The sequence below is a fragment of the Dendrobates tinctorius genome, unplaced genomic scaffold (genome assembly GCF_039654945.1).
Source record: "Dendrobates tinctorius isolate UK_male_01 unplaced genomic scaffold, ASM3965494v1 ptg000120l, whole genome shotgun sequence".
Classification (NCBI taxonomy): Eukaryota; Metazoa; Chordata; class Amphibia; order Anura; family Dendrobatidae; genus Dendrobates; species Dendrobates tinctorius.
In genome coordinates this window covers 15,538,688-15,610,776 of record NW_027361788.1, presented here as the reverse complement: position 1 = coordinate 15,610,776, position 72,089 = coordinate 15,538,688, and positions in this window count along the sequence as shown.

Below are 72,089 nucleotides of genomic sequence, written 5' to 3'. Positions count from 1 at the left end.
GATCAATAACAGGTCAGTCATGCCCTTACATGTCCGGGGCTGCATGCACACTACACTGAAAGGTCCAGCGTGTGTCGCTTACAGGTGCAGATAACCCGCTGAACCCCGTTACTGATGGGGATCTGGGATTACAATTCTTCTCAGCGAACGAGGATTTCCCAGTAAGTGCAGGTCAACCGGAATTCCGGAATTAGGCCTAACCGGCATCCCAGAAAAAATGAAAAAATTAAGTGTCCAAACCACAGGTGCTGTAGCTTGCTTAACAGCTGGGCTCCTATGCTGAGTAGCACGCAGTTCTTACATAAACAGGCAGCATAGCTTGGTTCACTGGTTGGCTCCTCTGCTGAGTAGCAGACAGTGCTACAAGGCCCAAAAGGATTTTCTGGACAAGATGCGGTAAAAAATAATTAGAAACACACACGGTGTAGCTCCTTGACAGGTGTACTACACCGCTTGCTACCACACACCGCTACTATGACATGAAACAGTCTATTAACATTGAAAACCATTATTAATGTGAAAATGAAGTTACGCTTTTGGTGAACGAACCGTTCTCGAACGGAACCTCGAACAGCCGAATTTTAAGCAAAGTGTTCGAGTTCGACGAATGACTCGAACACCGCCCAAAACAGCTTGAATTTTAACTTGGCGAACAGGTCGACTCAAACACCGCTCATCTCTAATCAGGAGGCAGACTCAGACGTTCTCAGACCCAGTATGGATTCGACAAGATTGTACAAAGTTGAGAAAGGGTACAGTATCACCGGAAAACAGGTATATATAGCATAGTTTAACCCCTTCCTGACATCAGACGTACTATCCCGTCCATGGGACCCGGGCCCCTATGCCCATGGACGGGATAGTACGTCTACCGCGATCAGCGGCGCCCACGTGGTGAGCGCCGCTGATCGCGGCCGGGTGTCAGCTGATTATCACAGCTGACACCCGGCACAATGTGTCAGGGGCGGTCACGGACCGCCCCCGACACGTTAACCCCTTGCACACCGCGATCAAACATGATCGTGGTGTACCGGGGGTTAAAGGGAAGCATCGGCAGGGAGGGGGCTCCCTCCGTGCTTCCCTGAGCCCCCCACGGCAGCGCAATGTGCAGCGCTGCTGCGGGGGTCTCTTTCCCTACAGAGAGCTGACTTCCTCAGTGCCTGCAAAGCGCAGGCATGAGGAAGTCTGCAGAACTGCCTGTGACAGATTGCTGATCTGTCACAGTGATGTGATGTGACAGATCAGCAATCTGTCACAGGACAGTGATGTCCCACCTGGGACTATGTAATAAAGTTAAAAAAAATAAAAAAAAGTGTTAAAATAATTTAAAAAAAATCGCCAAATTGCAAAAAAAAATAAATATTCCCCCAAATAAATCCATTTTTTGAAAATAAAAAAAAAACAATAAAAGTACACATATTAGGTATCGCCGCGTCCGTAACGACCCGCCCTATAAAACTGTCCCATTAGTTAACCCCTTTAGCGAACCCCTTAAAAAATAAAAATAAAAAACGATGCAAAAAATAATGATTTATTATCATACCGCCAAACAAAAAGTGTAATAACGCGCGATCAAAAAGACGCATATAAATATCCATGGTACCGCTGAAAACGTCATCTTGTCCCGCAAAAAACAAGCCACCACACAGCATCATCAGCGAAAAAATAAAAAAGTTATAGCTCGCAGAATAAAGCGATGCAAAAATAATTATTTTTTATATAAAATAGTTTTCATTGCATAAAACCGACAAAACATAAAAAAACGACCTAAATGAGGTATCGCTGTAACCGTACTGACCCGAAGAATAAAACCGCCTTATCAATTTTACCGCACGCGGAGCGGTGTAAACGCACCCCCCCAAAAGAAATTCATGAAACGCTGGTTTTTGTTCATTCTGCATCCCAAAAATCGGAATAAAAAGCGATCAAAAAATGTCACGTGCCCGAAAATGGTACCAATAAAAACGTCAACTTGTCCCGCAAAAAATAAGACCTCAAATGAATCAGTGGGTCAAAATACGGAAAAATTATAGCTCTCAATATGTGGTGATGCAAAAACTATTTTTACAATAAAAAGCGTCTTTTAGCGTGTGACAGCCGCCAAACATAAAAACCGCCATAAATAGTAAATCAAACCCCCCGTTATCACCCCCTTAGTTAGGGAAAAATAATAAAATTAAAAAAATGTATTTATTTCCATTTTTCCATTAGGGTTAGGGCTAGGGTTAGGGTAGGGTTAGGGTTAGGGTTAGGGTTAGGGCTAGGGTTAGGGTTAGGGCTAGAGTTAGGGTTAGGGCTAGAGTTAGGGTTAGGGTTAGGGCTAGAGTTAGGGCTAGAGTTAGGGCTAGAGTTAGGGCTAGAGTTAGGGCTAGAGTTAGGGCTAGAGTTAGGGCTAGGGTTAGGGCTAGGGTAGGGTTAGGGCTAGGGCTAGGGTTAGTGTTAGGGCTAGAGTTAGGGCTAGAGTTAGGGCTAGAGTTAGGGCTAGAGTTAGGGCTAGGGTTAGGGCTAGGGCTGAGATTAGGGTTAGGGGTGTGTTGGGGTTCGGGTTGGAGTTAGACTTGGGGGTTTCCACTGTTTGGGCACATCAGGGGCTCTCCAAATGCAACATGGCGTCTGATTTAAATTCCAGCCAATTCTGAGTTGAAAATGTCAAATGGTGCTCCTTCCCTTTCAAGCTCTGACATGCGCCCAAACAGTGTTTTACCCCCACATGTAGGGTATCAGCCTACTCAGGACAAATTGCAAAACAATTTCTGGGGTCCAATTTCTCCTGTTACCCTTAGGAAAATAAAAAATTGGGGGCAAAAATATCATTTTTGTGGAAAAAAATGATTTTTTTATTTTCACGTCCGAGCGTTATAAACTTCTGTGAAGCACTTGGGGGTTCAAAGTGCTCACCACACATCTAGATAAGTTCCGTGGGGGGTCTAGTGTCCAAAATGGGGTCACTTGTGGGGAGTTTCAATAGTTTAGGTACATCAGGGGCTCTCCAAACGCACATGACACCCGCAGACCATTCCATCAAAGTCTGCATTCCAAAACGTCACTGCTTCCCTTCCGAGCCCCGACGTGTGTCCATACAGTAGTTTTCTCCCACATATGGGGTGTCAGCGTACTCATGCCAAATTGGACAACAACTTTTGGGGTCCAATTTCTCCTGTTACCCTTGGGAAAATGAAAAAATTGGGGACTAATTGATCATGTTTGTGGAAAAAATACGATTTTTTTATTTTCATGCCCGGGCATTATGAACTTCTGTGAAGCCCTTGGGGGGTTCAAAGTGCTCACCACACATCTAGATAAGTTCCTTAGGGGGTCTCGTTTCCAAAATGGGGGTCATTTTTGGGGGGGTTTCCACTGTTTAGGTACATTAGGGGCTCTCCAAAGGCAACATGACACCCGCAGAACATTCCCTCAAAGTCTGCATTCCAAAACGTCACTACTTCCTTTCCGAGCCCCGACGTGTGTCCATACAGTAGTTTTCTCCCACACATGGGGCATCAGCGTACTCAGGATAAATTGGACAACAACTTTTGGGGTTCAATTTCTCCTGTTACCCTTGGGAAAATAAAAAAATTGGGGACTAATTGATCATGTTTGTGGAAAAAATACGATTTTTTTATTTTCATGGCCGAGCATTATAAACTTCTGTGAAGCCCTTGGGGGTTCATAGTGCTCACCTCACATCTAGATAAGTTCCTTAGGGGCAAAGCCATTGAAGAAGACTCAGGTCTTCAAAAATTCATTAATATCAACAAGCAAAAAGGCAGCAACACTTACCTGCCCAGGTCTAGAACAAATGCACTGCAGGGTGCAGCCAGCCCATATAGCAAGATGTCAGCAACACAGGTGCAAAATACCAGATTAACAGCCACTCTCCACATACCCATTCCTGGAGGGGGTGACTGCCCAGTATACAATTGCACAATGAGGGTCCGCATAGGGTACCGTTCACACAAGGGAACTGCATGGTGTCTGGTTCACAGCCTATTAGTAACGCCCCTACTATTCGATTAGTTCCCTTGTGTGAACGGTACCCTATGCGGACCCTCATTGTGCAATTGTATACTGGGCAGTCACCCCCTCCAGGAATGGGTATGTGGAGAGTGGCTGTTAATCTGGTATTTTGCACCTGTGTTGCTGACATCTTGCTATATGGGCTGGCTGCACCCTGCAGTGCATTTGTTCTAGACCTGGGCAGGTAAGTGTTGCTGCCTTTTTGCTTGTTGTTATAAATGAATTTTTGAAGACCTGAGTCTTCTTCAATGGCTTTGCTATTTAGTTTAGTGTAGGGACCCGTAAGAGTGAGGAACTTTGGCGCAGTTTACGGGCTCAAGTATTTTGGCCAAAATATCAGCTAATACCTCACTAATTGGTAAAAAATTTTTTGCACTACATTATTCGGGGTGCAGCCGAGCCCAGACACGTTTGGTCTCGTATGAGGGGTGTTCACACTGGGATGCATTGAGAGGGTGCTGGCCAGCCCGCCTAATCGAATAGTAGGGGCGTTACTAATAGGCTGTGAACCAGACACCATGCAGTTCCCTTGTGTGAACGGTACCCTATGCGGACCCTCATTGTGCAATTGTATACTGGGCAGTCACCCCCTCCAGGAATGGGTATGTGGAGAGTGGCTGTTAATCTGGTATTTTGCACCTGTGTTGCTGACATCTTGCTATATGGGCTGGCTGCACCCTGCAGTGCATTTGTTCTAGACCTGGGCAAGTAAGTGTTGCTGCCTTTTTGCTTGTTGTTATAAATGAATTTTTGAAGACCTGAGTCTTCTTCAATGGCTTTGCTATTTAGTTTAGTGTAGGGACCCGTAAGCGTGAGGATCTTTGGCGCAGTTTACGGGCTCAAGTATTTTGGCCAAAATATCAGCTAATACCTCACTAATTGGTAAAAAATTTTTTGCACTACATTATTCGGGGTGCAGCCGAGCCCAGACACGTTTGGTCTCGTATGAGGGGTGTTCACACTGGGATGCATTGAGAGGGTGCTGGCCAGCCCGCCTAATCGAATAGTAGGGGCGTTACTAATAGGCTGTGAACCAGACACCATGCAGTTCCCTTGTGTGAACGGTACCCTATGCGGACCCTCATTGTGCAATTGTATACTCGGCAGTCACCCCCTCCAGGAATGGGTATGTGGAGAGTGGCTGTTAATCTGGTATTTTGCACCTGTGTTGCTGACATCTTGCTATATGGGCTGGCTGCACCCTGCAGTGCATTTGTTCTAGACCTGGGCAGGTAAGTGTTGCTGCCTTTTTGCTTGTTGTTATAAGTTCCTTAGGGGGTCTAGTTTTCAAAATGGGGTCATTTGTGGGGGGTTTCCACTGTTTAGGTACATTAGGGGCTCTCCAAAGGCAACATGACACCCGCAGACCATTCCATCAAAGTCTGCATTCCAAAACGTCACTACTTCCCTTCCGAGACCCGACGTGTGTCCATACAGTAGTTTTCTCCCACATATGGGGCGTCAGCGTACTCAGGACAAATTGGACAACAACTTTTGGGGTTCAATTTCTCCTGTTACCCTTGGGAAAATAAAAATATTGGGGACTAATTGATCATGTTTGTGGAAAAAATACGATTTTTTTATTTTCATGGCCGGGCATTATAAACTTCTGTGAAGCCCTTGGGGGTTCATAGTGCTCACCTCACATCTAGATAAGTTCCTTAGGGGGTCTAGTTTTCAAAATGGGGTCATTTGTGGGGGGTTTCCACTGTTTAGGTACATTAGGGGCTCTCCAAAGGCAACATGACACCCGCAGACCATTCCATCAAAGTCTGCATTCCAAAACGTCACTACTTCCCTTCCGAGACCCGACGTGTGTCCATACAGTAGTTTTCTCCCACATATGGGGCGTCAGCGTACTCAGGACAAATTGGACAACAACTTTTGGGGTTCAATTTCTCCTGTTACCCTTGGGAAAATAAAAAAATTGGGGACTAATTGATCATGTTTGTGGAAAAAATACGATTTTTTTATTTTCATGCCTGGGCATTATAAACTTCTGTGAAGCCCTTGGGGGTTCAAAGTTCTCACCACACATCTAGATAAGTTCCTTAGGGGGTCTAGTTTCCAAAATGGTGTCATTTGTGGGGGGTTTCCACTGTTTTGGTACATCAGGGGTTTTCCAATCGCGACATGGTGTCCGATCTCAATTCCAGCCAAAAACGTCAAATGGCGCCGCTTCCCTTCCGAGCTCTGCCATGCGCCCAAATAGTGGTTTACCCCCACATGTGGGGTATCAACGTACTCAGGACAAATTGCACAATAACTTTTAGGGTCCTGTTACCCTTGGAAAAATAAGAATTGAGGGTGAAAAGATCATTTTTGTGGAAAAAATATGATTTTTTAATTGTACGGCTTTATGTTATAAACTTCTTTGAAGCCCTTGGGGGTTCAAAGTTCTCACCACATATCTAGATAAGTTCCTTGGGGGGTCTAGTTTCCAAAATGGGGTCACTTGTAGGGGGTTTCCACTGTTTAGGTACATCAGGGACTCTCCAAACGTGACATGGCGTCCGATCTGAATTCCAGACAATTTTGCATTGAAAAAGTCAAACGGCGCTCCTTCCATTCTGATCTCTGCCATGCGCCGAAACAGTGGTCCCCCCCCCACATATCAGGTATCAGCGTACTCAGGACAAATTGCACAATAACTTTTGCAGTCCAATTTCTCCTGTTACCCTTGGTAAAATAAAAAAAATTGAACCTGAAGTATTTTTTTTGTGAAAAAAAGTTAGATGTTCATTTTTTTTTTAAATATTCAAAAAAATTCCTGTGACGCACCTAAAGGGTTAATAAACTTCTTGAATGTGGTTTTGAGCACCTTAAGGGATGCAGTTTTTAGAATGGTGTCACTTTTGGGTATTTTCTATCATATAGACCCCTCAAAGTGGCTTCAAATGTGATGTGGTCCGTAAAAATAAAATGGTGTTGTAAAAATGAGAAATCGCTGGTCAACTTTTAACCCTTATAACTTCCTGACAAAAAAAAAATTTTGGTTCCAAAATTGTGCTGATGTAAAGTAAACATGTGGGAAAAAATTCATAAAAATTCAAATTTGGAAAATTGCGAAATTTTCAAAATTTTTGCCAAATTTCCGTTTTTCTCACAAATAAACGCAAGTTTACCACTAACATGAAGTACAATATGTCACGAGAAAACAATGTCAGAATCACCGGGATCCATGGAAGCGTTCCAGAGTTATGACCTCATAAAGGTACAGTGGTCAGAATTGTAAAAATTGGCCCGTCATGAACGTGCAAACCGCCCTTGGGGGTGAAGGGGTTAAACATTAAAAACCTATGTCTATCTATCAGGAGGCAGACTCAGACGGTCTCAGGCCCAGTATGGTTTCGACGTGATTGTAGAAAGTTGAGAAAGGGTACAGTATGACTGGATAGCAGGTATATATAGCATAGTTTAAACATTAAACATCTGCGTGTATATTTCCGGAGTCCGACAAAGACACTCACAGCCTCAGTATGGATTAGACAAGAATCTAAAAAGTAGAAAAAGGGTCATGTATTTGAAGCATACACCAGTATACACTGTTGGGGTATTTTTCAATCTTCATATATATTTCAGTCTCAGTAAGACAGTGCAGACTCTCCGCAAGAGGAAACAAGATGGATACAAGTACATAAGGAAAGTCGACTGATTGCCGAAATTTTAGAATTACTCATCACGATAAAAACTCCCGGGAGAATTCTCAGAGGCGATGCTGACCCTCAATTACTTTGTCTGTGGAGACAGCGAAAACAGTTCTTGTGAAGAAAGGTTTGCTGTATCGCAGTACAGTGGATCCCATCACCGTTACTCATCTCCATCAATTTGTGATCACAGGGACAGATGTAGACATTGTCCTCCCTGCCTATCATGATCTGTCAGGTAACTTTGGAGTGCAAAAGACACAAGCCACAGGCCATAAGCGATTCTATTGGATTGGCATGAGAGGACACATTTAAAAATGTGGGCAGGAATGTCACACGTCTGTGAGTCGGCAAACCGTGAAAGCTGATGAAAAACCACCACTGCATCTCATTGTGAGTCGACATCCATAACAAATGGAAGCCATTGATCATCTGAAAATAGAGCCCAGCAGGAGTGGGCATAGCTACGTCTTAACCATCATCTATCATTTCACCAAATTTGTATTGGCAGTACCAGTGAAGTATTTAACAGGCCAGACTACACAGTGATGGAGCAGGGAGAGGTAAGTATTGCAAGTGCTGGTGCCCTGAGCAAGCAGGGGGGGGGCCCACTCGTGGGCGGCGGTACTGGTTCAGGGCCCCTCATAGTACGCCGGTGTGTCTGACGGCGGGTGTGTACCCCCACCATCAGAGAAACTTGATTCTACTATGAGGGACCTTGTGCCAGTGCCGTTGCCAAAGAGTGGGCCCACCCACCTGTTCAGGGCAACAGCACTCGCAGGGGTGCGTGCGCCAGGTGGTGACCCCGGCCCTGTGGGGGGAGGCATCCCAGTTAGGGAGGTGGAAAAAATGGCATATGTTGATGTTGGACATTCAGCAGCTGCAAATGGAGTAATTGGAGAAGTCCGCGGAAGAGGAGGACAAAAGCAAGCCATTTTTCTGGCAACCTACGTGTCAGCAGGGGAGGGTGGGACAAAATCCTTTGAAACCCATGCATGGTTCATTTTAATGAAGGTTAGATCATCAACATTTTGGGTCGACAGACGGGTCCTTTTTTCTGTCAGGATTGATCCAGCAGCACTGAAGACTCGTTCAGATAACACACTAGCAGCAGGGCAAGCGAGCTCCTGTAAGGCATAGTGTGTCAATTCAGGCCAGGTGTCAAGTTTACTGGACCAATAGTCAAAGGGGAATGACCGGTGAGGGAGAACATCGATATGGGAGGAGAAGTAGTTTGTTACCATAGTTGACAACTGCTGTCTCCTGTCACTTTCGATCGATGCAGTATTACCAGTCGTGTGAGCGGTACTTGAAAAATCAGTCCACAACATGGTCATGAAACCCCTGTGTCCAACGTCACTTCGGCTGTGTGCACCACGAACTCCTCTTCCGTGTTGCCCCCTACGGCTCGTTGGAAAAACATCACCGCTGCTGTGTGCTGAGAATGGCTCAAACAAACGGTTTACCAGAGTTGCTTGTTTGTTAGCCAATATTAGCTCTAGGTTCTCCTGTGGCATGATGTTTTGGAATTTGCCTTTATAGCGTGGATCCAGGATGCTGACCAACCAGTAGTCGTCATCGTTCATCATTTTGGCAATGCGGGGGTCCCTTTTTAGGATCTGCAAGGCATAATCAGACATGTGGGCCAATGTTCCAGGTGTCAATGATGCACTGCGAGTGCTGGGTGGAGGAGCACTTTCTGGCAAATCAACATCCCTCCAGTCACGCACAAACCCTGTACATGACCTTGCCACGCCAACATTTTTTCTTCCCCCCTGCGAAGCATCCTCCTCCCCAAAATAATCATCCCCATCATCCTCCTCCTCTTCCTCTTCTTCCTCCACCTCGCCCATGAGACTTCCCTGAGCAGACAATGGCTGACTGTCATCAAGGCTTCCCTCCTCCTCTTCCTCCTCGGCTGCAGACGCCTGCTCCTTAATGTGCGTCAAAGTTTGCATGAGCAGATGCATAAGTGGGATGCTCATGCTTATGATGGCGTCGTCTGCGCTTACCAGCCGTGTGCATTCCTCAAAACACTGCAGGACTTTACAGAGGTCTTTCAGCTTCGACCACTGCACAACAGACAACTCCATGCCTGCCTGCAAACTGCCTGCCCGTGTATCCTCCCACAAATGAATTACAGCCTGCCTCTGTTCGCACAGCCTCTGAACCATGTGCTGGGTGGAGTTCCACCTTGATGCAACGTAGATAATTAGGTGGTGCTTGGGAAGGTGGAGCAATCGCTGCAGCTTCTGCATAAGACTGGAGTGTACGGGCAACCGGCGGATGTGCGAGCACAGTCTTCGCACCTTATGGAGCAGGGCTATTAACTCCGGATAATTATTGAGGAAGCACTGCACCACCAGGTTCAAGGTGTGAGCCAGGCAAGGTAGGTGTCTGAGTTTTGAAAGGGCTATGGCTGCCACAAAATTCCGGCCATTATCACTAACTACCTTGCCTGCCTCAAGATGTAGACTGCCCAGCCATGACTGAGTTTGTCTCTGAAAGTAGTCGGCCAGTACTTCCATGGTGTGCCTGTTGTCGCCCAAACACATCATCTTCAACACAGCCTGCTGACGCTTACCACTAGCTGTTCGATAGTGGGACAACTCGTTTGCAACACTGGCAGCTGCGGATGGAGTGCTCGTGCGACTGCGCTCTGTGGACGAGCTTTCGCTTCTGGAGGAAGAGGAGGAGGGTCGAACACCTACAGCCAACCGTTTCCTATACCGTGCTCTAGGCAGCACTGTCCCACCACCGCTGTCCCCTGTGGACCCTGCAGCTACCACATTAACCCAGTGCGCAGTGATGGACACGTAACGGCCCTGGCCATGCCTACTGGACCATGCATCTGTTTTGAGGTGCACTTTTCCACTCACTGATTGCTTGAGTGCATGGACAATGCGGTCTTTCACATGCATGTGGAGGGCTGGGATGGCTTTTCGCGAAAAGAAGTGCCGACTGGGTAGGTCATAGCATGGTACTGCGTAGGCCATGAGCTCGCGGAAAGCTTTGCTTTCAACCAACCGGTAGGGCATCATCTCTAACGAGATTAGTTTGGCAATGTGGCCGTTCAAAGCCAGTGTACGCGGATGAGAGGATGAATACTTTCTTGTCCTACTCAGAGTCTCTGGTAGGGTGAGCTAGACATGAGAGCTGCATATGGTGGAACTAGCGGTGGTCATGGCGGACTAAGAGAGGGTTGGTGATGGTGATGGTGTTGTTGGTGGTGTTGCTGATGGCCTAGATTCAGTCTTTCGTAGCAATAACATTGCGATTCCATAACTGATTTGCCCTTGCGACGACACCTCGACATTTGCTGGTGATGTGCTAACCGGTGGGCTTACAGTGGGGGAAGCGATGTAGCATTGCTGACTACCATCATTCGGAGCAGGTGCACATGTGGTACATGAGGTTTAGTAGTCCGTCCATGCTTGCAAGTGCATGGTGGTTAAATGTCTAAGCATGCAACTGGTATTCAAATTTCTCAGATTTTTCCCTCGGCTAAAGGTCTTTGCGCACTTCTTAGATAACTTTTGCCTGATCATCAGGATTTTGTTAAAAAAAAGTGCCACACTGCACTCTTCCTACTATGGAAGACATTTTAAGACCTTGCACGCTGTGCTAATTTGACCATCTGGCCAAGCTGTCCTGCAACTCTTTTGGCTTTTGTAACCCGTTTTTGGACTGCTACGGTCATGCCAGATAACAGCTGTTGCGATGTCGTTGCCTGCTGCAGATCCTCCTCCTCCTTTTCTGAGCTATTGGCAGCGGACCCTCTTCCCCCAATGGAGGCCAATCTGGGTCAACAACTCAGTCATTCATCACCTCCTCTTCAATTTCATGTGCAAATTCCGCTGTGTCACGTCTAAGGTGGTATAGTATGCGGGAAGGGGCACCTGAGTTTCATCAGGGTCTGCTTCTGCCTCAGTACACTGCGGGGACAATGTAGTGCTCTGAGTGACTGTACCAGCCGAAAAATCTAGCAGTGGCTGTGCATCAGTGCACTCCATGTCAGATTCATCTTGGACTGGGGAATTCACGATTTGACTTGCTAACCCAGGCATGGTATGTGAAAAGAGCTCCATGAAGTAATCGGTAGTGTGGCCTGCCACATCCTTCACTTTTGGTAGGGGTGAATGACACAAGGAAAGGTGTTGATCCTGACCAGGAGCCTCCACTGACGACTCAGTGCTTTTATTTTTTGAAACTTCAGAAGAGGAGGCGACAGAGCTGGAGGCTGTGTCAGCAATGTAAGCCAAAACTTGTTCCTGAAGTTCCGGCTTTAAAAGTGGTTTACCTACTCACAGAAAGGAGAGCCTTTGAGGCCTTGTGGAGCCAGACGATGACGCAGGCTCAACACCTCCTGCCTTAGGTGCTATTGTGCTTTTGCCACTACCAACAGATGCACCACCACCACCATCGGGACCAGCTGGCAACCCCCGCCCACCTCCATGGCGTCTTCCACCATACTTCCTCATTTTTGTGAAAATGTACCCAAAATACCACCAGCTATATGGTACTGTAAAACAAGGTAGAAGGTGTATCTACTATTGGTGAGAATTTGAATCTCACTGTAGATTTGAGGACGCTGAACTATTGTCTCAGGCCCAGGAGAGATTACACCTCAATGTAACAGGCTGAAATTGGATGGTGTATGACAAGGTGAAGGGTGTCTATAGGATTGGTGAGAATTTGAATCTCACTGTAGATTTCAGGACGCTGAACTATTGTCTCAGGCCCAGGAGAGATTACACCTCAATGTAACAGGCTGAAATTGGATGGTGTATGACAAGGTGAAGGGTGTCTATAGGATTGGTGAGAATTTGGATCTCACTAGAGATTTGAGGATGCTGACAATGATGCTCTCAGTCCAAGTATGGACGCAGGCAGCCTAATAAGCAGGACTGCTGCACACACAAAAGGGTGGAAAAATGAACGCTTGGTAACTGTGCAGAAAAGAGGAAGAAAAGTATTTTTGCCTTAACCCCTTCACCCCCAAGGGTGGTTTGCACGTTCATGACCGGGCCAATTTTTACAATTCTGACCACTGTACCTTTATGAGGTCATAACTCTGGAACGCTTCCATGGATCCCGGTGATTCTGACATTGTTTTCTCGTGACATATTGTCCTTCATGTTAGTGGTAAAATTTCATTCAAATAACTTGCGTTTATTTGTGAGAAAAACGGAAATTTGGCGAAAATTTTGAAAATTTCGCAATTTTCCAACTTTGAATTTTTATGCCCTTAAATCACAGAGATACGGCACACAAAAAACTTGATAACTAACATTTCCCACATGTTTACTTTACATCAGCACAATTTTGGAACCAAAATTTTTTTTGTTAGGAAGTTATAAGGGTTAAAAGTTGACCAGCGATTTCTCATTTTTACAACACCATTTTATTTTTAGGACCACATCACATTTGAAGCCACTTTGAGGGGTCTATATGATAGAAAATACCCAAAAGTGACACCATTCTAAAAACTGCACCCCTTAAAGTGCTCAAAACCACATTCAAGAAGTTTATTAACCCTTTAGGTGCGTCACAGGAATTTTTTTGAATATTTAAAAAAAAATGAACATCTAACTTTTTTTCATAAAAAAAAATACTTCAGGTTCAATTTTTTTTATTTTACCAAGGGTAACAGGAGAAATTGGACTGCAAAAGTTATTGTGCAATTTGTCCTGAGTACGCAGATACCTGATATGTGGGGGGGAACCACTGTTTCGGTGCATGGCAGAGCTCAGAATGGAAGGAGCGCCGTTTGACTTTTTCAATGCAAAATTGGCTGGAATTCAGATTGGATGCCATGTCACGTTTGGAGAGTCCCTGATGTACCTAAACAGTGGAAACCCCCTACAAGTGACCCCATTTTGGAAACTAGACCCCCCAAGGAACTTATCTAGATATGTGGTGAGAACTTTGAACCCACAAGGGCTTTACAGAAGTTTATAACGTACAGCGGTACAATTAAAAAATCATATTTTTTCCACAAAAATGATCTTTTCACCCCAATTTTTATTTTCCCAAGGGTAACAGGACCCTAAAAGTTATTGTGCAATTTGTCCTGAGTACGCTGATACCCCACATGTGGGGGTAAACCACTATTTGGGCGCATGGCAGAGCTCGGAAGGGAAGCAGCGCCATTTGACGTTTTTGGCTGGAATTGAGATCGGACACCATGTCGCGTTTGGAAAACCCCTGATGTACCAAAACAGTGGAAACCCCCCACAAATGACACCATTTTGGAAACTAGACCCCCTAAGGAACTTATCTAGATGTGTGGTGAGAACTTTGAACCCCCATGGGCTTCACAGACGTTTATAACATAAAGCCATACAATTAAAAAAATCATATTTTTTCCACAAAAATGATCTTTTCACCCTCAATTCTTATTTTTCCAAGGGTAACAGGACCCTAAAAGTTATTGTGCAATTTGTCCTGAGTACGCTGATACCCCACATGTGGGGGTAAACCACTATTTGGGCGCATGGCAGAGCTCGGAAGGGAAGCAGCGCCATTTGACGTTTTTGGCTGGAATTGAGATCGGACACCATGTCGCGTTTGGAAAACCCCTGATGTACCAAAACAGTGGAAACCCCCCACAAATGACACCATTTTGGAAATTAGACCCCCTAAGGAACTTATCTAGATGTGTGGTGAGAACTTTGAACCCCCATGGACTTCACAGAAGTTTATAACATAAAGCCATACAATTAAAAAATCATATTTTTTCCACAAAAATGATCTTTTCACCCTCAATTCTTATTTTTCCAAGGGTAACAGGACCATAAAAGTTATTGTGCAATTTGTCCTGAGTACGCTGATACCCCACATGTGGGGGTAAACCACTATTTGGGTGCATGGCAGAGCTCGGAAGGGAAGCAGCGCCATTTGACGTTTTTGGCTGGAATTGAGATCGGACACCATGTCGCGTTTGGAAAACTCCTGATGTACCAAAACAGTGGAAACCCCCCAACAAATGACACCATTTTGGAAACTAGACCCCCTAAGGAACTTATCTAGATGTGTGGTGAGCACTTTGACCCCCCCAGTGCTTCACAGAAGTTTATAATGCCCGGGCGTGAAAATAAAAAATTTGTATTTTTTCCACAAGCATGATATTTTAGTAACCATTTTTTTATTTTCCCAAGGGTACCAGGAGAAATTGGACCCCAAAAGTTGTTGTCCAATTTGTCCTGAGTATGCGGATACCCCATATGTGGGAGAAAACTACTGTATGGGCACACGTCGGGGCTCGGAAGGGAAGTAGTGACGTTTTGGAATGCAGACTTTGATGGAATGGTCTGCGGGTGTCATGTTGCCTTTGGAGAGCCCCTAATGTACCTAAACAGTGGAAACCCCCCACAAATGACACCATTTTGTAAACTAGACCCCCCAAGGAACTTATCTAGATGTGTGGTGAGCACTTTGAACCCCTCAGTGCTTCACAGAAGTTTATAACGCCCGGGCGTGAAAATAAAAAATTCGTATTTTTTCCACAAACATGATCTTTTAGTCACCATTTTTTATTTTCCCAAGGGTACCAGGAGAAATTGGACCCCAAAAGTTGTTGTCCAATTTGTCCTGAGTATGCTGATACCCCATATGTGGGAGAAAACTACTGTATGGGCACACGTCGGGGCTCGGAAGGGAAGTAGTGACGTTTTGGAATGCAGACTTTGATGGAATGGTCTGCGGGTGTCATGTTGCCTTTGGAGAGCCACTAATGTACCTAAACAGTGGAAACCCCCCACAAATGACCCCATTTTGAAAACTAGACCCACTAAGGAACTTATCTAGATGTGAGATGAGCACTTTGAACCCCCAAGGGCTTCACAGAAGTTTATAATGCCAGGGCATGAAAATAAAAAAATCGTATTTTTTCCAGAAACATGATCAATTAGTCCCCAATTTTTTCATTTTCCCAAGGGTAACAGGAGAAATTGGACCCCCAAAAGTTGTTGTCCAATTTGGCATGAGTACGTTGACACCCCATATGTGGGAGAAAACTACTGTATGGACACACGTCGGGGCCCGGAAGGGAAGCAGTGACGTTTTGGAATGCAGACTTTGATGGAATGGTCTGCGGGTGTCATGTGCGTTTGGAGCGCCCCTGATGTACCTAAACTATTGAAACTCCCCACAAGTGACCCCATTTTGGACACTAGACCCCCCACGGAACTTATCTAGATGTGTGGTGAGCACTTTGAACCCCCAAGCGCTTCACAGAAGTTTATAACACTCGGACGTGAAAATAAAAAAATCATTTTTTTCCACAAAAATGATATTTTTGCCCCCAATTTTTTATTTTCCTAAGGGTAACAGGAGAAATTGGACCCCAAAAATTGTTTTGCAATTTGTCCTGAGTAGGCTGATACCCTACATGTGGGGGTAAAACACTGTTTGGGCGCATGGCAGAGCTTGGAAGGGAAGGAGCATCATTTGACTTTTTCAACTCAGAATTGGCTGGAATTGAGATCAGACGCCATGTTGCATTTGGAGAGCCCCTGATGTGCCCAAACAGTGGAAACCCCCCAATTATAACTCCAACCCTAACCCCAACACACCCCTAACCCTAATCTGAGCCCTAGCCCTAACCCTAGCCCTAGCCCTAACCCTAGCCCTAATGGGAAAATGGCGATAAATACTTTTTTTTTTAATCTTATTATTTTTCCCTAACTAAGGGGGTGATAACGGGGGGTTTGATTTACTATTTATGGCGGTTTTTATATTTGGCAGCTGTCGCACGCTAAAAGACGCTTTTTATTGTAAAAATAGTTTTTGCATCACCACATATTGAGAGCTATAATTTTTCCGTATTTTGACCCACCGAGTCATGTGAGGTGTTATTTTTTGCAGGACGAGTTGACGTTTTTATTGGTACCATTTTCGGGCACGTGACATTTTTTGATCGCTTTTTATTCCTATTTTTGGGACGCAGAATGAACAAAAACCAGCGTTTCATGAATTTCTTTTGGGGTGGTGCGTTTACACCGTTCCGCGTGTGGTAAAATTGATAAAGCGGTTTTATTCTTCGGGTCAGTACGGTTACAGCGATACTTCATTTAGGTCTTTTTTTATGTTTTTGTCGGTTTTATGCAATGAAAACTATTTTATATAAAAAATAATTATTTTTCATCGCTTTATTCTGCGAGCTATAACTTTTTTATTTTTTCACTGATGATGCTGTGTGGTGGCTCATTTTTTGCGGGACAAGATGACATTTTCAGCGGTACCATGGATATTTATATGCGTCTTTTTGATTGCGCGTTATTACACTTTTTGTTTGGCGGTATGATAATAAATCATTATTTTTTGCTTCGTTTTTTTATTTTTATTTTTTAAGGGGTTCACTAAAGGGGTTAACTAATGGGACAGTTTTATAGGGCGGGTCATTACGGACGCGGCGATACCTAATATGTGTACTTTTATTGTTTTTTTTTTTTTATTATTTCCAAAAAATGGATTTATTGGGGGAATATTTTTTTTTTTTTTTCTATTTTATTTGGTGATTTTTTTAAATTATTTTAACACTTTTTTTTATTTTTTTTTAAAATTTATTAAATAGTCCCAGGTGGGACATCACTGTCCTGTGACAGATCGCTGATCTGACACAGGCACTGCAGAAGGCTTCCTCATGCCTGCGCTTTGCAGGCACTGAGGAAGCCAGCTTCCTCAGGCCCCCGAAGGCCTCCGTCGCCATCTTGGATTCGGGGGGCCTGGAGGAAAGGAGCCCCCCGCAGCAGCGCTGCACATTACGCTGCCGTGGGGGGCTCAGGGAAGCACGGAGGGAGCCCCCTCCCTGCCGATGCTTCCCTTTAACCCCCGGTACACCACGATCATGTTTGATCGCGGTGTGCAAGGGGTTAACGTGTCGGGGGCGGTCCGTGACCGCCCCTGACACATTGTGCCGGGTGTCAGCTGTCATAATCAGCTGACACCCGGCCGCGATTAGCGGCGCTCACCACGTGGGCGCCGCTGATCGCGGTAGACGTACTATCCCGTCCATGGGCATAGGGGCCCAGGTCCCATGGACGGGATAGTACGTCGGATGGCAGAAAGGGGTTAATAAAGCAGTTTGCACAGCAGTGTGCAAACAGCAATGTAGCTATCAGGGAGCTTTATAAGGCAGCCTAATAACCAACAGAGCTGATGCACAAAAATAGAGCCTCCCCTGTCAGTGCACACAAAGTGTTGTGTGTTGTAAGTGGAAATCGCTAACAGCAGAAGCAGTTTTTTGGTTCTTCTTCCCTGCCTAACGCTCTCCCTTCTTCTGAATCAGCAGCAGCAACTGTGGCGCCCCTGAGGCTCAGTCGCCACAGATGTACTGCACCTTCTCCTATGGTGTAGTTCCCCACCAACTAGGTAAGTTGGGAACTCCTTTACTCACTCCAACACCTGCATCCCACACACAGGATAGTTCAGCAGGACCGCATTGCGGCTTCATGCTTAGAGGGTAGCAGAGCACCTTTCGTGGGTCCTTGCTTCGTAACACGAGATGTGCTGGGAGGTGGGTGGAGTTGAGATATATAAAAGGTCGGGAAGGTTTAGAATTACAGTTCAGTCTGGAGATCAGTCTGAGTCAGAGAGCAGGCTGACAGGAGGTCAGTCTGACAGGAGATCAGGCGGGAGAAGGACAGTCAGTCAGGAGAGTCTGAGGACTGGTCCGAGAGGGAAGGAGATCCCTAGGAGAGGAGTGAGAAAAAGGAGTGTTGCAGCTGCCTCAGTGACCTGAGCCGGCTGGCACGGGAAAGGAACAGAAGGAGAAAGACGTAGAACTGCAACCTAAGCTTCCATAAGAGAGAGAAGGAACAGCGCAGAACGAAGGAGTAGGAGAAGAGAGAGGAGTTGTGGGTTGGAAGAGGAACCCTGCCTATAGGTTTTCAGCGCAAAGGCGGGGCCCGGTCCCCGAGGTTGTATGGACACTTATGGTTCTGCAGCAGACACCGCTGGAGTAGTTGGCTGTAAATGCACTACTCCCATCCAAAACTTGGGGCACAACAGCAACTGAATAGAGAGCCAGGACTCTAGAGAAGGGAGTCCCCGTGAGAGGCTACAGCTGTCTGTCATACAAGTAGAGTTGATAGGAACATCTGACAAGAGGAACTTCAGAGTACCACGGTACTGGAGCTCTTCACACTAAAAGGTGCAATAGAGGAGTCGTTTTGGAAAGGTACATGTTGGCGGAGTGTTGGAGAGGAGAATCCTGACTTGCCCGGGAAGTTGATTGAGTCTCTGCCCCGGAGGACACGGCACAGAGGCAGGCACCAGTGTGTAAAACGAACTGTGAGTAAAGCTTTGGAACTGCAAGCCCTGGTGTCTTCCATTCATTTGTGCACCAACACCGTCAGCACTGCTACATCTGGGTACCAACATTCCTCACACCGCCTGTGCCCACACACTGCCCTGGGGTTACAGCTTCACCTGTGGGGAGCTACACCATCTATGCTGCAACACACTATCAGCCCCAGAGGATCTGCACGCAGCGTTGGCTTAACATCTTGCTTGCCAAACACCACAGGTGGTGTCACGAACTATACCACTTCATTAAGTACAAACCACTATTGATTTGGGTGCCCAGGGCCACGGACCGGGCCACAGCTGACGTGACACATCCCCCCTGACATCGGCCCGGTACCGAGTACCCCGCAGCCCTGGGAGGGCGACCCACAACCTCTCCCTAATGCTAAGATCGGCAGAAGTAAGATGGCGGTCGGTGTGCACGCCCTTTTATAGCCCCTTTGACGCCACACAAAGCCAGCCAATCACTTGCATGCCCTTCTCAAAGATGGTGGTGACCGATGCCTATGTCACTGCGTTGCCAACAGTGTGCGTCCTCCATCATTGGCTGAAAAAGGGTGCTGGAAGCATCTTTTGAAACGCGACTTTGGCGTTCTGGTCCCCGAACTCGTGGCCAACCTCATGCTATGGTCGGGTTTCGTTTCATGAAACCCGACCAGCGAAAGTCGCTCACCTCTAGTACTCACATACACACACACACACACACGCTCTCACACACACACACATACTCACATACACACACGTACTCGCATATACACACACACACGTGTACTTGGGACGCCCTCACACCCAGGGCTGTGGGGTACTCGGTACCGGGCCCGATGAGCTTCAATGGGAGATGTCACGGCAGCTGGAACCCGGCCCGTGGCCCTGGGCGCCCATTGTAAAAGGGGAATGTTCAGTGTGCTTATAATGAGTGATTCGTGACGCCACCTGTGGTGTTCGGCAATAGAGATGTAAGCCGACGCTGCAGGCAGATCCTCTGGGACAGATGGTGTGGCGCAGCAGTGATGGTATAGCCCTCCACAGGCAGGGCTGTAGTCCCAGGGCAGTGTAGGTGAAGTGACACTTAGATGGTGTAGTGTCAGGCGCAAGGGATGTAGCCGTGCTGGGCAGGTTGGTGCAGGAATAAGTGGAGGACACCAGGGCATGTAGTTCCAAAGCTTTACTCACAGTCTGTTGCAGGTACAGGTGCCCGCCTCCATGCCGTGTCCTCCAGGTCAGGAGCTCAGCCAACTTCCAGGCAAGATGAAGTACTTCCTTCCAACGCTGCGCCAACATATGTGCCTTTTCTGAACGTCTCCACTAATAGTGCCTTTGAATGAAGTACTCCTAGTACTGAGCTACACTGGAGTTCATCCTGTCAGATGTTCCTATGAACTATACTTGTACGGCAGACAGCTGTAGCCTGCTTCGGGGACTTCTTGCTACTAAGTCCTGGCTCACTAATATGTTGCTGTTGTGCCCTCAAGTCTTGTGTGGGAATAAAGTGGTCACTACTTCTATTCCTCTGGTGTCTGCTGCAGGACCATTAGTATCCATACAACCTCGGGGACCGGACCCCGGCTTTGCGCTTAGAACTTGAAAAGGGTTCTCCTCTAACCCTGGTCCTTGTTCTCTTATTCTCTTTACGTTCCATGCTAATCCCTCTTCCCAATGGAGAATCAAGCTTCCTTTCTCTGTCTGTTTCCTGTGCCAGCAGACCCAGATCACTGTGGCCTGCTGCAGCACTTCCTTCTTCAATCCCTCTCTCAGGGATCTTCTCTGTCTCACACTCTGTCCTTCTACATCCTCACTCACAGAATGAAAGACTGACTGACTGACTGACTCAACTCTTCTCGCTCTTTTATTTATGTGAACTAAACTCCACCCACCTCCCAGCATGTTTCGTGTTCCAAGCAGGGAGCCACCAAGGGGTGCTATGCTACACTCCAAGCAGGGAGCCGCCAAAGGTGCTTTGCTACACTACTTTGTGGTGTGGGGTGCAGGTGTTGGAGCGTGGTCAGGTGTCTCTGTGGTGCCCCTGAGGCTCAGTCGCCACAGAGGTACTGCACCTTCTCCTAAGGTGTGGTGCCCCACCATCCAGGTAAGTTGGGAGCTCCTGACCACGCTCCAACACTCGCACCCCACACAATAGAGTAGTTCAGCATAACCACATTGCGGCTCCTTGTTTAGAGAGTAGCACCTTTGGTGGTTCCCTGCTTGGAACACTAGACGTGCTGGGAGGTGGGTGGAGTTTAGACTAGATATAAAAGAACGGGACAGTTCCAGGATCGAGGTTCAGTCGGGGTTCAGTCTGACAGGAGGTTCAGAGGCCACTCGGAGAGGAGTGGGGATCCCTGGAAGAAGGGATGGAGGAAGGAGTGCTGCAGCTGCCTCGGTGACCTGAGCCAGCTGGCACGGGAAAGGAAAGGAAAGAAGGAGAAGTGTTGTGAGTTCATTTTTCCCTTCACCCTTGAGGTCTGATGAACTCCCTCCTCTGGTGAAGGAAGGTAGTGAGGCTGATTACCAAACACCTGGGCAGCTAGATGATGACTGGGTGGCTGGAATTGAGGACTGGCTATAAGGCTGCCGACGCCCTTCTTCCTGGCTGGTGATTTTCCTGCTGGATTCTTGGAGACCAGTCTGATTCCTGCATCTCAAAGCTAAGTTTTTCTGCTCTTCTTTGTACTCTTCAGTTTTGTTTTTGTTTTGCCTTGTTTTTTGGGAGTTCTGCCATCCCCAGCCGGGGATGAGCTGAACTCCATTTTTGTCTCTGTTGATATTTTGCTCTGTCTTCAGAATATACCTGAGTGCTGATATAGTCTTCTGAAGCCTAGCGACTTCAGGGCCTGTTTTTCCCTATCAGTCGGTTGGCTCATTTTGATAGGGTTTTTGCAGATGGCAGACAGCAGCTTTCCTATCCTGTCCTATGTAGTTAGCTTGGGCCCCATCATTTGCTCAACCTATCTTTCTATCTGTGTTAGTGTTTTCATCTTGCTTCACCGTCATTATATGTTGGGGGCTGCCTATTGCTTTGGGGTCTGCTCTGGGGCAGTTTAGTTTTTCCCCTTTCTGTCTTTAGGCTATATAGTTCTCCGGCTGTGATCGAGGGGTCTAGGGCACCGTAGGAACCCCCCACGGCTACTGCTAGTTGTTGTGGATAGGTTCAGGGGTCTGCAATCCGATAGCTGCCAACCTCTCTGGTTTTTCTGGACTTAGCTGGTATTTTGTTTTTTCCTCCTTCGGTGACTCGTCATAACAGAGAAGGAGATTGAACCGGACATTGAACCGAAGCCTGAGCTTCCATAGAAGGGAAAAGACAAGTACGGAACGTAGGAGTAAAAGGGAACACAGAGGACGTGGGTTAGAGGAAGAACCCTGCCTAGAAGTTCTAAGCACAAGGACGGGGCCCGGTCCCCGAGGTTGTATGGACACTTATGGTTCTGCAGCAGACACCGGTGGAGTAGTGGGCTGTAAATGCACTACTCCCATCTCAGACTTGGGGGCACAACAGCAACACGGATAGAGAGGCGGGACTCAGGAGTAGAGAGTCCCTGAAGCAAGCTACAGCTGTCTGCCATACAAGTAGAGTTCTTGGGAACATCTGTCAGGAGGGACTCCAGTGTAACTCAGTACTAGGAGATCTTCACACTTAAAGGCGCTATAGAGGAGACGTTCAGAAAAGGCACATAAGTTGGCGGGATGTGGAAGGGAGCTTTCCATCTTGCCTGGCGGTTGACTGAGTCCCTGACCTGGAGGACACGGCACGGAAGCGGGCACTACAGACTGAGTAAAGCTTTGGAACTACATTCCCTGGTGTCCTCCAATCCTTCCTGCGTCCGTCCGCCTAGCACTGCTACATCCCCTGCGCCAGACACTACACCATCTCAGTGTCTCCACATCTACACTGCCCTGGGACAACAGCCCTGCCTGTGGAGGGCCACTGCTGCACCACACCATCTGACCCAGAGGATCTGTTTGCAGCTTAACACCTCCCTTGCCGGACACCACAGGTGGCGTCACGAAATATTCATCTAACTACATTTCACCATTCACAACATCTCCCGCCATTGCTTGGGCGCCCAGGGCCACGGTCCAGGTCACTTCTGCTGTGACACGTCCCCCTGATACCGGCCCGGTACCGAGTACCCTACAGCCCTGGGAGGGCGACCCATCTCCACCTTACCTGGATGGTGGGGTACCACACCTCAGGAGGAGGTGCAGTACCTCTGTGGCGACTGAACCCTCAGGGGCGCCACATACTCACATATACACATACACAGGTACATATGCACACACACACGTACTCACATATACACACACATGTACTCACACACACACACACATACACACACACACGTACTCACATCTCCAGCACAGGCCGCAAACCACCCTCTTTCTTGCCGGCTGTGACTGCACGGAGGTGGGTGGGCAGGCAGCTGCGGGACACACATGTACTCACACACACACACTGTACACACACACACATAGGCATCGGTCACCACCATCTTTGAGAAGGGCATGCAAGTGATTGGCTGGCTTTGTGTGGCGTCACAGGGGCTATAAAAGGGCGTGAACGTCGACCGCCATCTTTCTTCTGCCGATCTTAGCATTAGGGAGAGGTTGCTGCATCTGATTCAGAAGAAGGGAGAGCGTTAGGCAGGGAAGAAGAACCAAAAAACTGCTTCTGCTGTTAGCGATTTCCACTTACAACACACAACACTTTGTGTGCAGTGACAGGGGAGGCTCTATTTTTGTGCATCAGCTCTGTTGGTTATTAGGCTGCCTTATAAGGCTCCCTGATAGCTGCATTGCTGTTTGCACACTGCTGTGCAAACTGCTTTTTTAAAAGCAAAAATACTTCTCTTCCTCTTTTCTGCACAGTTACCAAGCGTTCATTTTTCCACCCTTTTGTGTGTGCAGCAGTCCTGCTTATTAGGCTGCCTGCGTCCATACTTGGACTGAGAGCATCATTGTCAGCGTCCTCAAATCTCTAGTGAGATCCAAATTCTCACCAATCCTATAGACACCCTTCACCTTGTCATACACCATCTAATTTCAGCCTGTTACATTGAGGTGTAATCTCTTCTGGGCCTGAGACAATTGTTTAGCGTCCTCAGATCTATAGTGAGATGCAAAATCTCACCAATCCTATAGACACCCTACTCCTTGTCATACGCCATCCAATTTCAGCCTGTTAAATTGAGGTGTAATCTCTCCTGGCTCTGAGACAATAGTTCAGCGTCCTCAAATCTATAGTGAGATTCAAATTCTCACCAATCCTATAGACACCCTACTCCTTGTCATACACCATCCAATTTCAGCCTGTTACATTGAGGTGTAATCTCTCCTGGGCTTGAGACAATAGTTCAGCGTCCTCAAATCTATATGCAAATTGCCTCTTCAGAGAGAAAGAGGACTTTTACTCTACAGCACCACCTATTGGTAGTAGCGATCCTACAAGTCACAATCAACCCTTTAACGAGTCTTGTAATATGACTTAGGATAAAAGCCAAATCAGAATCTCAATTTGCAGACACGGTGTTTCGAGCTATTGGCTCTCGTCAGTGCAAAGTATGAGATCTGATTTGGCTAGGTGAGATTCTCTGGACTGAGGTCTAAGGGGTAAGGTTTCTCCTTGTGGAGAGTGACATACCAGCTCTGGCTTGTCAAGGTAAGGAGGCTTATTCGCCGTGCAATGCTCCTCTGGGAAATTTTATATGCAAATTGCCTCTTCAGAGAGAAAGAGGACTTTTACTCTACAGCACAACCTATTGGTAGTAGCGATCCTACAAGTCACAATCAACCCTTTTACGAGTCTTGTAATATGACTTAGGATAAAAGCCAAATCAGAATCTCAATTTGCAGACACGGTGTTTCGAGCTATTGGCTCTTGTCAGTGCAAAGTATGAGATCTGATTTGGCTAGGTGAGAGGCTCTGGACTGAGGTCTAAGAGGTAAGGTTTCTCCTTGTGGAAAGTGACATACCAGCTTGTGACATACCAGATTGTGACTTGTAGGATCGCTACTACCAATAGGTGGTGCTGTAGAGTAAAAGTCATCTTTCTCTCTGAAGAGGCAATTTGCATATAAAATTTCCCAGAGGAGCATTGCACGGCGAATAAGCCTCCTTACCTTGACAAGCCAGAGCTGGTATGTCACTCTCCACAAAGAGAAACCTTACCCCTTAGACCTCGGTCCAGAGCCTCTCACCTGGCTCAAATCTATAGTGAGATTCAAATTCTCACCAATTCTATAGACACCCTACTCCTTGTCATACACCATCTAATTTCAGCCTGTTACATTGAGGTGTAATCTCTCCTGGGCCTGAGACAATAGTTCAGCGTCCTCAGATCTATAGTGAGATGCAAAATCTACCAAATCCTATAGACACCCTACTCCTTGTCATATGCCATCCAATTTCAGCCAGTTAAATTGAGGTGTAATCTCTCCTGGCTCTGAGACAATAGTTCAGCGTCCTCAAATCTATAGTGAGTTTCAAATTCTCACCAGTCCTATAGACACCCTACTCTTTGTCATACACCATCCAATTTCAGCCTGTTACATTGAGGTGTAATCTCTCCTGGGCCTGAGACAATAGTTAAGCGTCCTCAAATCTATAGTGAGATTCAAAATCTCACCAATCCTATAGACACCCTACTCCTTGTCATACACCTGTGGGGAGGAGGACTCCCAGACAGTGAAAGGACAGGTACCCAGGGGACCGCCATCAGGGTTCCTGAGGGAACGATACTGGGAGGACAGTAAAAGGAAAGACTTGACTGAAGTTGTCAGGGAAACTGGGCGAGGCAAGCTTAAAAGGAGCAGGGGGTGTGCTGAAGAGGCAGTTGACAAAGAGCAGGACAACAGTCAGGAAGCCGTGTGAGACAGAGAGGACCGAGGGAGCCGACGGTGTGTTGTGGAGAGACCAACAGGGGCCTGTGAAGGGAAAGCTGCGGACTCACCGACTAGTGACACGTGAGAGACTTGAACCGGCGGCCGCTCCCCGCATATAGAATCATAGAATCATAGAGTTGGAAAGGACCTCCTGGGCCATCTGGTCCAACCCCCTGCTCAAAGCAGGATTCGCTAAATCATCCCAGTCAGATGTCTGTCCAGCCTCTGTTTGAAGACTTCCATTGAAGGAGAACTCACCACTTCTCGTGGCAGCTTGTTCCACTCATTGATCACTCTAACTGTCAAAATTTTTTTTCCAATATCTAATCTGTGTCTCCTCCCATTCAGTTTCATCCCATTGCTTCTAGTCTTTCCTTGTGCAAATGAAAATAAAGTTGATCCTTCTACAATGTGACAGCCCTTTAGATATTTGTAGACAGCTATTAAGTCTCCTCTCAGTCTTCTCTTTTTCAAACTAAACATTCCCAAATCCTGCAACCTTTCCTCATAAGACAGGGTTTGCAGACCGGTCACCATTCTGGTCGCTCTTTTCTGAACTTGCTCCAGTTTGTTGATGTCTTTTTTAAAATGTGGTGCCCAAAACTGGACACAATATTCCAGATGAGGTCTGACCAAAGAGGAGTAGAGGGAAATAATGACTTCATGTGATCTAGACTGTATGCTTCTGTTAATACATCCTAGAATTGCATTTGCCTTTTTGGCTGCTGCATCACACTGTTGACTCATATTCAGTCTGTGATCTATTAGTATACCCAAGTCTTTTTTCACATGTGCTGTTGCTTAGCCCTATTCCTCCCATTCTGTATATGCTTTTTTCATTTTTATTGCCCAGATGTAGTACTTTGCATTTTTCCCTGTTAAAAACCATTCTGTTAGTTGCTGCCCACTTCTCCAGTTTATTTATATCTTTTTGAATCCTCTCTCTCTCTTCTCTAGTATTAGCTATCCCTCCTAGCTTTGTGTCATCAGCAAATTTAATCAGTTTACCCTCAATTCCTTCATCTAAATCATTGATAAAGATGTTGAACAATACAGGGCCCAGGACAGAGCCCTGTGGTACCCCACTTGAGACATTCTTCCAACTGGATGTGCAGCCATTTACGACCACTCTTTGGGTCCGATCACTAAGCCAGTTATGAATCCACAACAGTTGCCTTGTCCATTCCATACTTAGTCATTTTTTCAATAAGGATTGTATGAGATACTTTGTCAAATGCTTTGCTGAAGTCAAGATATACTATATCTACAGCATTTCCTTGATCCACCCAATCAGTGATTCCGTCATAGAAGGAAATTAAGTTAGTCTGACATGACTTATTAGTTACAAACCCATGCTGACTCTGTTTAATCACTTCATTCTTATCCAGGTACTGACATACATGTTGTTTAATAATCTGTTCAAAGATCTTTCCTGGTATAGAAGTCAGACTCACCGGCCTATAGTTGCCTGGGTCCACCTTCTTCCCCTTTTTGAAGATAGGAACAACATTTGCTCTTCTCCAGTCTTCTGGGATTTCTCCTGTTCTCCAAGAATTTTCAAAGATTATGGAGAGGGGTTCAAAAATTTCTTCTGCTATCTCCTTCAGTACAATGGGGTGTAATTCATCTGGACCTGGAGACTTGAATTCATTTAGGTTAGCTAAGTGTTTCCTCACTATCTTTCTGTTTATAGATATCCTGGATTCTTCTATTCCCTTAATAGGACAGTAAAGAACAGTTGATGTTACATTTCCTTTCTGAGAGAAAACAGATGCAAAATAGGAATTTAAAAGTTTGGCCTTCTCAACATCCTGTCTTACCATTTCATCATTTTCTTCCTGTAAAAATCCTATAGCATCTTTGACTTTTCTTTTACTTTTGACATATCCCCAAAATCCTTTACTATTGCTTTTGACATCTCTTGCAAGCCTCAATTCATTTTCAGCTTTAGTTAATCTGATTTGTGCCCTGCAGGTTCTGCAGACAGCATTATATTCTTCTTTAGATATGCCTCCCTCTTTCCATTTTATAAACATTTTTTTTTCCTTTTTAGCATGTGCTTAAGTTCTGTGTTCATCCATCCTGGTTTCCTTAAATGCTTCCTATTCTTCCCTCTTTTTGGAATTGTTAACAATTGTGCTTTGAGAATTTCACTTTTCAAGATTTCCCATCCTTCCTGGACATTTTTGTCTTTAAGGATATCCACCCATTGGATCCCTCCAATTCTCTTTCTGAATCCCTTAAAATCTGCCTTTCTGAAATCTAACCTTGACGTCTGAGTCTTCACAGGTCTTCCTCCTCTAGTTATCCAAAATTCTAAAATAGCATGGTCGCTACCTCCTAGGGTCCCAGCCACTTTTACCTCCTCAACCATTTCCTCCCTGTTTATAAGGATTAGATCCAAGGTAGCAGTTCCCCTTGTTTTCTCCCATACCTTTTGGAAGATAAAGTTGTCAGCAAGAGAGGATAAGAATTTCATTGACCTGTTAGTTTTGCCTGAGAGAGATTCCCAACAAATGTCTGGATAGTTGAAATCTCCCATGACAACTATGTCATATTTTTTGGAGAACTTGGCCATTTGATGCATAAAGAGTTCATCCATATCTTCAGCTTGCACAGGCGGCCTGTAGTAAATGCCTACAATGGTGTCCTTTCCATTGTTCTGTCCTTGTATTCTTACCCAAACAGTTTCCACAGAACTCCCAGTCTCTGAAGCTTCAATCTCTGTGCAGATATACGCGTTTCTAACATACAATGCAACACCTCCTCCTCGTTTATCAAGTCTGTTTCTTGCAAATAAGTTGTATCCTTCTAGTCTTGTATTCCAATCATGTGTATCGTCCCACCAAGTTTCAGTGATTCCAATGACATCATATTTCTTTTCCTGTGTTAGTAGTTCCAATTCTCCTTGTTTGTTGCCCATGCTTTGTGCATTATTATAGAAACATTTTAGTTTGTGATTGGTTTCTCTTTCTCCAATTTTTTTATTAATTAGATTCTTTTGTCTTTGTTCTTCCTTTACACTTCTAATAGCAGAGTTCTCAATAGCATTTGTCAGGTGTATGGCTTTTTCTGGTCTTTTGCTTCCCTTCCCATGTTGTTCTAGTTTAAAGCTCTCCTTACAAGTGTAGCAAGGCGACTTCCAAATACATGTTTTCCAGTCTTCGTAAGGTGCACCCCATCTCTAGCAAGTAGTCCATTGTAAAGGTAATTCATTCCGTGATCCATAAATCCAAATCGTTGCTGACGGCACCATCGACGTAGCCAGTTGTTCACCTGCAGAATCTTATTCCACCTCCTTGTTCCATGGCCATCCACTGGGAGGATGGAAGAGAAGACCACCTGCGCTCCCAGTTCTTTCACTTTCTTGCCTAAGTCTTCAAAGTCTCTGCAGATGGTTTCCAGGTCATTTCTTGCGGTGTCATTTGTCACCACATGTAGTAGCAGGAATGGGTAGTCATCTGTAGGTCTGAAGAGTCCTGATATCCTGTCAGACACATCTTTAATTTTTGCACCTGGAAGACAGCACATTTCTCTTGAAGTTATATCCGGTCTGCAGATAGCGGCCTCTGTTCCTCTCAACAGGGAATCCCCCATGACCACCACTCTCCGTTTCTTCTTCACAACATTTTTCTTTCTCCATCCAGGAGGACTCTGAAGGCGTACAAGGTTGCTGTTTGTTGGCAAAGTCTTATCCTGATGTATTTCTTCATCGTTTTCCTGCGTGAGAGCCTGGTACTGGTTCCTGAGCAGTATGGGTGCTGACTGCCTCCTGATCCTCCTGCTTCTCTGGGTCACATGCTTCCATTCCTCTCTTTCTTCAGGTGTACTTCGAATTTCTTCTCTCTCTGTAACATGAAGAGATAATTCTGCTCTGTCCAAGAAGTCTTCACCTTCCTTAATGATCTTCAAAGTAGCTAACCTCTCTTCGAGATTTTGCAACTTTTCCTCCAACAGGGACACAAGCTTGCATTTGTGGCATGTGAAGTTTGGCTTTTCCACTGGTAAGTCTGTGAACATGTAGCAAGAAATGCAGCTCACCAAAAGGCTCCTGGCCTCTTCCATATTGAGATTTCTTAAAAACGATGAAAGATGAGCCAAAATTCCGATTTCCTGTTTTCAGCTGCAACAGCCAAAACCCAGTGATCGTTGACCTCGCGGAGACTCTTCGCTTATCCCAGAAGGCACTGGGAATATGCAAATGATCTCCTCAAGACTCTTCCCCTGGTTTTCCGACTTCCTGTTTTCAGCTGCAACAGCCAAAACCCAGTGATCGTTGAGCTCGCGGAGACTCTTCGCTTATCCCAGAAGGCACTGGGAATGTGCAAATGATCTCCTCAAGACTCTTCCCCTGGTTTAGTCCCATACAGCCACTCCCGCTGCTTCCCACCCTGTTGTGACAAGGCGGCTACCTCAGGCGACCACTGCGACGACAGACCATTCCTTTACAGCGGTCAGGACACTGCCTCCCTGCCTTCTCCCACAGCTGCGGCCCTGTCATCACCGGCCCCAGGGGGCGCCACCTCGCTACAGGCGGTAGTAGAGGCCCCCGTCTGGTTTGCTAAGGGACCCTCAGGCAGAGGTTAGTGAACGGTTATATTTAGAGACTGCATCATAACTCCGCGGTGGGGCGAGAGCCGCAAGGAGACGCCTGCAGCGCCCCACTGGCATCGTTTCTTCAGGGCCTGTTGTGCCCCACCGGCATTATTTCTTCAGGGCCTGTTATGCCCCATCGGATTAGCGATCTCAACACGGCCACGCTTGTGATCCTAACAGACCCCCTGGAAGGATAAGTTTAACATAGGAGCTAAGGACCCGTAGTTTGGTCATACGTGGCCTATAGCACCCGGGCAAACCGGGTTAATCGCATTGTAATAAGAAAGTGTTGGCAGAATTGTTGAGTCCCTGCGTGGACTAGTTGTTGTTAAAGCTTTTGGTTTGCTCAAGATAGCCCCAGCGGCTACAGTTTATAAAAGTTTATTCCACAAGCCATACTCAGTCTCGTGTCTCGTCACTGCATCCTGTGAACCTGCTGAACCCTACACTTGGCGTAGTCGGCAGGATGCAGTCTCCGAGCACAGACGGTGCCCCAGATCAGGGTAGAGCTGTAAACTCTACAAATGATGAGGGTCCCCATACCAGCATATCATTGGGGGCCATGCTGAACAACCTGCCTAGATTTTCCGGCTCCAATACTATGTTATGGAGCTGGACAGAGCAGATGCGGGGGCTCTTTCGTATGCACCCAATGACCCCTGATCTGGAGGCTGAGGTGGCACTCATGGCACTGGACTGGGAGGCGCGGAGGTCAGTGATGTTGAAACCTCCGGGTCACCGCAACACTTTTGAAAAAGTGTTACAGATAGTAGAACAGACCCATGGGGACCCTACTGATGTGGGAGAGTTAAGAACCCGATTGTTTAGTCGGATGTGAGTAGAGGTGGAGACGATCACAGAGTATATGAATGTCCTCCAAGAATTGCATACGGCTATAGAAAGAAAGGACGGGGTAGGGGCAGGACCTGTTGACATTACCCTACGTGACCTACTGGTGACTGGTTTGCGAGATCCATTAGTCAAACAGGCACTGCGGGAACAGATCAGGATGAATCCCTGAATAGATTTTTCAGAGGTGGGAAGTCAGGCACGTGCTCGAGAGCAGGAGCAGGGGATGGCGGTCCCCGTGGGCAAAGTCCGAGGTGTGGAGGCCTCCGCGAATGTAGTCAAGGAGCCTCAGTGGGTGGAAGAGATGAAGCAAGAGCTGAAAAGTATTAAGGGCGAGTTGGCAGAAGTAAAGAGAAGAACCGAGACCAGGAATGGATGACCTGGCTTTAACCCCGACTTCTGGGGATCACGCTCCCCGCGGGGTGGTCAACCTACACAGGCCCGGTGTTTTGAGTGTGGAGAACCAGGCGACTTTGCCCGAGAGTGTCCGTGGCGTGGGAGATACCCACCCCGGCCGCCATTAAGCTAAAGGGCTCCGGGCTGTGGGGACGCCACTCGCAGCCAAAAACCACAACTAGGGGTGGTGGAAGTCCCAAAGATTCCACCACAACTCTATGAAGAGGTGAAAACTTTGCTGGCCCAAATGCTGCGAAAAGGGGTGATACGGGAAAGTCAAAGCCCCTGGGCGGCCCCAATCGTGTAGGTACGGAAGAAAGATGGTACACTACGATTCTGTGTGGATTATCGTAAACTGAATGCTTGCACTATTAAAGACTCATATCCACTGCCCCGCATAGAAGAATCCCTGTCCGCCTTGGGAAAAGCAACATATTTTTCAACCATGGACTTGGCCAGTGGGTACTGGCAGGTGCCCATGTCAGAAGAAGATAGAGCCAAGACGGCGTTCATTGTACTGTTTGAGTTTAATCGGATGCCGTTTGGGCTGGCCAACACCCCCGGGACCTTTCAGCGATTGATGGAGCGGTGTCTGGGAGATCTCAATTTTGAGGCTACGTTGATCTATCTGGACGACATCATCGTCTATGCCGCCACCTTTGAGGACCACCTGAAGCAGTTGGGACAGGTACTCAGCCGGTTGCAAAAGTGCGGGTTGAAGGTGAAGCCTCAGAAATACCACCTATTTCGCTCTCAGATTGAGTATCTGGGTCAAGTCGTTTCGGCAGAGGGTGTGAGGCCATCACGGGAGAAGTTTGCTGCTATCCAGGAATGGCCTACCCCCGAGACAGTGAAAGATGTGCGGGCTTTTCTGGGGTTAGCCGGATATTACCGTCTCTTCGTAAAGAATTTTGCATGTCGAGCTCGAGCCCTGCACGCCCTGATGAAGAGGGTTCCCGCTGGGGCCAATGGGCAAAAAATCCAGTGGCAACACCCTCAGGAAGAGACCTTCCTAGACCTCAAGGCTGCGCTCTCGGATGCCCCCAGTGTTGGCTTATGCGGATTTCTCCCAACCGTTCATACTGCACACTGACAGGAGTCTTCACGGGCTGGGGCTGTGTTGTCACAGGTTCAGGATGGCCGGGAGAGAGTGATCGCATATGAAAGTTGCTTACTCCATGACTCCGAGCGTAACCCTGACAATTACAGTTCCTTTAAGCTCGAGCTCCTCGCAGTGGTGTGGGCTATGATGGAGAGATTCGCAGAGTACCTAGCGGGCTCCGAGGTGGTAGTGCGAACTGACAACAACCCGCTGGCTCATTTGGAAAACGCCAAATTGGGGGCTCTGGAACAGCGATGGGTGGCCCGGATGGCGAAGTACAATTATAAGATTATCTACAAAAGAGGGCCCGAGAATGTCCATGCAGACGCCCTCTCCAGGATTCAACATACAACTCCAGGACAGGATCCAGACGAAAAATTAGAAGGAGAGGAAATACCATTCGCTCTCACTGCTGCCGTGCTCACAACTGACAATAAAAAAAATCTTCCTCTGAGACCCAAGGGGCATATTAGAACAATCCCGGGATAAGTGGATACAACAGCAACAAGAAGACAAAGAGGTTGGCCTTCTCAGGACATGGGTCGCCGCTGGACAATTACCCCCTGACTCTCAACGGCAAAATTTGACTCAAGACCTGTTGCTTATGCTGCGACAATGGGAGAGGTTGGTTATCTGAAAGGGATTATTGTATCGTAAAATAAAATCACAAATAACCTCAATGACGGTTTCGCAGGTGGTTACGCCAGGAGCCCAACTTCATGTACTGGCTCGGGAGGCTCACGAAAAAGGGGCCCATTTCGGAACAAAAAAAACTTTGCAATGGCTGCAACAGAAAGCTTACCACCCGCGCTTGCCAGCTGCTTGTGTGAACTAGCCAAACCACCCGCACAGCGAGCCGCAACACAGACTATTGTGACCTCAGCGCCCCTTGAGCTCCTGACAGTGGATTATCTGACCATTGGGCCCGCATTTCAGGGATACGAACACTGTCTCGTTATGGTAGATCATTTCACCAAGTTCGCTGTGGTCACCCCCACTCGGGATCAGACCGCAGAGTCAGCTGCCTCCGCCATTTGTAGAAACTTTATACAAGTTTACAGCTGTCCTCAACGAATACATTCTGATCAGGGAGCATGTTTTTTCGGAAAAGTCATGGCAGAACTACATCACCTCTAAGGAATTGACAAATCCCGGACCACACCGTATCACCCGCAAGGGAATGGGGCTTGTGAATGATTTAATCGGACATTGATTCAGATGTTGCGCACTATGGAAAGTGAAAAGAAGGCCCGTTGGCCCGAATATGTTTCCGAATTAGTTTGGGTCTATAACAATAGGGTACATCGAGTGACTGGCTATACCCCCTATTCCCTGTTGTTTGGGCGAGAAGGTAAAGGAATCATGGAGGTGGAGTTAGACCCCGAAGAGCTTCAGCCCTGGACTGGAGTGTCGTCTTGGGTCCGAAATCATTGCCATCGGCTGGAAACTTCACCGAATTGTACACACCAAGCTCCGAGACTGGGAGCACCCAGGGAAGAATGCAACCCTGCCTCCTCACCTCCAAAGCGGGGACCGGGTGCTTGTACTAGATCAACGCCCTCAGAACAAACTGGAGCCGCGTTGGGAAGAAAGTCCTTATCGGGTCTTACGCCGTATCCATCCGGACGGACCGGTGTACGAAATACGACCCGAGGAGGATGAAACACTGCCCACTCGTGTTGTGCATCGTAATATGTTATGCCCATGTACTTCCTCCGACCCGAAGCAACCGGAGCCTATCCCATCGACATCTGAACCATCTTCCGTATGTTGGGACCCGGACGACGACGAAGATTGTCTCCCAGGACCCGGAGGCCCTCCACACAGTAATGAATCATCTGACACAATTAGCCCACCCGCACCAACCAGCCCACCGATGTCCACCACCCCAGACGACTCTACCTCAGTCGAACTTAGACACTCCGAGCAGTCAACTGCCGGCAAACCCCCTGAACGATATGAGCAAGATCAATTCATATGGCAACGAACATTTAAACCTCTACAGACTGATCTCAATAGATTAAGGCCCTCGCCTGAGGACTGGCGAGCTTACAGGTTGGGGGACTGTGGGGAGGAGGACTCCCAGACAGTGAAAGGACAGGTACCCAGGGGACCGCCATCAGGGTTCCTGAGGGAACGATACTGGGAGGACAGTAAAAGTACAGACTTGACTGAAGTTGTCAGGGAAACAGGGGGGGCGGGGCAAGCTTAAACGGAGCAGGGGGAACGCTGAAGTGGCAGTTGACAGAGAGCAGGACAACAGACAGGAAGCCGTGTGAGACAGAGAGGACCGAGGGAGCAGACGGTGTGTTGTGGAGAGACCGACAGGGGCCTGTGAAGGGAAAGCTGCGGACTCACCGACTAGTGACACGTGAGAGACTTGCATCGGCAGCCACTCCCCGCATACGGTCCCATACAGCCACTCCCGCTGCTTCCCACCCTGTTGTGACAAGGCGGCTACCTCAGGCGACCACTGCGACGACAGACCATTCCTTTACAGCGGTCAGGACACTGCCCCTCTGCCTTCTCCCACAGCTGCGGCCCTGTCATCACCGGCCCCAGGGGGCGCCAGCTCTCTATAGGCGGTAGTAGAGGCCACTGTCCGGTTTGCTAAGGGACCCTCAGGCAGAGGTTAGTGAACGGTTATATTTAGAGACTGCGTCATAACTCCGCTGTGGGACGAGAGCCGCAAGGAGACACCTGCAGCGCCCCACCGGCATCGTTTCTTCAGGGCCTGTTGTGCCCAACCGGCATAATTTCTTCAGGGCCTGTTACGCACCACTGGCATAGTTTTTTCAGGGCCTGTTGCGCCCCACCGGCATGGTTTCTTCGGGGCCTGTTGTGCCCCGCCGGCATCGTTTCTTCAGGGCCTGTTGTGCCCAACCGGCATAATTTCTTCAGGGCCTATTACGCACCACTGGCATCGTTTCTTCAGGGCCTGTTGCGCCCCACCGGCATGGTTTCTTCGGGGCCTGTTGTGCCCCGCTGGCATCGTTTCTTCAGGGCCTGTTGTGCCCCACCAGCATCGCTTCTTCAGGACCTGTTGCGACCCACCGGCATAGTTTCTTCAGGGCCTGTTGCACCCCACCGGCATCGTTTCTTCAGGGCCTGTTGCGCCCCACCGGCTTCGCCTCTTCAGTGTAACGTCCGTCTGCGGTTCTGGGCTGCAGCCAGGCAACACCCCGAGAAACACTGATACCCTTTACCCCTATACAGGGATCTGGATTTACAACAGAGCCCAGGAGGTACTGTCTGAATAGGAGCAGCGGCCAGAGCAGGACGGTCGTCAAAGTGAAGTACAAAAACGGCAGGCAATAGCAGAGTCAATTTCAGGCCAAGGTCAGAGTCAAAAACCAGGAGGGCAGCAGAGGTACAGAATCGTTAGGAAGTAGCAGAGTCAGAATATCCAGGCCAAGGTCACAAACCAGGAGAGTAGCAGAAGTACAGAATCGTCAGGCAAAAGAGGGGTCAGAAATCCAGGCTGAGGTCAGAGTCAAACAGAAATCAATCACTAAGTAACACACAGGGGAACCAAGAATATATCCGGCGGCTTGCAAGACCAGTCCCAAGGTATTTGAGGGATCAGGTCATCCCTCACAGGTTCCTGGACTGGTGATGTCATTAGGGCCGCCCCCAGGACCAGGCCAGATGGAGTTGCAGTAACCCCCTGATGACTGACAGAGGGGCGGAGCCTGCGCCCACCAGATGCCTGCGCAGGAGCCACTTCTCTGTCACCACCATAACTCACGGGCGGACCACGGCGCCTCCCAGTGGCCGAGGCAGGAACAGCCGTCCCCGAGTCTGACAGTGAAGTGGCGGTCTGGCGCCTCCTAGTGGCCGTGACCGGAACAGCAGGCCTCGAATCCAACGGTGACGTGACAGACCAGCGCCTCCTAGTGGCTAAAGCTGGGACCATAGGCCCTGAGTCTGACGGCGATGTAATAGAACCACGGCGCCTCCCAGTGGCCGAGGCAGGAACAGCCGTCCCCGAGTCTGATGGCGAAGTGGCGGCCCAGCGCCTCCTAGTGGCTGCGACCGGAACAGCAGGCCCCAAATCTGACGGAGACGTGACAGTACCCCCCCTTCCAAGAGGGGCCTCCGGACCCTCAAAACCTGGTTTGTCAGGGTGAAGGAGGTGAAACCTTCTAATTAGTGCTTTTGCATGGATGTCCCGCGCAGGGACCCAGGACCTCTCCTCCGGGCCGTAGCCCCTCCAGTGTACCAGATACTGTACGGACCCTCTTACAAGGCGGGAGTCAAGGACACCCTGGACTTCATACTCCAAGGACCCTCCGACCGAAACGGGAGGAGGAGGGGACGGGACAGGGTGAATTGGGGAGCGATACAACTTGAGGAGAGACTTGTGGAAGACATTGGGTAATTTGAAAGACTGAGGGAGTTTTAAACGGAAGGCCACCGGGTTAATCACCTCTATAATCTCGTATGGACCAATAAATCTGGGACCCAGTTTGGCAGACGGTACTTTAAGCTTGATGTTTTTGGTGGAGAGCCAAACCTTGTCTCCAACTCCCAGGTGCGGTCCTTTGGATCGCCGTTTGTTCGCTGCCGAGGTCTGTCTAACCCGGGCCCCTTTCAAGTTAGAGTTTACCTCAGACCAAATGGTTTTTAAACGATGAATATTTTTCTCTACCCCAGGAAGCTCCGACATTCTGGCCGAGAATGAGCCAAAGCGCGGATGCAGCCCGTGGTTGCAGAAAAAGGGGGTAGACTTAATGGAGTCCTGATACTGATTGTTTAGGGCAAACTCGGCTAGTGGCAGATGTTCTGCCCAATCGGACTGGTATTCTGAGATGTAGCAACGAAGGTATTGCTCCAGAGCCTGGTTGACACGTTCGGTTTGCCCATTGGTTTCAGGGTGGTAAGCCAAGGAAAAAGATAGCTCAATACCAATGCGTTTACAGAACGCCCTCCAGAACTTTGACACGAATTGGGTACCCCTGTCAGACACAATATTGACCGGGGCACCGTGTAAACGTACCACATGTACAATAAACAGTTTACTCAACGTTTCCGAGTTAGGTAACCCCGACAGGGGGACAAAATGACATTGTTTACTGAACCTGTCCACCACCACCCAAATACATGTCTTTCCATCTGAGGACGGAAGGTCCGTAATGAAGTCCATGGAGATGTGGGTCCATGGACTCTCGGGGGTGGGCAAGGACTGGAGCCAGCCGGCAGGGCGAGTATGGGAGGACTTGGCGCGGGCACAGACCTCACATGCTAAGACATATTCTTTGCAGTCCTTAACCACCGTCGGCCACCAAAAATTCCTAGTTATCAATCTGGCAGTATTATTAAGACCAGGATGGCCTGCCAAAACAGAGTCATGTGATTCTCTAAGCACTTGTAGGCGAAATGCAGGCGGAACGAACAATTTGTTGGGTGGCGTAGTGTCAGGGGCTTGTTCTGGGGATTTACGGATCTCCTCCAGAAGGTCCAATGACACTGCGGACACAATAATCTCAGTGGCCAATATCGGAACTGGTTCACAGTCCTCGGCTTGTGAGGGGCAGAAACTGCGAGAGAGGGCATCGGCCCTCACATTTTTTGTACCAGGGCGGAAGGTGATTATAAAATTAAACCTAGAGAAAAACAATGCCCACCTTGCTTGTCTAGGATTTAACCTTTTTGCTGATTCTAGGTATGTCAGGTTCTTATGATCGGTAATTACCGTGATCTTGTGTTTGGCGCCCTCGAGGAAGTGACGCCATTCCTCGAAGGCCCATTTAATTGCCAATAGTTCCCGATTCCCAATATCATAGTTTTTCTCCGTGGGAGAGAATTTGCGGGAAAAAAACGCACATGGACGAAGCTGAGTGAGGGATGTAGTGCCTTGTGATAGCACTGCTCCCACTCCGACTTCAGAGGCATCCACCTCCACAATAAATGGACGGTCCAGATCCGGCTGAACCAAAACTGGGTTGGCCACAAAACTCTCTTTTAACGTAGAAAACGCCTGAATTGCCTCAGGATTCCAGTTGGCCACGTCCGCCCCTTTCCGGGTCAGATCCGTGAGTGGCTTGGCAATCTCTGAGAAACCTCTAATAAACTTGCGGTAATAATTAGCGAACCCCAAAAATCGCTGCAGCGCTTTCAGCGATTTTGGTTGCACCCAAGCCTTAATAGGCTGGACCTTGGCAGGATCCATGCGGAAGCCTTTACCTGAAACCATGTATCCTAAAAACTGTACCTCCTCAGCAAAAAAGACACATTTCTCCAGTTTAGCAAACAAGGAGTGTTCACGTAGTCTTTGTAGCACAGAACAGACGTGTTGAGAGTGTGTCACAGGGTCAGCAGAGTAAATCAGAATGTCATCTAAATACACCACGACATACACCCCACAAATGTCTCTAAAAATATCATTAACAAAGTGCTGAAATACGGCAGGTGCGTTGCTGAGTCCGAACGGCATAACCAGGTACTCAAAATGGCCAAGGGGTGTATTGAAGGCCGTTTTCCACTCATCTCCCTTTCTTATGCGGACCAGATTATATGCCCCCCGGAGGTCAAGTTTAGTAAACCAACGGGCTCCTGTTTGCTGATTAAAAAGATCAGGGATGAGTGGAAGCGGATACTGGTTTTTTATAGTGATTGCATTCAACTCCCGATAATCAATGCAGGGTCTGAGACCACCATCTTTCTTCTCCACAAAAAAGAACCCGGCCCCAACTGGAGAAATGGACGGTCTGATAAACCCTTTTCTTAGGCTATCTGCAAAATAGTCATTCATGGCCTGACGCTCTGGGCCAGAGAGATTAAATATTCTTCCCTTAGGGAGACGGGCATCCGGAATCAGATCAATAGGGCAATCATACTCTCTGTGAGGGGGTAGCTTTTCAGATTCTACAATAGAAAAGACATCCTCAAAATCTCTGAAAGCAAACGGTATGCGGGGGGTTTTAACCTTAACTTGGTTTACTGCCAAGGATATGCAATTCTTCTGACACTGTGGGCTCCAGCGTACAACGTCACCCAAGTGCCAGTCGATGACAGGATTGTGCTGGCGTAGCCATGGCATACCCAGAATAACTGCAGAGGTTAAATTGTCAATCACAAAAAATGACACCAGCTCAGTGTGTAAAGCTCCCACAGACATAGCAACCTTGGCAGTAACAAACTTAACCCCCTCCTGAATAATGGACGTGCCATTAATAGCCGTGGTTTTAATAGGGGCATTAAGTTTTAGTAGAGTTACACCCAGATTCCTAGCACTCAAAGAATCCATAAAATTTCCTTCAGAGCCACTATCCACATACGCGTTTAAACACAGCGATTTCTGACCACATGAAACTGAAATGGGTAATAAAACTTTAGCCGCATTTGCGGGCAATACCTGAGCCCCTGGGCAACCATAGCCAGAGTAGTTGCCCAGAGGTCGACGTGCCAGGAGCATGGATCACTGAGGTGCAGCTCTCTCCCTGAAGACTCCAGACTGCCGCATAGTTGTCCAAGAAAATGAGAGAGATCTTCCAGGCTGTGCACTGCAACAGGTGTTCAGGCTAAAAATCAGCTCAGTCAGAAGAAGAAAAAAAAAGTTCAGGGAGACTGCTTTTGTATATGTTGGGTATATACACAAGAAGCAGTTAATTTTATGGCCGGATATAATGTTATGTCCGTCTGCGGTTCTGGGCTGCAGCCAGGCAACACCCCGAGAAACACTGATACCCTTTACCCCTATACAGGGATCTGGATTTACAACAGAGCCCAGGAGGTACTGTCTGAATAGGAGCAGCGGCCAGAGCAGGACGGTCGTCAAAGTGAAGTACAAAAACGGCAGGCAATAGCAGAGTCAATTTCAGGCCAAGGTCAGAGTCAAAAACCAGGAGGGCAGCAGAGGTACAGAATCGTTAGGAAGTAGCAGAGTCAGAATATCCAGGCCAAGGTCACAAACCAGGAGAGTAGCAGAAGTACAGAATCGTCAGGCAAAAGAGGGGTCAGAAATCCAGGCTGAGGTCAGAGTCAAACAGAAATCAATCACTAAGTAACACACAGGGGAACCAAGAATATATCCGGCGGCTTGCAAGACCAGTCCCAAGGTATTTGAGGGATCAGGTCATCCCTCACAGGTTCCTGGACTGGTGATGTCATTAGGGCCGCCCCCAGGACCAGGCCAGATGGAGTTGCAGTAACCCCCTGATGACTGACAGAGGGGCGGAGCCTGCGCCCACCAGATGCCTGCGCAGGAGCCACTTCTCTGTCACCACCATAACTCACGGGCGGACCACGGCGCCTCCCAGTGGCCGAGGCAGGAACAGCCGTCCCCGAGTCTGACAGTGAAGTGGCGGTCTGGCGCCTCCTAGTGGCCGTGACCGGAACAGCAGGCCTCGAATCCAACGGTGACGTGACAGACCGGCGCCTCCTAGTGGCTAAAGCTGGGACCATAGGCCCTGAGTCTGACGGCGATGTAATAGAACCACGGCGCCTCCCAGTGGCCGAGGCAGGAACAGCCGTCCCCGAGTCTGACGGCGAAGTGGCGGCCCGGCGCCTCCTAGTGGCTGCGACCGGAACAGCAGGCCCCAAATCTGACGGAGACGTGACATTCAGGGCCTGTTGCACCCCACCGGTATCGTCTCTTCAGGGCCTGTCGAGCCAAGTTCCGTCCCGGACTATCGAGGCGTCAAGGCAGCTGCATCAGCGATCTCAACGCGGCCACGCTTGTGATCCTAACAGGCCCCCTGGAAGGATAAGTTTAATATAGGAGCTAAGGACCCATAGTTTGGTCATACGTGGCCTATAGCACCCGGGCAAACCGGGTTAATCGCATTGTAATAAGAAAGTGTTGGCAGGATTGTTGAGTCACTGTGTGGACTAGTTGTTGTTAAAGCTTTTGGTTTGCTCAAGATAGCCCTAGCGGCTACAGTTTATAAAAGTTTATTCCACAAACCATACTCAGTCTTGTGTCTCGTCACTGCATCCTGCGAACCTGTTGAACCCTACGCACCATCCAATTTCAGCCTGTTACATTGCGGTGTAATCTCTACTGGGCCTGAGACAATAGTTCAGCATCCTGAAATCTATAGTGAGATTCAAATTCTCACCAATCCTATAGACACCCTTCACCTTGTCATACACCATCCAATTTCAGCCTGTTACATTGAGGTGTAATTTCTCCTGGGCCTGAGACAATAGTTCACCGTCCTCAAATCTATAGTGAGATTCAAATTCTCTCCAATCCTATAGACACCTTTCACCTTGTCATACACCATCCAATTTCAGCCTGTTACATTGAGGTGTAATCTCTCCTGGGCCTGAGACAATAGTTCAGCGTCCTCAAATCTATAGTGAGATTCAAATTCTCACCAATCCTATAGACACCCTTCACCTTGTCATACACCATCCAATTTCACCCTGTTACATTGAGGTGTAATCTCTCCTGGGCTTGAGACAATAGTTCAGCGTCCTCAAATCTAAAGTGAGATTCAAATTCTCACCAATAGTAGATACACCTTCTACCTTGTTTTACAGTACCATATAGCTGGTGGTATTTTGGGTACAATTTCACAAAAATGAGGAAGTATGGTGGAAGACGCCATGGAAGTGGGCGGGGGTTGCCAGCTGGTCCCGATGGTGGTGGTGGTGCATCTGTTGGTAGTGGCAAAAGCACAATAGCACCTAAGGCAGGAGGTGTTGAGCCTGCGTCATCGTCTGGCTCCACAAGGCCTCGAAGGCTCACTTTTCTGGGAGTAGGTAAACCACTTTTAAAGCCGGAACTTCAGGAACAAGTTTTGGCTTACATTGCTGACACAGCCTCCAGCTCTGTCGCCTCCTCTTCTGAAGTTTCAAAAAATAAAAGCACTGAGTCATCAGTGGAGGCTCCTGGTCAGGATCAACACCTTTCCTTGTGTCATTCACCCCTACCAAAAGTGAAGGATGTAGCAGGCCACACTGCAGATTACTCCATGGAGCTCTTTTTTCATACCATGCCTGGGTTAGAAAGTCAAATCATGAATTCCCCAGTCCAAGATGAATCTGACATGGAGTGCACTGATGCACAGCCACTGCTAGATTTTTCTGCTGGTACATTCACTCAGAGCACACTACAATGTCCTCAATGTGTACTGAGGCGGAAGCAGACCCTGATGAAACTCAGGTGCCCCTTCCCGCATACTATACCACCTTACACAGTGACACAGAGGAAGGTGCACATGAAATTGAAGAGGAGGTGAAGGATGACCCAGTTGTTGACCCAGATTGGCCTCCATTGGGGGAAGAGGGTGCCGCTGCCAGTAGCTCAGAAGAGTAGGAGGATCCGCAGCAGGCAACGACATCGCAACAGCTGTTATCTGGCATGACCATAGCAGTCCAAAAACGGGTTACAAAAACCAAAAGAGTTGCAGGACAGCTTGTCCAGACAGTCAAATTAGCACAGCGTGCAAGGTCTCAAAATGTCATCTATAGTAGGAAGAGTGCAGTGTGGCACTTTTTTGAACAAAATCCTAATGATCAGGCAAAGGTTATCAGTAAGATGTGCGCAAAGACCTTTAGCCAAGGGAAAAACCTGAGAAATTTGAAACCCAGTTGCATGCTTAGACATTTAACCACCATGCACTTGCAAGCGTGGACGGATTACCAAACCTCACGTACCACATGTGCACCTGCTCCGAATGATGGTAGTCAGCAAAGCTACATCACTTCTCCCACTGTAAGCCCACCGGTTAGCACACCACCACCAGCAAATGTTGAGATGTCGTCGCAAGGGCAAATCAGTCATGGACTCACAATGTTATTGCTACGAAAGACTGAATCTAGGCCATCAGCAACACCACCAACAACACCATCACCAACCCTCTCTCAATCCGCCATGTCCACCGCTCGTTCCACCATATGCAGCTCTCAAGTCCAGCTCACCCTACCAGAGACTTTGAGTAGGACAAGAAAGTACTCATCCTCTCATCCGCGTACACTGGCTTTGAACGGCCACATTGCCAAACTAATCTCGTTAGAGATGATGCCCTACCGGTTGGTTGAAAGCAAAGCTTTCCACGAGCTCATGGCCTACGCAGTACCACGCTATGACCTACCCAGTCGGCACTTCTTTTCGTGAAAAGCCATCCCAGCCCTCCACGTCCAAGCGAAAAACCACATTGTCCATCCACTCAAGCAATCAGTGAGTGGAAAGGTGCACTTCACAACAGATGCATGGTCCAGTAGGCATGGCCAGGGCCATTACGTGTCCATCTCTGAGCACTGGGTTAATGTGGTGGATGCAGGGTCCACAGGGGACGGCGGCGGTGGGACAGTGCTGCCTAGCCCACGGTATAGGAAACAGTTGGCTGTAGGCATTCGACCCTCCTCCAGAAGCAAAAGCTCGTCCACAGAGCGCAGTCGCACGAGCACTCCATTCGCAGCTGCCAGTGTTGCACACGAGTTGTCCCACTATCGAACAGCTAGTGGTAAGCGTCAGCAGGCTGTGTTGAAGATAATGTGTTTGGGAAACAACAGATACACCGAGGAGGTACTGGCCGACTACTTGCAGCGACAAACTGAGTCATGACTGGGCAGTCTACATCTTGAGGCAGGCAAGGTAGTTAGTGATAACGGACGGAATTTTGTGGCAGCCTTAGCCCTTTCAAAACTCAGACACATACCTTGCCTGGCTCACACCTTGAACCTGGTGGTGCAGTGCTTCCTCAATAATTATCTGGAGTTAACAGCCCTGCTCCATAAGGTGCGAAGACTGTGCTCGCACATCCGCCGGTCGCCCGTACACTCCAGTCGTATGCAGAATCTGCAGCGATTGCTCCACCTTCCCAAGCACCGCCTAATTATGGACGTTGCAACAAGGTGGAACTCCACCCTGCACATGGTTCAGATGCTGTGCGAACAGAGGCAGGCTGTAGTTCATTTGTGGGAGGATACACGGGCAGGCAATTTGCAGGCAGACGTGGAGTTGTCTGTTGTGCAGTGGTCGAAGCTGAAAGACCTCTGTAAAGTCCTTCAGTGTTTTGAGGAATGCACACGGCTGGTAAGCGCAGACGACGCCATCATAAGCATGAGCATCCCACTTATGCGTCTGCTCATGCAAACTTTGACGCACATTAAGGAGCAGGCGTCTGCAGCCGAGGAGGAAGAGGAGGAGTGAAGCCTTGATGACAGTCAGCCATTGTCTGCTCAGGGAAGTCTCGTGGACGAGGTGGAGGAAGAAGAGGAGGAGGATGATGGGGATGATTATTTTGGGGAGGAGGATGCTTCTCGGGGGAAGAAAATTTGTTGGCGTGGCATGGTCAGGTACAGGGTTTGTGCGTGACTGGAGGGATGTTGATTTGCCAGAAAGTGCTCCTCCACCCAGCACTTGCAGTGCATCATTGACACCTGGAACATTACCCCACATGTCTGATTATGCCTTGCAGATCCTAAAAAGGGACCCCCACATTGCCAAAATGATGAACGATGACGACTACTGGTTGTCCAGCATCCTGGATCCACGCTATAAAGGCAAATTCCAAAACATCATGCCACAGGAGAACCTAGAGCTAATATTGGCTAACAAACAAGCAACTCTGGTAAACCGTTTGAGGCATTCCCAGCACACAGCGGAGGTGATGTTTTTCCAATGAGCCGTAGGGGGCAACATGGAAGAGGAGTTTGTGGTGCATACAGCCAAAGTGGCATTGGACACAGGGGTTTCATGACCATGTTGTGGACTGATTTTTCAAGTACCGCTCACACGACTGGTAATACTGCATCGATCGAAAGTGACAGGAGACAGCAGTTGTCTACTATGGTTACAAACTACTTCTCCTCCCATATCGATGTTCTCCCTCACCGGTCATTCCCCTTTGACTATTGGGCCAGTAAACTTGACATCTGGCCTGAATTGGCACAATATGCCTTACAGGAGCTCGCTTGCCCTGCTGCTAGTGTGTTATTTGAACGAGACTTCAGTGCTGCTGGATCAATCCTGACAGAAAAAGGACCTGTCTGTCGACCCAAAATGTTGATGATCTAACCTTCATTAAAATGAACCATGCATGGGTTTCAAAGGATTTTGTCCCACCCTCCCCTGCTAACACGTAGGTTGCCAGAAAAATGGCTTGCTTTTGTCCTCCTCTTCCGCGGACTTCTCCAATTACTCCATTTGCAGCTGCTGAATGTCCAACATCAACATATGCCTTTTTTTCCACCTCCCTAACTGGGCTGCCTCCCTCCACAGGGCCGGGGTCACCACCTGGCGCACGCACCCGTGCGAGTGCTGTTGCCCTGGACAGGTGGGTGGGCACACTCTTTGGCAACAGCACTGGCACAAGGTCCCTTATAGTAGAATCAAGTATCTCTGACAGTGGGGGTACACACCCGCCAACAGACACACCGGCGTACTATGAGGGGCCCTGTGCTAGTACTGCTGCCCACGAGTGGGCCCCCCCTGCTTGCTCAGGGCACCAGCACTTGCAATACTTACCTCTCCCTGCTCCATCACTGTGTAATCTGGCCTGTTAAATACTTCACTGGTACTGCCAATACAAATTTGGTGAGATGATAGATGATGGTTAAGACGTAGCTATGCCCTCTCATGCTGGGCTCTATCTTCAGATGATCAATGGCTTCCATTTGTTATGGATGTCGACTCACAATGAGATGCAGTGGTGGTTTATCATCAGCGTTCACGGTTTTCCGACTCACAGACGTGTGACATTCCTGCCCACATTTTTAAATGTGTCCTCTCATGCCAATCCAATAGAATCACCTGTGGATTGTGTCTTTTGCACTCCAAAGTTACCTGACAGATCATGATAGGCAGGGAGGACAATGTCTACATCTGTCCCTGTGATCACAATTTGATGGAGATGAGTAACGGTGATGGGTTCCACTGTACTGCGATACAGCAAACCTTTCTTCACAAGAACTGTTTTCGCTGTCTCCACAGACAAAGTAATTGAGGGTCAGCATCGCCTCTGAGAATTCTCCCGGGAGTTTTTATCGTGATTAGTAATTCTAAAATTTCAGCAGTCGACTTTCCTTCTGTATGTGTATCCATCTCGTTTCCTCTTGCAGAGAGTCTGCACTGTCTTACTGAGACTGAAATATATATGAAGATTGAAAAATACCCCAACAGTGTATACTGGTGTACGCTTCGAATACATAACCCTTTTTCTACTTTTTAGATTCTTGTCTAATCCATACTGAGGCTGTGAGTGTCTTTGTCGGACTCCGGAAATATACACGCAGATGTTTAATGTTTAAACTATGCTATATATACCTGCTATCCAGTCATACTGTACCCTTTCTCAATTTTCTACAATCACGTCGAATCCATACTGGGCCTGAGACCGTCTGAGTCTGCCTCCTGATAGATAGACATAGGTTTTTAATATTTAAACTATGCTATATATACCTGTTTTCCGGTGATACTGTACCCTTTCTCAACTTTGTACAATCTTGTCGAATCCATACTGGGCCTGAGAACGTCTGAGTCTGCCTCCTGATTAGAGATGAGCGGTGTTTGAGTCGACCTGTTCGCCAAGTTAAAATTCAAGCTGTTTTGGGCGGTGTTTGAGCCATTCATCAAACTCGAACACTTTGCTTAAAATTCGGCTGTTCGAGGATCCGTTCGAGAACGGTTCGTTCACCAAAAGCGTAACTTCATTTTCACATTAATAATGGTTTTCAATGTTAATAGACTGTTTCATGTCATAGTAACGGTGTGTGGTAGCAAGCGGTGTAGTACACCTGTCAAGGAGCTACATCGTGTGTGTTTCTAATTATTTTTTACTGCACCATGTCCAGAAAATCCTTTTGGGCCTTGTAGAACTGTCTGCTACTCAGCAGAAGAGCCCACCAGTGAACCAAGCTATGCTGCCTGTTTATGTAAGAACTGCGTGCTACCCAGCATAGGAGCCCAGCTTTTAAGCAAGCTACAGCACCTGTGGTTTGGACACATAATATTTTAATTTTTTCTGGGATGCCGGTTAGGCCTAATTCCGGAATTCTGGTTGACCTGCACTTACTTTGAAATCCTCGTTCGCGGGGAAGAATTGTAATCCCAGATCCCCATCAGTAACGGGGTTCAGCGGGTTATCTGCACCTGTAAGCGACACACGCTGGACCTTTCAGTGTAGCGCGCATGCAGCCCCGGACATGTAAGGGCATGACTGACCTGTTATTGATCGATCTCGCGTGCCAGAGCCTCGCGTGTCCCTCTAGTAAGCTTGATGCGTACAGCGGGGGCATGCTGGAGTCTCGTTCGTTAATGGAATTAAGCTGAGAAATCGCTAGCACAACTAAAAACGGACATCCACCACCACCCACAGAATCAACAAAGCTTGCAATCTGTCAATCTTTTCTGTAGCTGGCATGGTTGAGGTTTCCCGAGTGGAGTTGAATTAAGCCGCAGGCTCCACTCCTGTTGGTGCCCTTCTGGACATTCCTTTAAGGTTCAGCTTTGCAACCATACTGCCCCCGGAAACCAAACACTTTGCCTTCATGGACGCTGTTCGGAGGTTCGTGGGAATAACGCCGCCCGATGAGCAGTTGGCCTAATTTATGGTGGGAAGTCCGACGGTATATGATCGTCTTCAAATTCAGATTTTTACTGTTTTTTGGTATTTTACATTTTTATTCCAGCCTTTCTTGACTTCATAAGGGCATGACATGCCTATATCTGCGTCTCCTCCTCCTCCTTTTACTCCTCCACCTCTTTTCTATATGTAGTTGCCCTTTTCAATATGTTATTTGTATCTTCTGAGCATTTTGTCTGCTTTAGGACACCTTTTAAGGTGTTTTGTAATTGTTTTCTCTGTCTTTGTATGTGTTTGTGTTTGCCTGCCATTGTTTTCAATGGTGTTCGACAAACATTCGACGAACTTGCCTCGTGTTCGACGAACCAAAATGAACTGGAACACTAGCGGGGTGGCTCAACACTACTCCTGAATATATAGATGTACATTTTTAATGTTTAAACTATGCTATATATACCTGGCATCTGGTGACACTGTACCCTTTCTGCCAGGAAGCCCTCCTCCACCCACCACTCTAAGTGTATCATTGACACCTGGAACATTGTCCCACATGTGTGATTATTTCTTACGGATCTTCTTGTTATATTGTGGTGTGATCCATCCTGAGCGTGTGACAGTCTGTGGGTTACTCCTGCAATTTAGATGTACATTTAAAAATTACCCCAACACTAGTGTATACAGCTCTGCGCTTGAGATACATTACCCATTTACTGCTTTTTATATTCTGGTCTAATCCAAACTGACCAAGTGAGAATTATTTTCTAACTGTGGAAATAAACACTGAGATTGACAACAATGACCGCTACACTCTGTACAGCTGTACTCTTCAGATCCATTACCGTTTTACTGCTTTTTATATTGTGTTGTAATCCATACTGAGCCTGAGAGCGTCTGTGTCTGCCTCCTGAAATATATACAGAGATTTAGAATGTTTAAACTATACTCTATACAGTATACCTGCTATCTGATGATACTGTACACTTTTTCTACTTTTTATATTCTTGTCTAATCCATACTGAGCCTGTGAGCGTCTCTGTGTGACTGATAGTGTATATAGGGAGATTGACAATCATCCTTTGACGGTATAGAGCTGTACGCTTCTGATACAGTACCATATATCTGATGTTATTCATGTTCTGCAACATTTTGAAGTTTGGTGGAAGAGGCCACCGACGTGGGCATGGGGGGCCAGCTCGTGCTGATGGTGGTGCATCTGCTGGTAGTGAGAAAAGCACAATAGCAGCTAAGGCAGGAGGTGTTGAGCCCGCGTCATGGTCTGGCTTTGGAAGACCTGGAAGGCTACCTTTTCTAGGAGTAGGTTAACCGCTTTTAAAGCCAGAGCATCAGGAACCGGTTTTGGCTTACATTGCCGAAACAGACTCCAGCAAATATGCCATCCTCTTCTAAAGTTTCAAAAAATGCAAGCACTGAGTCGTCAAGTGCTGGCTCCTGGTCAGGAAGAACCCCTTTCCTTGTGTCCTTCACCCCCACCAAAAGTGAATGATGCAGCAGGCCACACTTCTCATTAGTCCATGTAGCTTTTTCGATCATACCATGCCTGGGTTATCAAGTCAAATCGTGAATTCCCCAGTCCAAGATGAATCTGACATGGAATGTGGGTGGCCAGCTAGAGCAGTGGGGTTATTCGGTACCGGGCCGGTGTCTCAGAGGGATGTGTCACCTTGGTGGTGATGAACCGTTCCGTGGCCCTGGGTATCCATGCAAAGGGGTGAATTACGTTTATAGGTGAATGATACGTGACGCCACCTGTGGTTTCTGATCAGATTGACCCGCGCTGCAGTGTCGCTTCTCTGGAACAGATGTGGTAGTGTAGCTAAGATGTAGAAGCCCTTCACAGGTAGAGCCGTAGTTGCAGGGCAGATGAAAGAGTTGGTAGATGGTGTGCAGTGCAGGATGTATCAGAGCCGTGCGCCAGGCGCAGTAGAAAGATGACAGACACAGTCGTACAGTTCCTTTACCTGTACTTGGTAAGTGCCATCCAGGACCAGAGTATAGATGGAGGAGTTGGTCAGCCTGGAAGCAAATTTGGAATTCTCTCTCTGCAGATAGGGAGTGTGGCCTCCATTCTAGTGCTTATCTGAAGTACTCGCAGTACTGAGTTCACTGAAGTTCCCCCTGTTGACTCTCTTTTGGAACTTTCTCGTATGGCAGGCAGCCATAGCCTTTTCCTTCTGGCTCACACATGTCGCTGCTGGGGCCTCCAAGCCTTAGTTGGGAACAGGGCATTTACAGCTGCTACTTCCTCCGGTTTCTGCTGCAGGACCGTCAGTGTCCCTACAAACTCGGAGACTGGAATCCAGACCATGTGCTCCAGCTAGGAGTGAGCCTTAACTCTGCTCATCCTCCAGCTCCCCTTCTTACATCCACACACTTCCCCTTCCCTTCACAGACTGCCCTAACTTACCTCCTTCTGACCACAGAGAGCAGCTCCTCAGCAGTTAGGTTCAGAGGTCTCCCTGCTGGCCTGCAGTGGGAACTGTGTTGTGTGTTGGTTTAACTGCTAGAGAGATCCTTCATTGCTCCCAAGCATGACATCACACTCCATAGGAGGAAAGTAATGCCACTGTGGAGACCGAACTCCTGGGGGTGCCACAAGTGCACTGATGCCCAGCCACTGCTAGATGATTCTGCTGGTACATTGATCCACACCACTACATTCCCCTCGCACTCTACTCAGCCAGAATCTGACCCTGATGAAACTCAGGTTCCCCTTCTCGCATACTATACCACCTTACACGGTGACAAAGAAGAAGGTGCAGATGAAAGTGCAGGTTCCTTGAGCAGGTGGGGGGGCATACTCATGGGCGACGGCACTGGCACAGGGCCCCTCATAGTACGCAAAAGTGTCTCTGCCGGTGGGAAGACACACCGCCGTACTATGAGGGGCCCTGTGCCAGTGCCTTCACCAACGAGTGGGCCCCCTCTGCTTGCTCAGGATCACAGCACTTGCAAAGTTGAAATACTTACCTCTCCCTGCTCCTCCGCCGAGACGTCTTCCGCATTTCCTGACAGTGACATTCTCGTCAGAGAGCACGATGACATCACGTCTGTACGCCCTCTGCCTAAACAGTCCAAGTGCAGTGAGATGGAAGATGGGGGCGACGAGGCGTCCAGACTAGTACAAGGATTCCCTAGCGAGGAGACTTATTTAATTGTTTTCAATGTTGGGACAGCTATTTTTGGGGAGCACTATACTCTGGAGAATGATATATGAGGCCCACCATATACTGGAGCATTCCAAAGGTGGACGTCAGACACTGGAGCAGCATTTACAGAGTCCATTATGCACTGGAGCATTAGAAATGGGGCCCATTATATATGGAGCATTATTTGGGCCCATAACACAGTGGAGCTTCATCCATGGGGACCAACATATACTGTAGCATTATGTGGAGCTCATCATATACTGTTTCAAACATTATATGGGACCAATGATTCTGTATGGAGAAATATATGGGCCTCATTACTCTGTATAGTGCACTATGCGGTGGCCATAATACTGTATGGAGTAATATACTGTCCGTTTTTGGAGCTATTGCAGAATTTAAAATGGATATCAGTCATGAGATGTAAGAAGTGAAGTATTTTTCATTGTACTATACTGCTATTTTTCTGCCGTATCAGAGGATCATGAATTGTGGCATGTGTTAAAAGAGCCCAGTGACACTCTTTGGCCCAGGGACCACGAAAATCTGGAGCCAGCCCTACCCCCCCACAACTTTAGCCAAATAACCCCCAGTTTTCAATGCCTAACTATTATTATAAAGTAAATTAAGGTTGACAAGCTTAAGTAATAAGAATAGATGTTTTTGGCATTAAAATGGGCACTGTAGGTGTGTTTCCTGTCCTCCACTCCCTGCCGACCTTGGTTCCCCATTGACTTGCATTGGGTTTCATGTTTCAGTCGGCCTTCGACTTTTCACGATAATTGGCCGATTTCGTTCGACCTGACTTTTGAGAAAGTCGGGTTTCATGAAACCCGACTCGACCCGAAAAAAAGGCAAAGTCGCTCATCTCTAATCATAACAAATACCAAGAGGAATGAGGGCCCTGCTCGTAAGCTTACAATCTATGATTGCATTGTTTTCTGCAGCTGTGGCGCCACTGAGGCTCAGTCGCCACAGAGGTACTGCACCTTATCCTAAGGTGTAGTGCCCCACCGTCCGGGTAAGGTGGGAACTCCTTTCCACACTCCAACACTCGCATCCCACACAACAGGGTAGTTCTGCACAACCACATTGCGGCTCAGAGGGTAGAGAGTAGCAGAGCACCTTTGGTGGTTCCCTGCTTGGAACACTGGATGTGCTGGGAGGTGGGTGGAGTTAAGATACATAAAAGAGTGGGAAAGTGTAGGATGACAAGTCAGTTTGACAGAAGGTCAGTCGGGTAGGCAGTCACTCAGACAGGAGTGAGGATCCCTGGAAGAAGGGATGGAGGAAGGAGTGCTGCAGCTGCCTCAGTGATCTGAGCCAGCTGGCACGGGAAAGGAAAAGAAGGAGAAAGACGTAGAACTGAAACCTAAGCTTCCATAAGAGAGAGAAAGACAAGTACGGAACAAAGGAGTAGAGAGAACAGAGAGGACATGGGTTGGAAGAGGAACCCTGCCTATAGGTTCTCAGCGCAAGGCCGGGGCCCGGTCCCCGAAGTTGTATGGACACTTATGGTTCTGCAGCAGACACCAGTGGAGTAGTTGGCTGTAAATGCACTACTCCCATCTAAGACTTGGGGCACAACAGCAACACGGATAGAGAGCCGGGACTCAGGAGAAGGCAGTCCCCGAAGCAGGCTACAGCTGTCTGCTGTACAAGTAAGGTTCTTAGGAACATCTGTCAGGAGGAACTCTAGCGTACCACGGTGCTGGAGATCTTCACAATTAAAGGCGCTATAGAGAAGACGTTCAGGAAAGGCACATAAGTTGGCGGAGTGTTGCAGGGGAGCTTTCCTTCTTTCCTGGAGGTTGGCTGAGTCCCTGGCCCGGAGGACACGGCACAGAAGCAGGCAACACTGACTGTGAGTAAAGCTTTGGAACTACATGCCCTGGTGTCCTCCATTCCTTCCTGCGGCCATCAGCCTGACACTGCTACATCCCCTGCGCCGGACACTACACCACTTAAGTGTCCCCACATCTACACTGCCCTGGGACATCAGCCCTGCCTGTGGAGGGCTATACCATCACTGCTGCACCACATCATCTGTCCCAGAGGATCTGCCTGCAGCGTCGGCTTAACACCTCCCTTGTCAAACACCACAGGTGGCATCACAAACTACTATTCACCATTCACATATCGCCATTACTTGGGCGCCCAGGGCCACGGTCCGGGTCACCGCTGCTGTGACACATCCCACCGACACCGTCCCGTTACCGAGTATCCCACGGCCCTGGGAGGAGGGCGACCCAATTTGGCGTCACGAACAGGATGACGAGACCCGATGCCATCGGGTTCTGTGTGCCTGAGATTTGTTGGACTTTGAACTTTTGAATATGTGCAGAAGACCCAATTTAATAGACTGTGACATGAACATTAAAAATGGCCGCTGGCGCGGAGAAGAAGGGCGTGAAGAGATGGGAGGTCTTAGGAAAAGACCGCGAAGAGTCTTTGGCCTCCCCTGCCTGAATTACTATGTGACAGCAACATGGCCCACCCCCCAAGGGGTTCGTATACTGGCTTGGTATGGAGGCGCTGGAAGAAGACGCCGCCCCCGGAAGGAGGGGCAGAAGAAGCCAGTGGCGGGAAAGGGGCCGAGGCAGGAAGAAGAATGCCAGAACGACATTTTGGAGAGAGAGGGAAGGAGGCCTGTAGAGCACGTGGAGGTTAAGTTGGATCTCCCCGGCGCCATGACTGAAGGCTCCGACCCCGTCTCTGAGATGAGCTGCCAGCAGCTGGAAGATGACATCGCCCGGCTGATACACCGCCTGCAACTGAGGCAGGAGGTTTTATGGATGCTGAGCAGGCCGCGCACCCAGGTGGGGCCTACACCACCGGCACCTCTGGACCTGGTACCTTCACCAACGGTACCTGCCACCGCGGCACCGAACTGTCCTCAGGCAGCGTCAGTTTACACTTCCACGCTGTCCATACAGCTGGTCGCGGCCTGCCCGGAGGAGTCACCGGAGACCCCGGGAGCCGAGGCCGTGCTCCCGCCCAGACCTGATGCGGCTGCACAGGTCCCACCGGAGGCCCCTGCGGACCCGCTCCACCACCGCCGGCACCCAGACCAGCCATTCCGGTGGATATCACGGCAGCGGCCCACCATCTCAAGCCTGCACCGGAGCCGGAACACCGCCAGGAGGCCCCAGGTATGACAGCATGTTTACACATGCCCAGAATGTTGATATTTTAGCAACCAATCTACTCAGAATTAAACAGTCTAAAAGACTTAAGATATCTCCCAAAAGTTAGGTTACTATTTAAATAAATAATAATGCTGCTGACCGCATCTAAATAGTACTGTGATTCCTGTATGGTCCACAGTCTGGTGATGGCTGTTAATAACAACTCCAATTATCTACTTACCAATGTTATGAACATAGTGGGAGTTGTAGGTTCTTGTGATACCAATGTATAAGGTCCAGGCCCTCCTGACATTACAATTGATCACTGTACTAAGCTTGGTGCTGTATTCATATACTGATGGTGTTAATGATGTATACATGTGCTGATGGTGGTCCTGGTGATTTATTCCTGTACTGATGATGGTTCTGGTGTTGTGTTCTTGTACTGATGGTGATTCTGATGCTGTATTGATACACTCATGGTAGTTATGATGCTATATTTATGTAACTGATGTTTTTTTGTGGTGTATTCATGTACTAATGAAGGTTTTGGTGCTGTATTCATGTACTGATGATTGTTTTGATTGTGTATTCCTGTAACAATGGTGGTTCTGGTGCTATATTCATGTATTGATGGCGGTTCTGGTGCTTTATTCATTTACATGTAGTAATCCTTAATTTGTTAGCCTTAACAATAGATCATCATAGGGTCACACTTTAGACTGCCAATACCATTGATATCTGTAGGTTTGTCTGACTTTAGAATAATGTCTTAACTAATTATACTATCTAAACGGTATTGGTACTGTGACACCCCAGAGTCCGGTTGTCACAGTGACATTACCTCCCTCTAAGAGGTGAAGTCATGCTTGGAGGCAGAAGGGGACCCCCATGCCAGGTAACATAGATTAAATCACAATTCCTGCTGCAGGTCAGAAAAGGGAGCTGCCTTATAAATTCTGGTCAGCAGAAGGGGTTGGTGAGTCAGCTAGAAGTGAGCTGAGGGAGTTGTCATGGAAACGAGAGCAGCTGTGAACTGTGAGCAAATGACAAGACAGTTAAACGTGAGGTAAAAAGATCTTTCTGGAAGGTCCAGTCAGTTCATGACAGGGAGCTGATCTGTGAGGAGCTGGTGAGGGGGAGCTGATCTGTGAAGAGGGAAAGGACACAAGCGGAGACAGAGAGGCTCTGGGGAAGCTAAAACCTGCGTATAGCAGACCCCAGATCGAAGCGCTGATAGAGAGAAAAGAGACGCCAGAATCCTTGGTGGTCAGGAGCTGTATGTCCTGATCGCCAAATCTGAAAGTACAGGGGACTGTAAGTTCCTGTGCGTCATTGAACACCTGAGGGCATGGTAGCAGATAAGGAGCCCGGGGGCTGACTGAGAAAAAGGATGGTACCCGTGGAAAATTCTCACGCTGATAGCCGTACAGGTTAGAGAAATCATCACGAAATAGAGGGTCTCAGCTTGGTTACAAACAGCAGAGACCCGCACACAAAGCGCAGAAGGAAGGTCCTAAACCCCCACCTGGCAGGGTGCATCCCCTGAGTGCTTCCAGGCGAGCCGGACTCAAGCCATCACTTGCATGTGGTACTCCGGATTGCAACCAATTGCCAGTAAAAGGAAAAGAAACTGCACCTCTCTGTGTCCTCTCATTTCTCTGCACCCCAACGTTCACAGCCATCTTAACTATTAATCAAACATCTTTAGCCTGGGACTATTGCTCTATCTGTGGAGAGCTATTTTCACCTCAGCTGCGACACAATAACAGTCTCAGGTGAACAACACCGCAGCGCTGGTCACCTCTGACTAGAATACCACAGGTGGCGTCACGTATTTAATCATCTATAAACTTTATCTTCATTTTTACCACATCTAACAACTTCACAAACAACTTTTCCCCTTCCCCTATTTTATTATTTAATGGACGCCCCAGGGCCACAGACCAGGTCACCGCCGCCGTGACACCGTCCCCCATTGAAGTCAACGGGCCCGGTACCGAGTACCCCACGGCCATGCCCATGTTCGCGCGCCTGGACACTCCAACTCGCGTCACGAGGAGGATTTAGCGAGCCTAGCAAAGCTGGGTAAAGGAGCCTGGCAAAGCTGGGCACTGTGTGCCATAGACTTTATTAAATTGAGTGCTAAAGACTTTAATGCGCTTTCAAATAACCACCATAACTGCGTCACACAGTGCGTGCGAGCAGAGAGGAGCATGTCAATGAAGCTGGAGCTGCGCTCTATTGTGAGCAAGTGAAAAACAGGAAGAAGAATGCCCAACTCGGGTGGAGATTCAGCGGCGGTCGCAGCCGCAGCCTCCATAATGCCGCTATCAATGCCATATATACCAGGAGCAGCCTGGTTGCCACAGTACTCAGGGGAGTCGCACACCCTGAGCGATTTTAAAGAAAGATAATGTAGTTTGTTCAAAGTGTACCCCCTGACTGAGAGTCAAAAAGTCAGTATCCTCATTGGCCAGTTAACTGGTGCGGCCCAGAGGGAAGTAAAGTCCTGGCCGGACACTGATAAAGGAACTGTCAAATAAATCTTAGCCAGACTGAAGGACACTTTTGATACCCGCACTGCAACAGAGATAAAAATTAGATTCTTTGGGTGCAAACAGAGAGTGCAGGACAGTATACGGGACTATGCCCTTAATCTTCAGGAGGCACTACAGGCCGTAAAGCAGGTTGACCCTGAGAGCGTGCAAGATGAAGATAGATTATTAACAGAGCAGCTCATAGAGGGACGCTAGTCTAAAGGGGGTTTTACACATAGCTATATCGCTAACAATATCGCTAAAGCATCACCGATTGGGTGACGCAGCAGCGATATTGCTAGCGATATCGCTGTATGATACTTACCTCCGACCGGCTCCCCCGCTGTCCATCGCTGATCACGCAGCTCCATTTCTCGTCGGGCGCTTCCTGCTGGGCTTCCTGCCGATGAGCGACGCGTGGACGCGGACGGAGGACGTCAGGATCGCCGTGTCTGAAAGGTAAGTATCATCTGCTGTATCGCTGCTGCATCGCTGTGAGATCTTCCTGTGTGGAAGCTCACTAGCGATCATTTAGCGATGCACCAGCGATCCTGACGGGTCATATCGCTGGTCAGGATTGCTGGTGCATCGCTAAATGTAAAGGGGCCTTAACAACCAAAGGACACAGCTGGGTATAATGGCACTACAAAATCCTGAATTGGACTTTGCACACTTTAAGGATAGAGCCATCCGAGTGCTGCGTGAACCAAACCCTAGCAGCACAGAGCCCTCTAAGCATCCTGCAATTACATACCAGCAGGAGACAGCATCCTTTCCAAAGACCCCTATTGAGACTGACAAGCCAGCCCAAGATGATGACTCTGCTGCAGACTTACGTCTCCAAGTCAAGGAACTAACCAAAAGTGTGGCTGCAATCACAAAAACTGTGCAGTCCCTGCAAGTGACTGCAAAGAAGAAGATCCAGCTGGCCTCCAGTACAGATGATGTCCCGTGGCGACAGCAGACAGCAGAGGAGAATCCCACCGACCAGAGGGAGAGACAGTGATCGTTACGACAAGGGCGGACAGCCCATCTGTTGCCGCTGCAGCAAGGCGGGACACCTAGCAAGATTCTGTCATTTAAACAAGCAACCCCTGGGGCAAAGGGCCAACCCCCAGGAGTAAGATGACCAGGCCCACCAAATTGGCGAGACAAGTACGTAGGAGGACGACCAGTCCTGCCTGTCGTGATTGACGGTTTTCCAATGAACGCTTTACTGGACACCGGCTCCCAGGTGACAACGATGCCATATGTTCTTTTTAAGCAGTACTGGGCTGATTCAGACATTACTCATAGCCCAGATAAACATCTTGCCATTCTTGCCAGCAATGGTCAGCCCTTGCCTCAGATGGGATACAAAGGGGTGACCATCAAGATTGGCCGAGTAGAACTGCAATCGCAAGGTTTGATTGTAGTGGATATTGACAAACGAGAATGCCATCCTATGATCACTTTAGGCACTAATGTAGTTGAAAATTGTCTTGGAGAAATTATTGCTTTGTTACAACAGGTAGCTGAGACTGCCAGCTCCAGTCAGCAACGGGTTCTGCAAAAGGAGATCAGAGCCCTGATGCAGAGACAACAGGTAGAGCTGTCTGGTTGAGAAGTTGGCAGTGTCAGAGTAAGTGATCCTTTCCCCATTGCAGTACCTCCCAGAAGTGAAATGTTAATTTGGTGTCGGACAGCAATAGGCCTCAAGGGTCAAGATAGCCAAGCCCTGGTAGAACCCATATTCTCTGATTGTAGGCCAACTATCCTGACAGCCAGAGGGGTAGTTGATGTCCGTAAGGGGAGAGTACCAATACGCATCTTAAATTGTGGGGAGAGAGAGGTCCAGTTACCCTTGCTAAACTGTTCACTGTCATTAACAATGCAATAGAGGCACTAGAACCCTTGCTTCCGTCTGACAAAGTGGAAGAGAATGGCTCTGAAGGGCAGCAGGAGGATTGGTGTCAGCAGCTACACGTGGGCACTGACTCCACCCCTTCGCACCAAAACAAAAGCATGGGGCTTACCGGGTGGCTCGAGAATTTGAACAGGTCTTCAGCAAACATCCTCTAGACTTTGGGCAGGCAAAAGGGGTCCAACATCATATCCCCACCGGAGGTCATCCACCCATTAAAGAGTGACACCGGCCTGTACCCCCAGCACACTATCAATGTGCCAAGAGTATGTTATGGGAGATGAAGGAGGCTGGGGTAATCAGAGATAGTTGTAGCCCCTGGGCAGCTCCATTAGTCCTCGTTAAGAAGAAAGATGGTACTATGAGATTGTGTGTAGACTACAGGCGGATTAACAGCATTACACATAAGGACGCTTACCCATTACCTAGAATTGAGGAATCACTAGCTGCACTGAGAACTGCTAATTATTTCTCTACCTTAGATCTCACCAGTGGGTATTGGCAGGTTCCTGTGGCAGAGGCAGACAAAAAGAAGACAGCGTTTACAACACCAAGGGGCCTCTACGAGTTTAACTACATGCCGTTCAGGCTCAGCAATGCACCAGGAACATTTCAGCGGTTAATGGAATGCTGCTTTGGACATAAAAACTTTGAAACCGTTCTGCTGTACCTGGACGACATCATCGTCTTCTCCAAAACCTACGAAGACCATTTGAAGCACCTGGCTGAGGTATTCGAAGCCCTGTCCAACTTTGCCTTGAAAGTAAAGCCGTCCAAATGTCACCTTTTGAAACCCAAGGTGCAGTACCTAGGCCATATGGTGAGTGCGGAAGGTGTGGCACCCGACTCCGACAAAGTCACCGTTATGCGGGACTGGAAAAGACCCAGCACTATTCATGAAGTGAGGCAATTTCTTGGGTTAGTAGGCTACTACCGAAGATTTATCAAGGACTTCACCTAGATAGCAGCAGCGCTGCAAGATCTTCTAGTGGGCCCATCCAAGAAGGCCAAGAACAAGAGTCTTCCGTTCGAGTGGAACAAAAGGATAGAAGAGTCCTTCACCAAGTTGAAATTGGCCCTCACGGGAGATGAGGTCCTGGCCTACCCTGACTATGACTAACCATTTGTACTTTACACTGACGCCAGCAACGTGGGATTAGGAGCCGTGCTTTCACAACCGCCGCCATGACAACGTCCCCCAATGAAGTCGACGGGCCCGGTACTGAGTACCCCACGGCCCTGCCTGCGCTCGCGCGCCTGGGCGCTCCAGAACTTTTAATCTGAGTAACCAGTAGGAGTTGTGACCACTTAAAGTGCCTAGGGAAACATGAATCCAAATATTGCCCTGACTATCATTACAACTTTTTTCCTGTTTTAACCTCATTTTAGCCTAACAGTCTAGATTTATTCTCAGGCAGTGAATAACTGCTACATTAAAAATGTAAACTATAATATTGTAGTCATCAGTGAAGTTGTCAAATAAATCTTCCTGCAGAAGATGTAAGATTATTGATTGTTATTCATTCATCCATTCATTCATTCATTTATTCATTCATTCATTCATTCATTTCTCCTTCTTCTTGCATTTGGCTTAAGCTTGCATACCACCTGTGACATGCATGCTGCTGCATAGGCGCAGGCAGCCTCTTGTCCTGTGACTTGGACCTGTATCTGTTGCTACCCAAAATTTTGCTTACAAATGTGCTCGGATTTATAGAAATATAACTTCTGAGAGACCTGATTTGGTCTACCTCTTGGACAAGGTATCATGGGAAATGTACCGTAGTTACCACATCTGTTACCTTCAGGCAATGATATCTACAGTCAATATGATGGACAGAAGTTGGAGTATTCTCTTCTACAAGTCAAGTTAGACATGGTTTCAGGGAAAATTGAAGAACCATGTTGTCCAGATTAGGGAGTGTTGGGCATGATTTTCTGTATCTGTTGGAGAACCCTTGTAAGTTATATATATATATATATATATATAGATATTGATATAATATTTTCTTCATTGTTGTATTCATATTACACAGACTCGAAATGACCAACTTCCAGCTATATTTACTACAAAATTTATCAAGTGGCATTTGCAAAGGTCAGCCACTTGCAGGAGCAGATTGTGATATCACAGTAGGGTTAGCATCACCTCTGGAACCGGTTTTGCTGTAAAATTCAGTGCTTGTAATCTGTTCTGTCTCACACAGATAATGTCAACCACATGCAAAGCTTCTCAAAGCTAAACTAATATGACCATCATAAGATCCTTGGCAGCTATCTCCTACAGGGTATGAGTAGGACCGATAGTCGGCAGTCTTGGAAACCTGGTGGGGTCAGTTTGAGGAATCTGAAGAATGAAATTTTTATTTCTCATAAGGGAATTAAGTTGTCGTAATCAAAATTGAAAACTTAGTAACGGGCGTTAGACTCGATTATTGTGTTGTATTGTTTCCATATTATACAGTATTTATCGAAGTATGTCATACTAACAATTAAAAGTTGCTTTATACAATATTCTAAATATGCAAACCATAGCAAAATCATAAGAATAATGTATAGTACAAGACTCCTAAGGCCTGTTTCACACTTCCGTTTTTGACCATCAGTCAAAATCCGCCGTTTTGCAAAAAAAACGGATCCGTCATTTTTTTTGACGGATCCGTTTTTGTCCCCATTGATTTGCATTACCGGCGGATCTTGACGGATCCGTTTTTTTGTGGATCTGTCAATTTTTTTTGCGTCCGCCTACATGCCTGGACGGACCATGCAACGTTTCTTTTTGCTGCAGGATCCGCATCTTAAGGTGCGCATGCCCGGAGGAATGAAGTCAGCCGGAAATTTAACCCTGAAACCATTTCTGGCGGACAGAAAAAATTCTCTCTCTCTCTCTCTCTCTCCTCTCTCCTTCCCGGGCTGCGGTTCCTTTAAAATTCTTCATTCATCGAATCCGTCAAAAAAAACGGTCCGGTGGCATCCGTTTACATCAGTTAGCAACGGATCCGCTTTCTGCCATTTTGGCAGATTTTAACTGACACAAAAAAACTGAAGTGTGAAACTGGCCTAAATAGGATATCTATTTGGAATACAGAATAAAAAATAAATATAATTTGTAACAAAAGTAACAACTGGCACTACAGCTCCGCATGTCTAGAAACAATATAATACAAAATGAAAAAAATAACACAAAAATGAGTGTCAGGCCATAAGCCACATAAAGGCGATAGCCTACCAATGTAAGAGGAAAAAAACACATGAAACTGAATATATTTCCTATAGAAAGGCATGGAGTAAAAATGCACTAATTATAATAAACAGTAAAGTTTATTGGAAATTGCAAAAATGGCAAAAGACATGTATATATAGAGGTAAAGTCAGAGATGAAGACTCAAGTATGCAAAGGGGATGAGGTTCTCATACACAAAATAAAGAGGGGCAGCATAAATGGAAATAGTATAGTACATGCACTGGTTATAGTAAGAAACAATTTAGACCAAACATAAAGAAAGAAAGAGTAAAAAATTGCAAAGTAGACTATCGGTGTATGAGGTCAAGTAGCTTACCCATTCCTTTCTGTGTTGGACCACATACTCACTGTCATGATCCTAAGTAACCTTTTTTTTCCTTTGAGCTGGTTTCTTGGAGTTGGTTTCGCCCCCGGTGGCCATTGGGGTTATTGCACGGTGGTGTCTTTTGTTCTAGTTTGCCCCCGGTGGTGGTTAGTGTTATTGCACATGATAGTGAAGCAGGTGTGATTCCTTGGGTCCTGCCTATAAAGGTGTAGCAGGTGGTTTCACTCACGGTTGGTGATATTGCTCATTTCCAACCAAGACTGGTGAAGGAAGGAACTACAGAGAGCAGCTCAGGGGAGCTCTCTTGTAAAGCCTGGTGAAGGAATGAATTACAGAGAGGTGTTCCTTGCAGCTCTGACAAAGCTTGAAGACGTAGCAGCTATTCTGGAGGAAAGCTGCATTATGGTGGTGGACTCGGTTGCTGGGAGCAATAGCAAGAGAGCAAAGCTAAGTGGTGTTTCCCTGTTTGTATTTTTCCCTGGTGTGTATTAGTACAGCGGTGGGGCCAGTTCCTGAACCACCCAGCTCCCTAGCAAAGGATAGGTGTAGGGTGTGCTAGGGTGACAGGTTCCGGCTCAGCGACAGGTTAGGAGCCTGTATAGGGAACGTTAGGAGTGTGAGGGACACTGACTCAGGGGAGTGCAGGAGGTCTCCATGTCCCCGTTCCCTATTGCAGGGCCCACCGTTGTAACTGTTTCCCCTTCCCCCGTGTCTTGTTGTTTTAGTTACTGGCCTGCGGGTTGTGTCACACAGGACAGTTACACGTGCCGTGTCTTGTTGTCTTAGTTACCGGCCTGCATGTTGTGTCACACAGGATGGGTCCACTGACACTCACAACCTTGACTCACGTTTCACATGGGCTTCCACAGGGGGTTTGATACGCTGTGTGCCAGATGGTATTGTATAGTGTCCTCCCTCCACAGATGACACATACACACGTGGTCAAAATTGTTGGTACCCCTCATTTAAAGACAGAAAAACCCACAATAGTGACAGAAATAACCTGAATCTGACAAAAGTAATAATAAATCAAAAATTTATGAAAATGAACAAGTGAAAGTCAGGCATTGCTTTTCAACCATGCTTCCATGGAATTTGTAAAAAAAAACAAATGATGGTACCCTTGAAAATAATGTGACAAAAGGGACAAGTTAAATCAAGGTGTGTCCACTAATTAGTATCACAGGTGTCTGCAATCTTGGAATCAGTGACTGGGCCTGTACAGAGAGCTACAGATACTCACTGTATTGTTTGGTGACAAGGTGTGTATCGCATTCAACATGGACCAGAGGACGCTAAGGAAAGAGTTGTCTCAGGAGATTAGAAAGAACATTATAGACAAACATGTTAAAGGTAAACGTTATAAGTCCATCTCCAAGCAGCTTGATGTTCCTGGGACTACAGTTGCAAATATTATTCAGAAAATTAAGCTCCATGGGACTGTATCCAACCTCCCTGGAAGTGGCCACAGGAGGAAAATTGCTGACAAAACAAAGATGGAAAATACAAATGGTAACAAAAGAGCCCAGAAAAACTTAGATTGCACCATCCGTCGTTGTGTGAGCCAAAGTGGACTTCATGGGAGACGACCAAGGAGGACACCATTTTTAAAAAAAATCATAAAAAAAGCCAGACTAGAATTTGCCAAACTACATGTTGACAAGCGACAAAGCTTCTGGGAGAATGTCCTATGGACAGATGAGACAAAAATGTAAATTTTGGCAAGGGACATCAGCTTTATGTTCACAAACAGAAAAATAAAGCATATCACGAAAAGAACACTGTCCCTACTGTTAAACATGGAGGAGGCTCTGTTATGTTCTGGGGCTGCTTTGCTGCATCTGGCACAGGGTGTCTATAATCTGTACAGAGTACAATGAAATCTCAAGACTATCAAGGGATTCTAGAGAGAAATGTGCTGCCCAGTATCAGAAATCTTGGTCTCAGTCGCAGATCATGGGTCTTACAACAGGATAATGACCCAAAAGACACAGCTAAAAACACCCAAGAATGGCTAAGAAGAAAACATAGGACTATTCTGAAGTGGCCTTCTATGAACCCTGACCTAAATCCTATTGAGCATCTTTGGAAAGAGATGAAATATGCCATCTGGAAAAGGCAACCTTCAAACACAAAACAACTGAAGCAGTTTGCTCTTGAGGAGTGGGCCAAAATACCTGTCGAGAGGTGCAGAAATCTCATTGACAGTTACAGGAATCGTTTGATTCCAGCGATTATTTCAAAAGGTTGTGCAACAAAATATTAAGTTAAGGGTACCATTATTTCTGTCCAGGCCTATTTCATGAGTTTTATTTTTTTAAATTCTGTGGAAGCATGGTTGAAAAGCAATGTCTGACTTTCATTTTTTCATTTTCATAGATTTTTGATTTATTATTAGTTTTGTTAGATTCAAGTTATTTCTGTCACCATTGTGGGTTTTTCTGTCATTAAACGAGGGGTACCAACAATTTTGACCACGTGTGAATTTGCCCGCATAAGGCAACGCATGCGCACCAGCACTCACACTGGAGAGCGCATTGCTTCTGGCAATCAAGACAATGCTGTAGGTCATGAGGAAATCCCTTGTGACATCATCAGCCTGCGTGCATCACTAAGATGCCATTGGCAATGATCATGTTAGGTGAGCAGTGGTATGCATGTACACAAGCTCACATCATATCGAAAAAGGGCAAATTGTGCATATGAAAGCAAGTCAGAAAAGGTCATCTTAGCTCCAAAGTAATTGAAGGATACGGCTATCCCTCACAGGCTCACAGCCTGATGACCTAATCTGGACCGCCCCCAGAACCAGGCCAGATGGCGATGCACCAACCCCTTCTGTCTGACAGAAGAGAGAAGCCTGCGCCCACCAGACGCCTGCACAAGGGCCCCTTCCCTGTCACCACCATCACCCACAGGAGAAACATGGCAATGCCCAATGACAGAGGCATGCGTCAAAGGAGCGGGACCACAGCCCTCCTATCGCAGGCACCACCGGTCGAAGGAGTCCGGTGCCTCCCAGCAGTCGAGGCAGGAACACCATCCTCCGAGTCCGACGGTGACGTGACAGTCCGGCGCCTCCCAGAGGCCGAGGCAGGAACACCAGCCCCTGAGTCAAACAGAGAAATGACAATCCGGCGCCCCCCCAGTGGCCGAGGCAGGAACACCAGCCCCCGAGTCCAACGGCAACATGACACTTTATCAGTTAAAATGCAAAGAAAAAGTGTACAGTGCTAGACAAGATCTACATAAGAACTGTATCCATGTATGGCACAGATGTTTTGGGCAAGAGACCCAGAAGCAGTAAGGAAGCTAGCTCAACTTGCAAATGGTATTGAAATCAACCAGTGTAGTCAAATGATTAAGTGCACTAGCTGTCTTAAGGGAAAATGCCCAGAAAATCCTTTCCTAAAATAAGCACCACTTGATCTGCACAGCCTCTGGATCTGATACATACAGATGTATGCGGTCCAAAGAGTGTTCACATTCCCAGCAAGAAGAGATATTTTCTCACATTTATTGATGACTACTCCAGATATACAGTCACCTATCTGCTTCACAGTAAGGATGAAGTTCCACAGAAACTTCAAGAATATCTTGCTGTAGAGTTTAACAAATTTGGAAGAATGCCAAAAGCCCTGCGTGCATAAAATGGAACCGAATATACAAGTGGAAAGATGCAAACCATTTTGAAAAAGGATAGAATCGTGTTCCAGACTACCATTCCATACAACCCAGAAGAAAATGACATTGCAGAGAGAAAGAACTGTACTCTCTGTGAAAGTGGAAGTATGTTGTTTGATGCAAATCTACCTACAACATATTGGGGAGAAGCCATCATGACAGCTTGCTATCTTCAAAACAGACTGCCAGGTAAAGCCACAAATAAAGCTCCATATGAGATATGAGCTATGGAACTGCGAGAAGCCTAACCTGAAGCTCCTCAGGATATTTGGAAGCAAAACGTTTGTGTATGTTCCCAAAGAAAAAACGTTCCAGTGGGAATCACATGCAAAGCAAGGAGTCCTGGTGGGCTATAGCGAAACTCAAAAGAGATACAGAATCCTGCACCCAGAGACCAACACAGTAACAATCAGCAGAGATGTAGTGATTGATCAAAACTCTGTATCGCTCAAATTCCAACAAGACAATGACCCTGAGCACACAGCTAAAATAACAAATGAGTATCTTCAGAATAACTCTGTGACCATTCTTGACTTGCCCAGCCAGAGTCCTGACCTAAACCCAATTGAGCATCTCTGGAGAGACCTGAAAATGGCTGGCCAACAACGTTCACCATCCAACCTGATGGAACTGGAGAGGATCTTCAAGGAAGAATGGCAGAAGATCCCCAAATCAAGCTGGGAAAAACTTGTTGCATCATTCCCAAGAAAATTCATGGCTGTACTAGCTCAAAAGGTGCTTCTACTCAATACTGAGCAAAGGGTCTGAATACTTATGACCATGTGATATTTCAGTTTTTCTTTTTCAATAAATTTCCAAAAAATACTACATTTCTGTATTTTTTCAGTCAAGATGGGTGGAGAGTGTGCATTAATGAGAAAAAAAATGAACTTTTTGAATTTACCAAATGGCTGCAATGAAACAAAGAGTGAAAAATTGAAAAGGGTCTGAATGCTTTCTGTACCCACTGTATATATCTATGTATTCTATATGTATATATCTATTCTAACCTGTCAGTGTGATTTTACTGTGCACCGCACATGAATTTCCGGCTTTTCAAAGGACACTGGTGAGTAAACATTGGACAGCACTCGCATGGTCCGTGTGGTGTCCAATTTTTTCTCGCACCCATAGGCTTGCATTGGTGACAGTCGACCGATATATGTGTAAAATTGCAGCATACTTCGATTTTACACACACCTAGTACATGCCCGAGAAAAAATACGGTGATGTGAGCTGCCCCATACTGTAGATTAACACTGGTCCAAGTGCTATGCAATGTTTCCTCGCATAGCACTCGTCCGTATTCTACGGTAGAGTGACGCCGGCCAAAATCTCAGACTACACAACTACAGACTACCAGCTATTATCCACGATCTCTAACATCATTGCCTGCCTCTAGCTAAAACTGAATCTTCCCAAAACTGAACTCCTTGTGTCCCCTTCTCTTACGAACCTACCTATACCTGACGTTTCTGTTTTCGTTTCTGGTACTACTTCCAGGCAGCAGCTACTCTTGTGTTGGGATTATATTTGACTCCTTAGATTCAATCACTCACTCAGTCATGAAACCTGTGCATCAAAAACATCTCAGGAATATTTTTTACTTACGAAACAGCAAAAACTTTTACTGTAGCGCTGATTCATTCTTGTCGTGATTACTGCAAATAACTAACTGGTTTTCCTTTTACTAAGCTCTCCTTTCTCCAATCTATCCTCCAGCCAGAGCGATATTTCAGTCCAGCCGCTACACAGATGCCTCCATCCTGTGCTAGTCATTGCATCGGTTGTCCATCTGCTACAGCATACATTTTAACCTTATCACGCTCACCCCCAAAGCGCTTCACTGCTCTGCACTGCCCTACATCTCCTCCCTAATCTTTGTCTACCACCCTACCTGTGTCCTCCGTTCTGCTAATCATCTAAGATTTAACATCCTCCATAATCAAAACCTCCCTCTCATATCTCCAAGACTTTTCTCGTGCTGCACAATTTCTCTGGAATGCACTACCCATAACTATCTAGTTGACTCTCAGTATTCACAGTTTTAAGTGTATAAACATTTTTTTTGTAGGCAGCTTTATCACATCACCTCACTAATCTACATGTTCTCATGTCTTCCAACATTTTCATGTCCCTTTTAACCATCTGGTCTCACATTTCATACAGTGGGGCAAAAAAGTATTTAGTCAGTCAGCAATAGTGCAAGTTCCACCACTTAAAAAGATGAGAGGCGTCTGTAATTTACATCATAGGTAGACCTCAACTATGGGAGACAAACTGAGAAAAAAAAATCCAGAAAATCACATTGTCTGTTTTTTTTTCATTTTATTTGCATATTATGGTGGAAAATAAGTATTTGGTCAGAAACAAAATTTCATCTCAATACTTTGTGATATATCCTTTGTTGGCAATGACAAAGGTCAAACGTTTTCTGTAAGTCTTCACAAGGTTGCCACACACTGTTGTTGGTATGTTGGCCCATTCCTCCATGCAGATCTCCTCTAGAGCAGTGATGTTTTTGGCTTTTCGCTTGGCAACACGGACTTTCAACTCCCTCCAAAGGTTTTCTATAGGGTTGAGATCTGGAGACTGGCTAGGCCACTCCAAGACCTTGAAATGCTTCTTACGAAGCCACTCCTTCGTTGCCCTGGCGGTGTGCTTTGGATCATTGTCATGTTGAAAGACCCAGCCACGTTTCATATTCAATGCCCTTGCTGATGGAAGGAGGTTTGCACTCAAAATCTCACGATACATGGCCCCATTCATTCTTTCATGTACCCGGATCAGTCGTCCTGGCCCCTTTGCCGAGAAACAGCCCCAAAGCATGATGTTTCCACCACCATGCTTTACAGTAGGTATGGTGTTTGATGGATGCAACTCAGTATTCTTTTTCCTCCAAACACAACAAGTTGTGTTTCTACCAAACAGTTCCAGTTTGGTTTCATCAGACCATAGGACTTTCTCCCAAAACTCCTCTGGATCATCCAAATGCTCTCTAGCAAACTTCATACGGGCCCGGACATGTACAGGCTTAAGCAGTGGGACACGTCTGGCACTGCAGGATCTGAGTCCATGGTGGCGTAGTGTGTTACTTATGGTAGGCCTTGTTACATTGGTCCCAGCTCTCTGCAGTTCATTCACTAGGTCCCCCCGCGTGGTTCTGGGATTTTTGCTCACCGTTTTTGTGATCATTCTGACCCCACGGGGTGGGATTTTGCGTGGAGCACCAGATCGAGGGAGATTATCAGTGGTCTTGTATGTCTTCCATTTTCTAATTATTGCTCCCACAGTTGATTTCTTCACTCCAAGCTGGTTGGCTATTGCAGATTCAGTCTTCCCAGCCTGGTGCAGGGCTACAATTTTGTTTCTGGTGTCCTATGACAGCTCTTTGGTCTTCACCATAGTGGAGTTTGGAGTCAGACTGTTTGAGGGTGTGCACAGGTGTCTTTTTATACTGATAACAAGTTTAAACAGGTGCCATTACTACAGGTAATGAGTGGAGGAAAGAGGAGACTCTTAAAGAAGAAGTTACAGGTCTGTGAGAGCCAGAAATCTTGATTGCTTGTTTCTGACCAAATACTTATTTTCCACCATAATATGCAAATAAAATGAAAAAAAATCAGACAATGTGATTTTCTGGATTTTTTTTTCTCAGTTTGTCTCCCATAGTTGAGGTCTACCTATGATGTAAATTACAGACGCCTCTCATCTTTTTAAGTGGTGGAACTTGCACTATTGCTGACTGACTAAATACTTTTTTGCCCCACTGTACATTGTAAGTACAGTAAACCATAATCATTAACAGAAATAAACACTTGAAATAGATCACTCTGTAATGACTCTATATAATATGAGTTTCACTTTTTGTATTGAAGAACTGAAATAAATTAACTTTTTGATGATATTCTTGTTTTGTGAGAAGCACCTGTAGGTCGTTCTGCATGCATAGGCTGCCATTGTACTTAACTGCCCAGGTTTAGACTAGACGATACTCTGGCAGGAATGATGATGTTTTGTGCAAACCAAAAGATCATCTAACCCGACGAACAAATGTTTTGATTGATCATCGGGTGATCTGCAGCCTGTATAGACTGCACAAATATCGTGAATGAGTGCTCCTAGGAAGGTCCATTGACAGCAATTATTCAGTGTAAATGCACATTTAGTCTAATACCTACATAGTCTATTTCGGCCAGTAGAATCCCTTTACCAAAGTCTGAGACAAAAATACTGATGCCCTTTTCTTGTTTTTCTTATTAATTCCCTTTCATTAGAAGAAGTATCCCATCTCCCCAGTAACCATACCAGTTTTGTGTCATCGCACTAGTCTAACGACTCCGGCATACGATCAGTGACATATTATTTACTGGTCACTAAGACGATGAATAAAACAGGTAACTATTAAAGAACTATTAGAGAATGAATATGAGACTCTATTGTTGATAATGTTCGATGAACCATAATGATAATAAGCTGCTGAATTTACATGCAACATATACCTGACATCTATATAATTTCACTTGTTAGACCTGTCATCTGTTTCCTATGGGCATGGCAACAATATTCCGGGGGGGGGGGGGACCAACGACATTACACGGTAGCAGAAAGTGTGAGACGGGAGCATTGGTGCAGATTTCAGTTTTCAGCAGAAGCATTCACTATTCAAACATTATGAAGGAATGAACTGTTTTACTTGGGACATGCATCAACCAATTTATGCATCATCGCAACATAGAAGATTACAGGAGAGAACTGATACACACTAACCAGAGAGGTCACACAGCACCGTGTTATCGATCTCTAACAACTAGCACAGTACTACCATCTGCTATCTTTTCAACACAGTCCCTCCACTATATAAGCCTGCATCTGTTGCATACTTCTACAAGAGTAAAGCAGAAGCAATCACATGCACTACACATGCCGCTTGACCCAAAGCACAGGAAGGACAAGATGCCAAGGTTCCCACAATAAAGATTTGAGACTAGTGCTCACCTCTTGGTCTCTACAGTCTCTTTAGACTGGTCATTGTGCGGCCAATGCCTGAACCTACTAATCCTGGTCTGTGTGTGGCCAGGGCCTGAACCTGCTCCCATGATCCATGTATTGCCAGTATCGCAATCCCGAAACTGCATCCGGCAGTATCTGAACTCTGAAGCAGCCCCGGTGGAACCTGAACCTGTCTCTGAGTTTTCAGGACTGTTATACCAGTCTCCAAATCTAGCCCTGCCTATGGCTCCGTGTCATCATACGTCCAGCCCTAGTAGTAGTCTGAACGGAGCCCAAGTCCAGTCTGTGTTTGTGTTACTGACCCCTGGTGGTCAGCAGCTGCAGTACCGGGGACTACCTAGAAGTGGTACCTGGTGACTACCTGCAGCTCAAGTCTATCTCCTCTATCAGGAGCTCTAGCGAATACCAGTTAGCCGCTTAGCTACAACCCTCCTAGGTAAGCCCGGCCCTGTGGCAAAGAGGGTCAATGAACCACATGCACCACCTGCATGCATTACAACTTCTAATCTGTTTAAGTGGATGGTTTTGCCTTACAAGTATTCTGCCAGCACTACAGGAGCTTGAGCTTCCTTTATTTCACTCCCTGAGGATTTTGAGGGCATGAAGCAAAGGTATAAAATATTGTAAATCACATTTCTTATGTGGCACTAGCGAGACCATTCTCCACTTTCTGGAGGAGTGCTAGTTTGCATATGTTTTCCAGGGAACAGTGCTGGTAAGGCTCCTAATGTCTGCTAAATCTCATCAAGAATTACCAGACGCTTCTAAAAGCTGTAACAGGAGAAATAGATATCTGTGTGCACTAAATCA